This window comes from Agelaius tricolor, unplaced genomic scaffold (genome assembly GCF_023055355.1).
Source record: "Agelaius tricolor isolate 1412-34295 unplaced genomic scaffold, bAgeTri1.0.p SCAF_38, whole genome shotgun sequence".
NCBI classification, from domain to species: Eukaryota; Metazoa; Chordata; class Aves; order Passeriformes; family Icteridae; genus Agelaius; species Agelaius tricolor.
The window spans coordinates 3,275,001-3,333,614 of record NW_027269298.1 but is presented as its reverse complement, the minus strand read 5'-3'; the positions used below and the strand labels follow the sequence as shown (position 1 = coordinate 3,333,614).

At 52.7% G+C, this 58,614-nt stretch overlaps 4 protein-coding genes, 1 long non-coding RNA gene and 2 other non-coding genes across 8 annotated transcripts; 2 read left to right on the top strand and 5 right to left on the bottom strand.

The window, feature by feature from the left end:
• Nucleotides 1–9,332: 9,332 nt before the first annotated feature.
• Nucleotides 9,333–15,876, top strand: DIPK1B (divergent protein kinase domain 1B). Its single transcript, XM_071454267.1, has 5 exons — nt 9,333–9,532; nt 11,834–11,968; nt 13,168–13,275; nt 13,403–13,579; nt 14,097–15,876. Exons 1-5 carry the CDS (start codon nt 9,470–9,472, stop codon nt 14,907–14,909), a joined length of 1,296 nt encoding a protein of 431 aa, XP_071310368.1. The 5' UTR covers nt 9,333–9,469; the 3' UTR covers nt 14,910–15,876.
• A 1,273-nt stretch (nt 15,877–17,149) lies between these two features.
• On the bottom strand, nt 17,150–20,196 carry LOC139603418 (uncharacterized). The gene is made up of 4 exons (XR_011683673.1): nt 19,929–20,196; nt 19,368–19,476; nt 18,701–18,741; nt 17,150–17,320 (listed from the first exon to the last, which is right to left on the bottom strand). It is a non-coding gene; the product is annotated as an uncharacterized lncRNA (long non-coding RNA).
• Nucleotides 18,539–18,672, bottom strand: LOC139603476 (small nucleolar RNA SNORA17). Its single transcript, XR_011683689.1, has one exon. It is a non-coding gene; the product is annotated as a small nucleolar RNA SNORA17 (small nucleolar RNA).
• LOC139603469 (small nucleolar RNA SNORA17) lies at nt 18,991–19,124 on the bottom strand. The gene has a single exon (XR_011683683.1). It is a non-coding gene; the product is annotated as a small nucleolar RNA SNORA17 (small nucleolar RNA).
• Nucleotides 20,197–20,633: 437 nt separating the features above from the next.
• On the bottom strand, nt 20,634–22,333 carry MRPS2 (mitochondrial ribosomal protein S2). Of its 2 annotated transcripts, none has more exons than XM_071454268.1 (4): nt 22,174–22,333; nt 22,029–22,094; nt 21,772–21,901; nt 20,634–21,503 (listed from the first exon to the last, which is right to left on the bottom strand). In XM_071454268.1, exons 1-4 carry the CDS (start codon nt 22,199–22,201, stop codon nt 20,960–20,962), a joined length of 768 nt encoding a protein of 255 aa, XP_071310369.1. In that variant the 5' UTR covers nt 22,202–22,333; the 3' UTR covers nt 20,634–20,959. The 2 variants fall into 2 exon arrangements, with proteins under 2 accessions (XP_071310369.1, XP_071310370.1); XM_071454269.1 differs by having other exon boundaries at nt 22,029–22,091.
• Nucleotides 22,334–22,339: 6 nt separating this feature from the next.
• PIERCE1 (piercer of microtubule wall 1) lies at nt 22,340–23,243 on the top strand. Its single transcript, XM_071454270.1, has 3 exons — nt 22,340–22,472; nt 22,550–22,628; nt 22,762–23,243. Exons 1-3 carry the CDS (start codon nt 22,408–22,410, stop codon nt 22,960–22,962), a joined length of 345 nt encoding a protein of 114 aa, XP_071310371.1. The 5' UTR covers nt 22,340–22,407; the 3' UTR covers nt 22,963–23,243.
• A 152-nt stretch (nt 23,244–23,395) lies between these two features.
• On the bottom strand, nt 23,396–34,273 carry PPP1R26 (protein phosphatase 1 regulatory subunit 26). Its single transcript, XM_071454265.1, has 3 exons — nt 34,120–34,273; nt 27,705–31,706; nt 23,396–23,913 (listed from the first exon to the last, which is right to left on the bottom strand). The coding sequence occupies exons 2-3, from the start codon at nt 31,643–31,645 to the stop codon at nt 23,871–23,873; spliced, it is 3,984 nt and encodes a 1,327-aa protein (XP_071310366.1). The 5' UTR covers nt 31,646–31,706; nt 34,120–34,273; the 3' UTR covers nt 23,396–23,870.
• Nucleotides 34,274–58,614: the final 24,341 nt, after the last annotated feature.

Sequence of the window (58,614 nt, the reverse complement as noted above, 5' to 3'; positions counted from 1 at the left end):
TGGTTTTCCAGTGGCACAAATGTGCTGAGCAGGATGGAGCTTTCCCTGCTGGCACTGGGGTTAGGATAGGATCAGGCCCCGAAGCTCTGTGGGTACAAAGCTAATAAGGGAGATGAAAGTGTCTGCTGGAACCGGCACAAACCATTCATTGAGCTCGGCTGGTTTTGCAACACTTTTTATAGCAAAACGCAAGTCCTGCAAATCTCCACAGAGGCTCCACTGGGGTAAGATGTGACCCTGTGGTTCTGAGCATCCCCTTGGCATCCACAGCTTTGCAGCTCCTGGAAAAATCAAGGAAAAGTGTTAGCCCTGTTAAAATAACCATTGTTCCCTCAGCTGTCCTTGGATTCACCAACAGAGGTTGCATGCTGTTCCCAAACAAGCTGTCACCAGAAAAAGGAGAGCTCGCTGCGCTTTCCCTACCCCACAGCAGCTTTAGGGCTGGGAGCAGGAGACAGGCTCCTTCTCTACAGCGAGCTCCTGGCTGGCACTCCCTACGGCTGCCAGGCAATGACATCTCAGAGCTGGTCTCATGATTCCAGCTAATGCCACAAAAGAACCCTTATTGTATTAGCATCTCCACACAGCAGGAGATTAATCCCCTCTGCCTGTGTCGTGTGGGCTGTTCAGGGAGCCTTGCTCCAGTGCCGTGCCAGCCAACATATGCCTGGGAAGTCACCCAGACCTTTGCAGCTGAGCACACGCTGGGCCCGGAGCAATTTTCTGTGTTATCCTCGTGACTTTTCGCTTTTGATGACACGGGAAGAAAGTCCCTGGTGATCTGTCACTGGGGCGTTGCACGGGCCGATCCACGGAGCTCATGAACGCTGGCTGACGTTGGGAATCTGAAATGTAAATTCCGGCAGGGCCGCGGTGCCGGCGGCGAGCGGAGTGAGCAGATCCGGCGTGGCGGGGTTGGTGCAACGCTCCACGTGTGGGCTCCCGGAGGAGCTTGGCTGCCATCCCCTTCTCCCCACGCTCTCCAGCGCGTTATCTGGAGTAATGCAAATGAAACATTTAGTATTAGTCTGCAGCTCAAGGAAAGGGAGCGCTTTCTGATGCCAGATTAGAAGCCAGACATGGGCCTGCCTGCGAGCAAGCAGAGCTGTCATGCTGAGTTATTTCATGAGGCAGGCGGTGGTGCTGCCAGATGACGACAGCCTGTGCGTTAACATTTTCATAACAAACTGCCTGATGGAAGAGGCCCGCGAGCCTCTGCCCGCTGTGCAACACAAGCATCACCCCATCATCCTGAAACATGGCCATTTTGGGGTAGAGGCAAAGGTGACCCCATCCCTGTCCTCCCAAGCTGCAGCAGCCAGGATGAAGCAGTTCCAAATGCTCAAAAACCCCTGATTTTCTAGATTGTGCTAGCATCACAGCACTGACATGTTCACCCTATGTAACACTCTCACACGGGCAGGGCTGCAGGCTGGAAACCCGGACCTTGTTTGCATATGTGTGTTTTGCATATTTAAACTACTGACTGGATTATTTAAACGTGGTAGAAGGGTACCCTGCAGGTAGTGAAGCTGAGCAGGGCCCAGAATCCTTGGCAGGAGCAAGAACACATCAAGTGCCAAGCAGAAGAATCCACACAGCATCACTGCTGGTGGGATTTCTGTGCCTGGATCCATGAAGAGCCATGAAGCTCAAAGCATTACCCTTGTTTTACAATAATCTGGCTGTGTTCTTTATCTTTTATTTGCCTAAATTTATTGCTTCCCTGGCAACAGCATGTGACCTCCCTGTGGATGACTAGCTTCTGACTGGAAAAGAAACAGAGCCAGGGAGAACATCTCCCACATATGGAGAAGGGAAGAGAGGGAAAGCACTCGGAGGGGTAGGAAGGAAGGAGGGATGTGTCCATCTCCTGGCTGAGCAGGTTGTAGAGCAGCAGGAGGCTTGAGGCTGGGTGGGTGCTCAGCAGGACCCTCTGGAGATGCCGGCTGTGCTGAAGGAGGCTGGATTTGTGCAGAATTTCACTCATGCTGCCTCGCCCTGCCTCTGCCCTTGGCTTTCCACAGCGCCTCTGACAGCTCTGCCCACCAGCCTGCTTCCCTTTGCCTCCTGCCAAAGGCCGTGTGTTGAAAGCAGCAGCTGCATTTGGTGACATTAAAGTGGAGGGGGAGGAGGCAGCAACCAGCCAAACATCCTCGTTTGTGGCCTTTTTGTGGCATGCACGTGTGAGGCAGGGAGCCCTCACAGGAAGGGCTGACAGCATGAAGCCATGGGCTGTGCAAACTCCTTGGCACCTCATGCTGCACAGCAGCCCCCACTGTCAGGGGCTTGGGGACAGTGAGGTGATCCACACATCTGCTATAACTCCTTCCAGACCTCTGTCAGTCCATCCATCCATCCATCCATCCATCCATCCATCCATCCATCCATCCACTGATGCATTCTCTTCCCTCTTCACCTATCTGAATTAACAGCTGGCTTTGGGAGATGTGTCAGAGCCTGGTGTCACTGTGTGTCATCTCTGTGTAGCTCAGGGTACACAGGACAGTCCAGCATCACAGCACTGATGTGTTTACCCTATGTAACACTCTCACATGGGCAGGGCTGCAGGCTGGAAACCTGGACCTTGTTTGCATCCATAAGCAAGGCTGCCCCAAGGGCTGACATCACTGGCTGGCATCAATTTTCCTGGAAGTGTTGCCCTGGCAAAGACAGAGAAGAGGTTTCCCCTGGCTGGGAACACCACAGTCTGCTTGGCGAGGATGGTGCTAAGAGCAGTTTGTGCAAAGGATGTGGGTGAATCTCATTTCCCTGTCACCTAAAAGGGCACATGGGAGGTGAAATTTTGCTGCTGCTCCTTGTGTGGGAGCTCACAGTGAGGCCACAGCCACAGGGGCAGAGCTTCAGCCTGACCCTCAGCCTCCACGCTGGCTCCTGCTGCTCCATGGCCACACTCCCTGTGCTTGCCGGGCTCCTCGGTAATCACACGTCAGCGCTCTGGTGACAGCAGAGTAAACACTGGGGAGGAACCGGCTGGTGACTCAGCGTGGCTTCAACGTGAGCGCTGCAGCTCCCTGCTCACAACACAGCCTTGCACAAGAACCAGAAGCATGAGATTGCTAAACTGCCTGCCGGGCACAGCCTCCAGTGGCCTCTGGAAAGGCAAAGAGCACAAAGGACTTTGACTCTGGGAGCATGCAATTAAGAGAGAAAGGTGTTTTAAAAAGCTGTTAAATAATCTGAACCTTCCTTCCTTCCTGTAACCTTTACTCACCTACAAGTAACTCTATTGGAAAAGTAAGATTTCATCTGCTGGCATGGTCACACAGCCAGGTGTGGATTTGAATCCATGCAGGACACCAGGCAGGATGCTGATCCACAGGGATGCCACACCAGCACCCCACAGAGTGCCAGGGCTATCAGTGAGGCTGAAGGTTGGTGTTTGCAGAGACAGTGTGCATCAGGCAAGGATTGCAGCTGGGGTTAACACCACACCAAGCCCCTCTGCACTGACTTTTATTTTTTTGCTTCTGGTAGACTTTGCCAAAAACAGGAGGTAGCAAGAGCACGAGACTCCAGATCTTACTGTTGCATTTACGTTTGAAACCACAGGCTGGAAATCCCCCTGCACCTCACGGTCTCTGCACCATGCTGGTAAATGAGGTGTGCCTAGTACAGGACATCTTGTCTGGCTGCAGCTCTTGAGCTCTCTCAGGCACAAGGATGTAAAATTGGAATAACTTTTTTTTTTTTTTCAAGTTGCAATACAATTAGGCTTTCTCCCAAATGCCATGTGTAAATAAAGGAAATCGAATTGTTTCTGATGGATTTTGTGCTGGTGAAAGGGCCTGGGTGGTTGACCTGGAGACTGATGGACTGAGCAGGGAAGGCAGAGCTGTGAGCTGAAGGCTTCTCTTGGTTGTCAGTCTAGGACTGGAGAGGGGTTTGTTGCATCTCCCACATCAGAGGTTTTCAGCTCAGGGAGCCCCTGCTCATCATCAGCATGATGTGTCCCACCTGGGCTGGAATCCCATAAAGAGTCCACCTGGTCTGGACTCCCATAAAAAGGCACACCTGGTCTGGATTCAGCTGGTGGTGCTGAGTTCTGGGTGTGTCTCTGGGTTTGGACTGCCAGGTGTTTATGGGCTGTGTGTGCCCCACCTGTGCAACCTGAGCCAGCAATCTCATCCCCTCCTCTCCTGCAGCCCTGTGCTGTGGATGTGTGGCTGTAATTACAGGAACGAGGAAGATCCTGTTTCCCTGGGGATCTGCAGTACTGACCACTGCAAAGTGGGACACTGGGGCTCTGGGAGTGGAGGCAAGGTGTGCCCAGAAAGGGACACTGATCTCCACTGGGATCTCCATCCCTGCCTCCCAAAGGACATTTCCCTTACTCTGAAGCTTCCTGGGCTGAGCACAGGAGCTGCTGGAGAAGAAAAAGGCATGTTGCCACCACGGAGCAGTGGAAATGTACTGACACCACTGGGCAGGGCGGGAGGGAGCGGAGCAGCCCGGGGTGCTTTCAGCACAAAGACTGTTTTCTTGTGAACAGCTCCAGTCTTGCCACAGGAATGAATTTGGGCTGGGGCTGAGCTCGCACAGGGCTGGATCCCAGAACAGGCTGCTGGGATTGGCTGCACCATGGCCAGGCAGCAGCTTTGTTTAGTAGAAGCACAATGTGAAACCAGCACCCAGGTCTTTGGGCACGTGAAATCAGTGCCCATCTCTTCCTGGGGTGCCTGTGTGGGAACAGAGGGTCTGGGCAATTGCTGGGTAGGATGCTAGGGTACCTGGAATTGGATGCCACAAACTCCCCAGGTGCTGCCCTCTCATTGCACAGCTCTGATGGAGCTGCCAGTGTGTTGCAACTGGCTCAGGATCTCCTCCAAGTGCCAGAGTCCAGCACAAGGTGAATTCTTTTCCTGGCAGACCTCCCTGGAAATAAACCACGCACACCTCAGCAGGCTAAAATCCACACAGGGAATATGTCTGCATGAAACAAACAGTTGCTCTCTCTCTGTTTCCTCTGTTATTGATTAATGCCTCTTAATGACTCTGACCTCAAAAAATCTTGTAGTTGCCGCCTGTCACAGGAGATCAATGGAGCAGCATTAGCAGGAGATAGAGGCAAACTGTCCCAGGTGAGCTCTCTGCCGAGGCCAATCTGGGAGCAGCACAATCAATAGTTCAGCATGACCTCTCCCTCTTGCTTGCTTTTTTTCTCCTTGAGCTGGTTGGGCAATAAAGTCTGCTCTGAGCTTTCACCAGGACTAGATTATAACTATCCAAATTGATCTGATCTGTAAAGGATAAAAGGGCCTCTTAAGCCAGCTGTCTGCACTGGCAAAACTCAAGTGGCTGAGCAGACAGGGTCAGACCCTCATTAATTCCTGGATGCTTGGGACCCTGCTCATGCCATGCGTGAAGGCTGGACCACAGTGCTGGAGGGAGTCAATTAGTCATGACAAATCCAATCTGACTTCTCCCCCAGAGCTTTCCCAGTCACTTGGCTGTGCTGCTGGTGCCTTTTCATGAGTGCATCATCATTGAAGCCACCATGCCCTGTCCCTCCCATGCTCTTTTTGTGATATCTCCTTGTTTCTCTTATTACCCTTTCTCCAGGGAGAAGTTGTGCTGAGGAGGGAGAGCCCTTTTTTGATCAACACGCTGGGAGATGCTGCAGTGAGCAGATGTGTCCCAGGTGGAGCATGGGTCAGAGGAAGTGAGGGGGGGTTCTCCTTTGCTCAGACAGCCACTGCTTTCTTGAAAACCTTCTGCAAATGAACCCTCCAAACTGCAGCCTCTCTCCTCACTGAAACTGATACACAGAGAGCGCCTGGAAGATGAATGTTGACTTAAAAACCGTGTCCAGAGCTGCTCATCCCACCTGTGCATCTCTGTCTTTTCTGAGGCCAGCTGAGCCCCGTGCCTGCTCCAAGGAATGTCTCCTTGGCCAAGCCTGACTTTGGGAGCCAAATGACCGGGGTGAAAGCCGTGCCCTGGCTCTTGTGTGGAGGGGCTGGGGGCTGGCAGGGGCTGTCCATGGGCACTGGTGAGGGAGGAACCCCTGGGCTGTGTCTCCCAGAACATGACCTGATGATGAACAACTCCATAAATCTAAGCCAGTGCAGGGATCTGCTTGCTCAGCCCCCTTCTCCGAGCTCCTTTGCAAGCTCCCTTTCCTCCTCGGCTGGGAAGCGCCCACGGTTGGCACATGATGGAAATCCCAATGAGAGAAGCTCCCCTTGCAGAGCCAGCACCGCAGGGCTCCCAGCCACAGCCACCACCCTTTGCCTTTAACCCCAGCATTGCCTGCAGAGCCCTTGAGCTTCTTCTCTTCCCCCTCATAGTTCAGGGCCAGGGACATCCCTTGGGTGTCCCCAGCTCAAGGGGATGGTGGTGAATGAAGGGTGAGACCCCCAAACAGTTCCCAGCAAGCCAGGAGCTCTGTGGGGGCTGCAATCCTGGCCCAAAGCATCCACCGAGCCCCAGCACCCCCATTCAACCCCCCTTAACTTCGTAGTGCTTAATTACAAGTAGCAGGGATTCAGAGAGGAAGCAGAGGGGGCGAGCACAGGACAGATTGGAGGGAAGATTGTGCTGGGGGTGGCAGGGCTGTCAAGCCAGAAACACAAGAGCTGATTAGCATTTCTAATTATAACCGCTGCGCTGAGCCCGGCAGGCCCGGCCGCAGCAGAGGCAGCTGACGGGCTGTGCGGAGCCAGCTGTGGATGCCACGCAGGAAGCGCGGGCGATCAGCTCAAATCCTTCAGAGATGCACAGAAAAGAGCATTAAAGCCTGGATCCATCATCTCCGGAGCTGTGGCACTGCCTGGGAATGCCAGGTGCCATCACAGCCCGCCCGGAGCAGAAATCCCCCTGGTTTGTGGCCACGGGGATGATCCTGATGGCAGAGGAGAACATGGAGAGCATCTGCCCCTATTTTGGTTTGGGGTCCTGCATCCCCCTGCTGGCAGCAGCACTGCCGGTGATGGCATTGGGCTGTCCCCAGCTGTCACCCAACTCTGACATCCCACCCACTGGAAGCTGGGCAGCTCAGGGTGCTCTGGAGGGGATGGGTAGCCACCCTTGGGGGACCCTGCTCACGAGTCAGGGCTGCCCTGCACTGCTGTTAGCTCTGGCTGGAGATCATTTACTCATTATCATTTAGTCAGGCAAACATTACGGGCCAGCAAATGACCGCTGCAGGGCTGTGCCTGCCCGCGAGCTGCCATGTCCCGAGGGCACGGTGCTCTTGGGGACGTGCCCGCAGAGCCACCGCCTGGCAGGGAAGTGATCAGAGGCCAGCGTGCGGCACGCTGCGGGCTTAGCTGGGATTAGCAGGGCTTTGACCAGGAGAAACTGAAGCGACTTAATCAAGGCAGCGAGCGAAAGAATTCCCAGGGAGGAGCTGAGCATTGGCTGATCCCGGCATCTTCTGGATGCTGACAGCGCCTGCGGGAGCATTTTCCCCACCTTGGAGCTACACAGCTCTGGGTGCCCGCCTGATGCTGGAGCCCATCCTGGCAGTGCCAGGGGAATTTTGGAGAGGGGAGAGACTCCTTGCACAGGGGCAGCAGCCCAGGCAGTGCATCCCTGGTGCCAGGTGCCTGGGATAGAAACCGGAGATGGGCACCATGGGGAGAGATCTCACTTACCTTCTGTGTTGAATATAAGGTATCATCGTACCTGCAGAATTTTTATTACTCTTTTGATTGGATTAATTAATCATTCAGTGATAACTGCTCATTAAGCATTCTAACAATCAATACTAATCACTTAATTACTTGGCATATTACAGTTTGGGATGGTCTGCTCATTCCTAATTAGATTCGCTGGACAATCCACCCCTGAATTCTGCAGAGCCCCACAGCAGAATTCTGTGGATTTCAAGGCATCCTCAGCCCCGGCCTAGGCATGTCATTTCCCATCCCCATCAAGGATTTGTCCCCTACTCTTGGCCTCCAAAATCAGGGTTCAAGTCAGAAGGAGCTGCAGGAGCAGGGTGAGCAGGGAGCATGGAATCCATCCACCAATGCACCTTCCTGTCCCTGCTGTTTCCCAAATTACCAACCCCACCATCAAAAATAAATCTCAGAGGCTCTTCTTCTTTCCTGTCTTAATTAACACTAAAAATAAGAACCTGCTGCAGAACCATCCTGGCTTTAGTGGGATGGTAAAACCTTCCTTGACAGGGGCTGTGGGTGGCCGAGGTGACGTTCACTGTCCCCGTCCCTGTCACTGCTGTGGGCAATGTCAGCCCAGCCCACACAGAGGTCAGGGCTCAGCACTGGAGCAGCAGGAACCTCCTCGGGTTTAAAAGCAGGCAGCAAACACGCTGCAGGATTTGGGAGGTTTCAGGCAGTTTTGTGTGATGCTCCTTATTCATCACCATTATTTGGATTAGTCCAGCAAAGGCTTTTGCTCATTAGGCCCTGATTACTCGGTGCTTGGCACTCACACTGAGCAGGGATCTGGGCTAGCAGTGACCAGCTTGTTTTCAAAGGTCATTTTGAGCCAAATTCAAAAGGAAGGAGCAACCTGAGCCATGAAAAGGGGGCAAACAGATAATCTGAAGATTTGCTGATAGCAGGCAAGGAATTATCTTAACAATGCCCTCGTGACTGAGTCTCCCAGATAATTTCCCATCATATTATTTGCTCCATTTCCCCTTTGCTCTAACTTGCCTGTGCACACAGGATCCCCCTGGATGGGGCTGTCCCTGGCCTGTTGGACACTAAGTCTTGCCCTGAGGTTTCCCTGCCCAGACACAGCAAACAGGGAGGACCAGCCAGTGCTGCTGCTGGGATTCAGGATGGGAAAAGACACAGCAAGGAGGAGAAGGAGTGGCAGTGATGGCAGGGCTCAGGCTGGAGGGATGCAGCCCCGAGCTGTGCTCGCAGGTTACCTGCTATGGGTAACAAGGAGGGAGTCTGGCCCTCTGCCACCCAAAATGGCTTTGAATAAACCTGGAGTTGCTGTGAGTGCTGGCGGCCAGGTGGGATCAGCATCTCCACAGACCACTCCCTGCTCTGTCAGGATCATCAGCCAGGGCTGGGAGAGCCCCTGTGTGGCGAGGTGAGCCTGGGGATGGGATCCCCGAGTGGGTGGAACCCCGGAATTTGAGATGGGCATGGCGATGCGATCCTCAAGTGGGACGCGCGGGTGGATGGGGCATGACCCCCCCCGGGTGGGATGCCCAGATGCGGAGCGCTGGACTGGGCTTGCCCCTGCGGGGCCGAGCGGGGCCGTGGCGGGCAGCGGCCCCCGGCTCCCCGGGCTGCGGCGGAGCTGCGAGCGCCGCCCCCGCCTCCCGCACCGCCCCGCGCCGGGCGGAGCCGCCGAGCCCCGCGGGCCGGGCCGGGCGCTGCGGCGGAGCGAGCGGCGCGGCTGGGCCCCCCTTGGCGGGACCCCGGCCCCCCCCGGCCCCGGCGGCGGAGCGGGGGCCGCGGCCGCCCCGGCCATGCCCCCCGGAGCCTGAGGCCCGCGGCCGCGGGGCGCCCGCAGCATGCGGAGGATCCGGCGGCTGGTGCATCTGGTGCTGTTCTGCCCCTTCTCCAAGGGCCTGCAGGTACCGGCAGAGGGAGGATGCGCCGGGATGGAGGATGCGGGCGCGGGGATGCGCCGGGCCGGGGGGATGCGCTGGGATGCGGGCTCGGGGATGCCCGTCTCCGCATGCTGGCACCGGCCGTGCACAAAGGGACGCTCCGCCTCGGTTCCCCCGACGCCGGTGCAAGGAGCCGGGGGCCGGGCAGCGGCACCGCCGGGGTCTGGAGCGGCACCGGGGGTCTGGAGCAGCAGCCGGGGCCGCAGCGGTTGCATAACCCGCGCCGCGCTCCGCCGTGCCGGAGCCGGGGAGCACCGGGGCAGCCCGGGCGGCAGCCCGCAGCGCTGGGTGAAGCCGCCGATGCAGCAGGGCAGGGATGGCTCCTTCCTTCTCTTTCTTTCTTTATTTTCCCTCCTCTTCCCATCCCTGAGCCGGGCACCTCCCTCAGATCTCCAGGGATGCTGGGGCCGGGGATGTCGGGGATGCTGGAATGGGGGTTTTCTCTGCAGCCGTGGGATGGGAAAGCCTGACTGTGGCAAAGATCCTGGACCAGAGGGGTTATCCCGCAGGGGATGAGGGAGGGCATGCCCGGTGGGCAGAGGGTGCTGGCAGGAGGTGGGTGCAGAGCTGGGAGTGCTGTGAAACAGCCCCCGTGTTTCCCGGGGAGCCACAGGGATGGAGCAGGATTTTGTTGATGCTGCATCCATTTTGCCTTTGAAGTCAGCCCCAGCCCAAAGTCACTTTCATATCCTCCCGAGTCACTCTAAAACTAAACACAGCAACTCTCACAGGGTAACACCCTTCAGTGCAGGGAAGGCAATGGGGAGAGAATCCCCTGTGCCTTGAGACTGAGGCACTGGAGGAACACTCAAAATCCAAGCAAATCTCAGGGGAACCTCTCATTGAAATGCATCCCCCACTCCCACATTTCTTTCCACCCTTTAGGGGGTGATGAAGCCAGAGCTCCCCATGCCATGCTCAGGCAGCAGTCCTGACTCCCCTTTTGCCTCAGGAACATGATGGATTCTAAGTCAGAATAAGTAAAAAGTGACATTTTGGCTATTCCAGAGTTCTCCAAGACATATCTCTAGTGGGAAGTCCCTGGAAGAGCCCCTTTGCTGAGGGTAGGGAGCCTCACGCAGCCACCCTGGGCAGTTTTGGGGGGTGCCTGTGCTGGGGGGGATCTCAGGGTCTCAGTGTGTCTGACTTCAGGGCCATGAGCCGGCTCTCAGCTCACAGGAGCAGCCACCTACACTTTGTCTTTGCCAAGTCCTGGCTGTGCTTGGCTTCTCTTTAATTTAATTTCACATTAATTAGCGGTGCCATTGCTTCACAGGCAAGCTGGGCACCCTGGCCCTCTTCACACTTTAGGGTTTCCAATTAGTGGGAGAAATGTCATGATCTTGAGGCAGACCTGCCTGCTCTCACCCTCACTGCCCATTCCTGCAGCTCCCAGAGCCCTGACAACCCCTGGAAAGGGGCTGAGGAGGAGCATTTTGGAGGTGGGGAGTGGTTTTGGGCTACAAGACCCAAGCGAGGATCCCTGGCAGGTTTTGAAGGTGCTGCACCCACTCAGATCCAGCCCTATCCCAGCAGCAGGTTGTGAGGAGGGAGAAGGGCTTGGAGGTGGTCAAAGGCTGAGGGTTCTGTAGAATTACCTCCAGAAAAGGGATGGAAGGTTTTGTTTAGTGCAAGGATTCATTCCCTGCCCTTTGGAACTGCCGGGATCTGTTCTGTTACACGAGCCAGGTGAGCAGCCTCTCTTGCAAGAGGCCAGATGGCAGCAGTGCTGCTGTGCCAGGGTCAGGGGGGAGGAAACAAAGCCAAAAAACCAAATTCCTACTGAGAGCCTCTGAGTTGTTTGCACAGAGCATCACCTGTGAGCTCCCAGGTTTGTTACTCACCCACCCCCACACGGGAACTGCTGTTGGGAGCTTCCCCTGCCTGTGGGGCTGTGTAAAGGGGGGGTTCTGCTGAGAGGGGTCCCCCCCAAACAGGAGCAGAGCTCCTGCACCCCCACTGGGATACCCCAGGCTTGCACAGGGCAGGAGAGCGGGAGGATGTGGCCACAGCTCCCAGGGATGCACAGCACCCAGCTCCTTGCAGCCCAGCCTGCTAATCCCCCTGCTTTTAGGGAATTTTAAGTGACCTACTTGCAGCAGGAGTTGCATAAGAGACTGATGAATATATATAAAAAAGGCTGAAGGTTTCCCCAGCGCTCAGGTCGGTTTGTGTGGCAGAAGCCGTCCTTGGCCAGCTGCCGCTGCCCTGGGCAAAGCCCTGCCCTTCCAAAAGGGTTTCAACAGCATTTCCTTTGCCTTGCAGGGCCGCCTCCCGGGCATCAAGGTGAAGTACCTGCTGGTGGTGTGGCTGGGCATCTTCGTGGGCAGCTGGGTGGCCTACATGCACTACTCGTCCTACTCGGAGCTGTGCCGCGGCCACGTCTGCCGGATGATCATCGTGAGTGGCAGCACAGCCCCGTGGCTCCTGTCCTGTCTGGGAGCCCCAAAGCTGGGAGGAGGAGCCCTGCTGGCAGCTGCTGCCCTGGTGCTGTCCCCAGCATGGCACAGAGCTCAGGGCAGGGGGGTGACCTTACCCTGCCAGGGTGATGGTGGAACAATTCCGTGAGATGTCAGAGGGAAGCAGCCAGGGCAGATGTGAGCAGATCCATGTCTGTGCAGATGAAGCTGGAATGTCAGGGCAGGGAGCAGGATCTGTGGGCAGGGACAGCATCACAGCAGTGCCCTCTGGGCTCTGCAGAGCAGGAGGAACAAGGGAGCATTCTCTCCATGGTACCTGTCTGTGGCTGTTGAGGAGCCCTAAGGAAAGCAGCAGAGCTCTGTGTGGCTGCCTGGCTCTGTGTGTTTTGCCCTGTTTGGGGTTTGCAGTGTGGTGCATGTTCTGTGTTCCCCATGGGATGTCCCCAGGAGTGCTGTGTGTGCCCCTGGCATGGGAGTGGGTCTCAGTCCAGCCCAGGCGAGGAGGGGGAGCTGGGCTGTGTCAGAACAAGCCTTGTTGATCAATCCCTCAGCAGAGAAGGGAGGCAGGAATTGCCATAACAACAGCGACAATCGTTTAATTTGATTTTCTGCCTGACTCCGACCGCGGGGTCTTGGGTGCTAATTCCTGCTTGGAACTGGGGCTTCCAGGCACCGTGTCTGGCCATGTCCTCTGTGAGCAGGTCCAAGGGTTAATTCCCATCCACAGCAGAAAAAAAAAGGGAAAAGATGCAGTGAATGTCGGCAGCTCCAGCTTCCAGCCCTGAGGCTGCTGTGTCCTCGCTGAGGAGCTGCAGAGCTGCAGCCTCTCCTGCCCAGGGATGTCTCCAGCTCCAGCCTGGCCATGGATCAGAGCCACTGTCTGTCCCTGTCCCTATGCCTGCCACCTCCTAGACTGGGGCCAGCCTGCTCCACAGCAGGGACTGCTGCTCTGCTGAGCAGCCTGAGCCTGTGCTTCCTCACCCAACTCCACACTGCCCTCTCCTCCAGCCCAGGAAGTTCTCCCAAACCCCTGGATTTGCAGCAGCAGCATCCAGGAACAAATCCCTGAGATCCCTCCAGCAGCACAGGGGTCCCTGCCAGCCCAAGGCACTGAGCCATCCCTAAGGGCCAGTAGAAATCTGTCCCTGCTGAGCTCCTCTCTCTCCTTGCCCTCTCCAGTGTGACCAGTACAAGAAAGGGATCATTTCTGGCTCCACGTGCAAGGACCTGTGTGAGGAGCGTGGCCTCCTGTTCCAGCACTGCCTCTCCTCCTCCCCCAGCCAGCAGGTAGGCCTGTGCCCCCCACCCATGCCAGGGCCGGGCACCAGCCCCAAACCCTGCACATCTCCCCCTGCGTCCATCCCAAACCAGAACCCAGATCCCTCCACCTGCTGTGCCCCTCCCTGTGCTCCAGGTTTACAGAGGGCTCTGGAGGGACAGGGAGGTGATCATCAAATGTGGCATTGGGGAGGCCCTGAGGGCCGAGAGCCGCCCGGACTCTGTGCCCAGGAGGGACCTGGTGCTCTTCGACAAACCCACCCGGGGAACCTCCATGGACGAGTTCAAGGAAATGCTCCTCAACTTCCTGAAGGTCAGTGCAGGGCCCTGTGGGATCCCACAGCCCTGGCATGGCTCCTGAGAGTCAGAAACACCAATGGTGTTTTTCCTTCCCTTTGAACGAGAGCTCCTCCTGCCTGTGCCCCCCACCCACGGCTGGTGCCAGTGCCAGGCACTGATTAGTGGAGGAAATGAGTTCTTACCTGTGAGATTTCAGTAGCAGCATCCCTGAGGTGGCTGTGCCACGGCTGTGGGTGGCATCTGTGCTGGGCAGAGCTGAATTGGTGGCCCTGGTAGTTACCCCTGTTGGGGCTTCTGCAGCAGTGGTGGGGTAGCAGCTCTGGCAGGAGGCTCTAGAGCAGCCCTGAGGCTGGGGAAATTCTGCTGGAGCTGGATCTGCCCACACATGGTGTGGCACTGGATTTTCTGGAGCGTCACCATTTCTTCCCCTCCCCAGCTCATTTCTTTGCTCCCCCAGTCCTGTTTTGTGATGTGACACTCAAACATGGAGAACTGTGAGTGTCTGATGCCACTTCTTGTGCTGTTTGCAGTCCAAGCTGGGGGATCAGCCATCTCTTCCTGCCTTGGTGAGCCGGATCATCACCATGGCAGACGTGAACCGTGACGGGAAGGTGTCCCTGGCAGAGGCCAAATCCATCTGGGCGCTGCTTCAGCTCAACGAGTTCCTCCTCATGTTCTCCTTGCACGAGAAGGAGCACACGGCCAAGCTGCTGGGGCACTGCGGGGACCTTTATGTCACCGAGAAGATCCCCCACACCTCCCTCTACGGGGTGGACGTCCCCCCTTTCCTGCAGTCCCTGCTGCCTTCCCTCGCCCACCAGCTCATCCACCAGTGGTTTGCGCCGGCCTGGCCCCGGCGCGCCAAGATCGCCATCGGCCTCCTGGAGTTTGTGGAGGAAATCTTCCATGGGACCTACGGGAGCTTCTACATCTGTGAGAGCAGCCTCAGGAACGTGGGCTACAACGACAAGTTCGACTTCAAAATGGTCAACCTGCGCAAGGTGGCCACGGAGATGACAATCAGAGGCTTCCTCAAGGGCCGGCACTGTGAGCAGAACGGGGACTGCACCTACGGGCGGGACTGCACGGCCACGTGTGACAAGCTCCTGAAGCAGTGCAAGAGCGACGTGGTGCAGCCCAACCTGGCCAAGGTGTGCGGGCTGCTGCAGGACTATCTGCTCTATGGAGCTCCCCTGGAGCTGAAGGAAGAGCTGCAGAAACAGCTCCGAACTTGCATGACCCTCAGTGGCCTGGCCAGCCAGATGGAAGTGCACCATTCCCTCGTGCTCAACAACCTCAAGACCTTGCTCTGGAAGAAGATTTCCAACACCAAATATTCCTAACGGGGGAAGCACGGCCCTGAAATTTCCATCCGTGAGCTTGGAGCGAGGTCCAAGGGCTGAAGGCCTGTTTCTCCATTCTCTCCCCCCCAGGAAAAACACACCCTGCACAGGGAGTTCAGCAGAGCTGCAGCCCCTTCTCCTTCATGGAAAACCAACATCATGACTTGCACCACCCAGCAGCATCAGGGATGGGTTGGCAGGAGCGGAGCTGGGACACGGAGCTGGGCTGAGCAGGTTTGGGGGAGGAAGGAGACACAGAAAGGGATGAGGAAGCAGAGCCCAGCTGGATGCATCAAACTGTTCCTTGATGAGCAGGAAAGCAGAGCAAAGCGATGGGAATGAATCATTCATGCTGTACTTGTCACATCTCCTTTTGAGGAACGGCTCTGATGTAAATAAACAGCTTTTACGTGAATCACACCCGTCCATCAATAGCCAAACAGCAGCCTGTTAAGTACCAGCTTGTTTGTGATCTAAAAAGGAGGAAAAGGTAGATTTCCCCTTTCAAAAGTCTCTCCTTAAGTGTCTGAGTCATCTGCCATCAGCTCCAGCTGTCACACAGGAAGCAGATCAGCTGTCTGTTGCACCGTGGAGAATCGTGGCAGTTCTTTGGTTCCGTTTTTAAGTGCCTGACCCTGACAGTGATGCCGTGGCTTGTGAGAGGCTCCCCCCAGCTGCTCCTGCCCCCAGTCTGGAATTGGCAGCACAAGCCATTCCCTCACGTGTCCGCTCTGGAAGCGGCCGAGGCCAAGGATGGCTTAAAGGCAAAGGGCTAAACACGAACCGTTGTGACCCCTCCGTGTGCTCGGCTGTCACTGCCCACCACGCTCAGAGCAGGGATAAGCCAACCCCTCAGTTTAATTCTCCAAAAACTAAGCTGGGCTTGCCCTGCAGAGGTTGAAGGTTAATACCAGAATAATCCAGTGCTTCTCTCATTATTAAAATGAATTTCCAGGCAAAGCTTTTAGCAGGTCTCCAGACATTTTTTTTTTTGGCTGTGTCTGTGCTGCCAGGGCTCCAGCTATGGCTGTTTCCTTGAAATGCTCAATATAGCAATCTTAGAGCTCTGGGCAGGGAGGAAGAGCTGGATAAACTCCCCCAAGGTTGCTCTGTTCCCAGCACAGCCATATTCCTGCTGCTGGAGCATGTGCTGCTTCTCCTGCCAACAGTTCCTTAGGGAAGCGAGTGTGCAGCTGATGTGCAATCACAGAATAAAAATACACCTGACACTGCAGCACCAGGGCTGCAAATTTAGGAGCCCTTTGGGGACAAATATCAGGATTTTTCTTCTGTTGGTTCTTTAGGCTCCTCATCACCTCTCACTGGGCAGATTTTGGTGTCAGGAGTGCTGTGTCCAACAGAGCCACCAGAGCTCAGTCCCTGCTGAGGAGTGAGTGGCCTGTGGGATGTGATTTATCCATGCAGAGGGTGAGCACTCCCAAGGATTCGGTGTTTGAAGGTATGGGCAGCACCAAGGTCCTGTCTGCAGGTGCCGGGGAGGGAAGGCAGGGCTGGAATTCCCTGGAATTCAGCAATGAGGCTCCAGGCTCCTCATCCCTTGTCCTGCATCCCCATGGCAACAGCTCCCCTGACAAATCCAGCTCCTCCTGCCATTAGCAGAGGAATCCAAGCCCTTGCCAAAATCCCCTGCTCAGGGAGGCAGAAAAACCATTTTCCACCCTTCCCTCCATTGTTTACTCCCACTAAATCCCTGCTGTTCCCTTCCCTCAAAGCAGTGCTAAAGCACCTGGAGAAGTGGAGGAAAACAATTTCCCCAACATCAGAACCTCTCTAAATATTTGTGAAGAGGTGGCCCCTTTAGCTGAGGGACCAGGCCCTGTCAGTTTAATTGAAATGAAGACACTTGTGGCAGCAATTGTTCCATTTATGCACACCCCCGTGGCCCTGGACACACCCAGGAATTCTGCTCATCACTAATAAAAAGCACAAAGTGAGTGCAGTTTACAAACCACTCCCGGATACAGGAGAGAAATGAGTCAAGGCAAAGCTGTTTTATACCCAAATTCCTCCAGATTCCCCACAGGAGATGGAAAAAAAGCCAGGATACTCCAAGACTGATAATCTGATCTCACTGGATCCCCTTTGTGCCCAAGAGGATAGAGATAAAACCTAAATTGCTTTAAAACAATCCTAAATTCTCATTTCCACGAAGTCTTACATCCTAAAATGGATAAAAAAATAGCATTACTTGGGGTGCTACAAACACACAGCATAATCCATTCAGTCTTGTAGGTGGCATCTTTATTTAGGTTTTTTTATTTTATTTAAATCCTTCTTAACCATGTAGAGAAAACACAGATGATCAAGTTTTAGGAATCTCCAAGCCATCAGACGTGGATGCTGCCAACGAGTTCTCAGTTTGTCAGACATTCTGCAGCTCAAGGCATAATCTGCAAATAAAAAAATAAGGCCCAGGATGTCAGAAAAGTTGAAAAACAGGCAAGAAAAGGGAGCAATAAAGTCAATACTAATGAGCTAATTAACCCTTGCCATCCAGACTCTGGTGCCCTCACTGTCTTGGGATTGTCCCAAGAGTTTTCACATCCCAGAAGGAAATAAAGATGAAATATAAAATGAAAAGATATTTTAAGGCTCTGTTATCAGGGTTCACAAGGAAACTTTGAGCCAGGGAATGCCTTCAGTTCAGAAGGACATGGCACAAATTTAGGAGAAGTTCTTTGGCAAGACATCAGAAGGGTTTTGGAAAAATATCTGGCTGGGGGAGTTTAGGAAAGGGATGATTTAAGAGCAGGATAGCTGGAGCCTGCTCTGGGTTATTCCATCACTCCCTAAAAATCCAAGGTGAGTTTGCCAACCTTGGTGCAGAGCCAAGCTATTAATAGTGCAGGGAAAAAAAAATCTGAGCTTATTTCAGCCTTAAAAGCCATGACATAAACCAGTCCTTGATGATGAAGGGCTGTGCTATGTGCAGAGAGATTTTTAATTTCTCTAAACCACTTATATGTGAAACATTCACGTTTTCCACAGCTGAGAGCCACTTTTTCCTTCAGTAAAGCAATATCCATGGCCCAGGAATGCTGCCTGGGGAAGGGCAGTTCCAGAAAATGCCATCAGAAAAATGTTCATGGTTCTGCTGTGCCTCACACAGGGAGCTCTAAAGAGACACTCATTAGCACTCAGTGCCCACACAGCACCCCTGGAGTGAGGAAAGCCTGATGAAAAACCCCAAACACAGACTGCAGGGTTAAAGAAGTAAAGGAATTTAAATAAAAGAGCCACATCCTCAAGCATAACCACATCCCCACAACCTCATTAACATTCTTTTCCAAAGCCAGTGACTTTTGCCTATTAAAGGTCTCACTTTGCCCCACTGAGGCCCCTCTGGCCCTGTAATGGCCATTTAATGAGGTTTCCCATTTAGCAGTGCCAGAGTCACTCACTGCAGAGCTCAGGGTCACAGGCTCTGCCTGCCCAGAGCTGCTCTTGGTGTCCCTCAAGCACCATTTGGATACAGGGACACCTGTGCACAGGGTTTGGAGCAAGCTGGCACAGCAAAGGGTGTCCCTGATGAAGAGAAGGACTGAAGGACAGTGTCCATCCTCCACCATTCCCCATTAAAGGCAAGAGAGAGCAGGACAGGAACAGGAAATGTCAGGTTGTTGAGCAATCCTGAGAGCTCACAGGGCTCAGAGCACCAGGGAAGACCTCGCCTGTCGCTGTCTGCCACCGAATGACACAGACGTGGCACTGCAGCCACGCCTGCAACACGAGCTGGGGCAGGGCCGGCACCTCCCAGCTCTGCAGCTCACCTGGGCTGGGCTCCTCGGGGCTGCCTCGGCTCAGGGCTGCTCTGGAAAAGAGGGAAACACATGGACAGCCTTTAGACACAGCCCAAAGCCGGGTTACACACCTGCTGGTTCACTGGCAGCAGGGATTTAAAATCACTTCCACTCATTCTTCTGTAACACAAGTGGCACCCACAGGATCACAAACCCACGTGCAGCCTGTGCTGCACAGAACAGAACCTCCCCTTATGCAGATGCCACATCCCCATCAGTTCTGAGCTGGTTTTCCCTGTCTCCTTTCAGGCTGATAAAAGGATGTCAGGCTATCAATCACTCTGAGTGCTCACGGGGTGCAGAACACACGAGCGTAGAACATAGCCTGGGTCTCTCTTGCCACTCTTTGACACAAAGATGCCACAGCAGCCATCTCTGCAACGCCAGTGGCAGCCTGGGGGGAGCAAATAACCCAAAACCACTGGAAAAATGTAATTATGGGTGGGTGCCCATCCCTGCAAGTGTTCAAGGTCTGGCTGGATGCAGCTCTGAGCAGCCTGGGAGAGTGGAAGGACTTCCTTTCAATCCAAACCATTCCATGATTCTGTTATATTTAAAAGATTTTATCACTATTTAAAAGCAGTGCTACAAAGGTATTTGCTGCATGTGCAGATACCACGTTTAACACTCCACTTACAGTTAGCAAAGTCGCTGAAGCTTCTTGGGTAGCCTTTTTCTGAAGGATCACCCTTCATTTCTGAAGTCACACCATCCTGGTCACTTCATTTCTTTTGTCCACTGCCAGGCTGAAGAAAGAAAAACAAAGGAGAAATGCTGTTAATAATTGCCTAACAGCCTTTTTTGGTGAAGCACACCATTTAACTGGAAACCAGAGAATTACAATGCTTAAAAGAAACATATCTACTGAAGATTCATGCAAGCTACTGAAATAATTGAAAACCTGAAAGCCTTAAATTTTCTTCATTTTTTTCAGTAGAGTATATTAAAAATACACATCTGTGTATGCTTTATATTATAAATATATATACCTCAAAATATATCCGGTTCACAATATATGGACATATTATTGATATCACATTAATATATTAATAATACAGATATTTTGCTTCCAGCGTACTCCACGATGTGCGCGATCTTCAGCGCACGTGGCAGCCCCGGGAGCCCCCCGAGCCCCGGGGCCGCTCGGGGCCGGGCCGGGCCGCGGGGCTGAGGGGAAAGGGCCGTTCCCCAGCCTCACCTCGCCCGGCTGCTCCCGCCGCAGCCGCTCAGCGCCGGGGCCGGCGGGAAGCAGCACCGGCCCTGAGGAAGCCTCGCCAGAACATGGCGGGGGAAGGCGCAGCTGTGGAGTCGCCTCCACCAGCACCGGTTTCCTGCGCATGAGGGACGCAGGGCTTCCCGCTGGCCGCGCCGGGAGAGGCCGATCCCGATCCCGGCCGCTCTGAGGCACCGCAGCAGCTCCACTCCCGCCGCCCCGCGCCCGCCGAAAGGGAAGTGGGCGCCTCACTTCACCCTTATATAGTGCGGGAGCGGCCGCGCGTGCGCACTCGCTGTGCCCCCTGCGAGCGCCCCCTGCCGGGCGGGAGGACCCAGAGCCGGGGGAGGGCAGGGCCAGGACCGTGGCCGGGGACACGGGAGGGGACACGGGACGCCGGATCCACGCCCGGGAGTGCTCCAGGGCCTCCCACGGAGACACGAGGCTACTAAAAGATGGATATCCAGCTTTTCTCAGCTGCTCCTGGAGTCCCCCACCTCCCGTGGTGGCAAAGGTTGGGCTCCCAGCGTGTCCTGGGACAAAGTGGGGACCTTCCGACCCCCACTGGGGATCCTTGCACCCTGCACAAGCCACCCTGAAATATCCCCAGCTTGGGTGCATCCTTTCCGTCCCACTGCCTTGACCAGGCTCCCCATCCCATTCCACTAGGGAAAACTCCAAAAAAGGATTACAGGGATAAATCCCTTTATTTGCTAAGAACAGACACAAGATACAAGTGGTTTCAGGTGAAATCATGAGCTCAGGAAAGCCGCAGAACAGCTGCACCTCCCTGCAACAGTGACAAACTCAAGGACAGGAGCCTGGCTCCATTTTCCCTTGCATCGCTCTGGACAATTTTTTGGCGCTGGAGACCCTCCACGGCTGTGACTGCTGTGGGATCACCGTGCACAGGGCTGGGGGTCCCTTCCCTGCCAGCCAGCTGTGCCAACAGCGGTGCTGGACGCAGAGCCAGCCCCGTGGAGCGGAGCAGAGGCACTGAGCCCATCCCCGGGGCTCTACTTGCCCTGGGCTTTCCTCTGCAGCTCCTCGATGGCCTCGCTCTGCCGCCTCTTGTCCTTGGCACGGATGATGGTCATCCTGAAGAGCCTGCAGTAGAGCTCCACGGCCGCGGGGCTGTCGTCATTCCCGGGAATGGGGTAGGTGATCAAACACGGGTTGCAGTTCGTGTCCACCACCCCGACCGTGGGGATGTTCATCTTGGCCGCATCGCGGATGGCCACGTGCGGCTCGAAGACGTTGTTGAGGGTGCTGAGGAAGATGAGGAGGTCGGGCAGGCGCACGCCGGGGCCAAACTGGATGTGGGCGTTGGTGAGGAGCCCGCCCTGCCAGTAGCGGGTGTGCGCGTACTCCCCGCACGCCCGCGCCGTGCTCTCGACCAGGTGGCAGAACTGGCGCCGGCGGCTGACGAAGAGGATGATGCCCCCTCGGTAGGCCACGTGGGCCGTGAAGTTGAGGGCCAGCTGCAGGTGCTGCATGGTCTGATCCAGGTCGATGATGTCATGATCCAGGCGGCAGCCGAAGATGTAGGGCTCCATGAACCTGCGGGGGCGGCGGGAGGGACATGGGGATGGGGTGTGCAGGCATGGAGCGTTCCTGCCATGCTCCTGCTCCTGGCTGACAGCACAGGTGTGCTCTGCAGAGAGCCCTGTGTCTGTCCCAGTGTCACACCCTCCCAGTGCCCACACTGGGGGGATCCCTGTACCCTGCCCTGTGTGGGCAGCTCCAGGCTCAGACCAATCCAGCAGATGTGGTCTGGGGAAGCATTCCTGATGTCAACAAGCACTGCATCACGAAAAGCATCACTCACCTGTGCCGACATCCCTTTTTGTGGCCCAGGTGCACCCGAGCATCAAAGAGATCTTTCAGGGTGAAGAGCTCCTTCACGCTGAAGAAGTCGGGGTGGCTGAGAGGCTCTGTCAGCAGCTTGTCATCGTCAGCTGAGAGAGGGGAAACAAATACTCACTGTGTTTGGGGGGACGAGCCGGCACTGCAGAGAGGATGCACCGTGCCCGGTTCGTATCGCCGCACGGGGCTGGGGTGCCAGGGGTGCCCGGCAGCACTCACCGCGGGGCTGGCTGCCTGCCGGGGCCGGGACCGGGGCCGGGACGGTGCTGTAGAGCCGCGGGGCTGCTGCGGGACAGAAACACGCGGGTCACACGGGGATGGCCGGGGCGCTCCGGGCCGGACCGGGCCGGGCCCCGCCGCTCACCTGCCCGCAGGAGCCGCGGCAGCGCCATGCTCCGAGCCCGCCGCAGGGAACGGACGAGCAGGAGCAGGAGGAGGAGGAGAGGGGGAAGGTCAGCGGCGCTTTCCGCTTCCTGCGGGGCGGGGCGGGCGCAGCTCGGGGCGGTTGCGGTCGCTGCCCGCCCTCCGCCTCTGGTCGCCGGGTAACGGCGGCTGTCTGTCCCCGCGGCCCGGCCCGGCCCGGCCCGGCGGCTCCGCCATGGCCGAGCCCAGTCCGGGCGTGCCCCGGCGCTTCGAGGAGCTCACCTTCTACCGCGGCTACGGGTGAGCGCCGGCGCGGAGCTCCCCGGTGCCCCGGCTCCGGGCGGGCTCCCCGCGCTAGCTGTGCTCTCCCCCCGCAGGCAGCCGCCGCCTCACCCCCGCTTCCGCACCGCCAACCAGACCTACGGCAGCAGGGCCCCCACGGTGCACGAGCTGCCGGTACGAGCACCCCGGTGGAGACACGGCCCAAAGCCGCGTCCAGCCCTGTGCCCGGCCGGGCTTTGCAGGTGCTGTCCATGTTTAAAACACCCCTGTCCCCCTCCCCTCCCCGTCCCCTCTGTCGCCCCCGCAGAGCTCCTTCCACATCCTCCCGCACAAGTTTTCGGATCACCTGGGCAGGATTGGCATGTGCAGGAACGAGAGCCTGAACACGGCCCTGGAGAAGAGCCACTGCACCGGCCCCGACACCTTCATCACCGCCTACGAGCACCTGGACTTCCACCCCAGCTACAACCCCAGCGGGCCCTCGCACTGCCGGGACCAGCCGCTCTAGGCAGCTTTTGTCTGCCTTAAAACGCCCACGGCCAGCCTTGATCCCAAACGGACCCACTAGATTGCAGAGGGAATGTTATTAGGAGTAATATAGTGAAGATTTAATGTGGTTAAGTGTCAGTTAGGTAGCTCATGTGAAGCGTTTTATCTAATTTATCAGCAGCATATAAATACTAGGATAATATAAATTCTGGTTTTATCCCCTTATCCCCTTCTCTGTCACTAATGATTCTTTACACTCTTGCCTTATTTACTACATATCATTAAAAATTAAGAGCTAAACTGCTTCTCTACTATTTAATGAATAATCAATCTCTAAGTTTTCCAGAGTTATTAATTAACTCATTGGATTTCTTGTAGAAAGTTCACGTTTCTTCTTTCTCCAAAGTACAAAGTTTTAAGAAATTATTCAAATAATGACAAGGAATCAAAAAGAAGATTTTTTAAGTTTTATTGGAATAACTGTAGGTACAGGCAAAGAAACTGCATCAGTTGGACAGTGAGTGCACTGAAAGAACACCTGAACATTGTTGGCTTAAAAATGAGTTTTTAAGAGAAACTACTCTGCCTGTTTATGGATGAAAACCAGTCCCACCTTACAGGTGAAACAGAACATTAAAAATGAGCATAATATTATTCAAACTGTTTGCTAAAAATATAAATAATGAGTGGAACATTATGTCCAAACTACTGCAATTGATACTCCTCACATGTCAGAAACATTCCCTGTTTGTGACATGAGCTAAGAGCTGGGTAGATCCCCCAGCTGCAAACACACCAAAAATAATAAATTGGAACAGGTAAATAAACTGAGCAGAAATGGACCTGAAAAGTTAACATTTCAAAGATTTAACATCTGAAAATAAATAAGCAACCCTCTTCCATTTGCTGTGATCCTCGTATCAGACTCTAGACAATACCTGGAGCTTCTTTAGAACTTCCCTTTCTTCTCCTGAAATGAGAAAATAACAAAGTGCTGCATCAATAGAAATAGTTGTGACAATGTTACATGTATTTTTATCCACAGATTTTTCTGCAGGTGGCATAATTTAGGGATAAGGCTGCCTCTCAAAAATATTAACAGAGTGGATTCTGTCACATATTTTCCCACTCCATCTGAAAACACCCACCTCTTCTTTCTTGCCTCAATTTCTTCCCTTTTAATTTTATTCTTGAAACCAGTTCCTTTGAAGAGTTTGGCATGCAGTGTATCTAAGTGTTCAGAGGTCAGACCAAATGCACTTTTTAAAAAAGAAATACCTGTACAAATTCAAAATATCCTCCTAAAAATGACTCCTTTTACCACACAGGGATCTACCTGAAACAATCTCTTTCTACTCTGTCTTTTGAAAGGAAGATTTTCATGTTTTCAGATAAAATTATGTGAGGCTGAACTATCACCAACTGAAGGAGATGAAAAATTGAAAAGCTTCTACATTAATAAAAGAAATGGGGGCAGGGATGTTCCTGCCTTGTATAAAGAGCAGCTACATGTCAAAACACGTGTTCCTAAAACAGCAGCAAAGAACTGGGAATAAAAAAATAAAGGGAGTCCTTGCTGTCCCTTGAGGATCCTTAAAGATTGTTCCCAAAGCACCCAAAATCAGTCACTGGGGTAAAAAATGAAGCAATAAACCTCTTTTCAGATTCACCTGACATCTGTGGTACTGCAGCCAGGATCTGTAACTCACCAGAGCCATAATAAAAAACACCAAGTGGTTTAAGCACTTAATATCTAAATTAAGAAGTTTGGTGCTCTGACTGGAAAGAAAAATTAGCATTGTGCATTTTTAAAAAATATGAACGAGCACTCATTAAAAAAAAGGTGACTTAGTAAGCTTTAGAAGAGCTGGGTTTATGGCTCCATGTATCTGCTGCAATAATTTTAATTAATTGGTGTCTCAGGAGGGTGGGAGTAATGGGTAAAGGAGTTTTCTGAGCTGCCACTGGAGTGACAGGGCTGTGCAGTCTGTGCCCACTCTGTGCCCTCCCTGGGGCTCTCATGGGCACTATAAACAGGAAAGAAAATCTGCTTTTGGAACTGCTTTTATGAAGATTCAACCTTGAGAGATTCGTGCTGCAGTCCCAACCTTGGTACCACGTGTGGGGATTTATTGCCACTCAAGATAATCTTTTTTATTGCTCAGCCTTTAGTGATGGGTAAGAGGGATTTCTTATTGCTGCAAACCACCAGACTTCTCTTTTCTGAACAAGTGGTGAGAACTGGGCCAGGATGAGGACACTGCCACTGGAGCCTGGCTGTTCAATTCCAGAGATGCTCCTTGAAACACATTTAATTACACGAGCAAAGATTCCACTTCTTGACCACAAACAGCAGGAAAGAAAACTCTTGAGGTTCTGCCACCACCATTCTCACCTCCCAAAAGCCACCCCTTTGTATTTTATAAATTTTCCTCCTTCTTTTTTTGTTACAAAGAATTCATGACATCCTCAGTGAGGAGGGAAGAAGAGGGAACACAGGAATTATTACTCACTCAAGATGATGACACAAAGCATAGGAACACTCCAGTTGCACGGTCCATGGGCAGAACCCCATTTATTAAACATTAGAAACTCAGCAATGTACACCAGTTCCTATATACAAATCAAGTTCATCAATTAAAATAAAAAAAAGTGCTGTTTGAAATCAGGTTTTATTTAAAGCACAAGGGTAACTGGAATTGCATTTTAACTGGGAGTGGATCAGGTCACGAGTGGCACTGAGGACACAGACACAGCAACAGGGGCACGAGACACCTTTGAAGTATTAATGTGGATTTACTGAAAACTTTTGAGAAGAAACATTCAGCTTTTTATACAAACAGTACAGAGTGCTTCCAACATCTCTAGGAAAATTAAGTATACAGTTTAATCCTTTTAAAGCAAGGTACTTGGAAAACTTCTAGTTTAAAATACCAGCCTATTGACCTATTCCAAACAAAAGGCTCAAATCCTGCAACGGAATCAAGGCAGAGCAAAAGAGAAACGTGTGAAGAGGGAGTGCAGGCACTGAGCTAAGGAAAAACCACTTTTCCAAGGTATCCTACCACAAAATGGAGATGAGTTAACACACTGACCTTTAAACAACCTGGCCAACCAAGCCCAGGGCTACAGAAAGGTGACTGGACAGTCAGAAATGCCAAGTGAGCACTAGGAACATGTTTCAAACATAGCTGCACGACAGCATGAACACACCAAGGATGTTTATTTCTCTACATGCCACAGTCACTACTCTATGCTACACCGTATTTTGCCCACATTCTGCATCACACCAGGGACACCACGGGATTCTGGATCCAGTCTTGGCTGCTTTTGCTCCGTTTTGCAAGTTTAAGGCCAGCCTGGAGGAAGACTCCTGAAGTGACTGAGAAACAAAGTGATGCTAAGTGGTGGTTTGGCTGAGAAGTTCTGCAGAAGAGCAGACAAAGAGAATATCAGATCAATTCACAGGGACAAGATGTGAGAACAAACTCCTCCAAGGACTTCACAACACAAAAATGAAAATGAAAGAGCCAACAGCTCCAATTTACACCTTTTGAATTTGCAGCGAAACCAGTGTGGGGGCACTTTTTTTGTGTGTGTGATGTGAATGTGCTACTTCAATCCCGTTGAAAGTCAGTACAAATAAAAAGATAGTAGTGAAAAATTGCTTTATTCTGGCTGCTGGAAACGGAGGCAGAGAAAGAGCCTGAAGAAAGAACAGTGCTGAAAATATCCGTGGCTGAAAAAATCCGTTTGTGTTGTGACTTCCTACAGCAAACCCAGCTTTGCTTTATTGCACCAAAATTGTCAGTGAAAAGTTCACAGAAATGTAACATTTTAAAAACCACTTCTGAAAAAGGAAAGTTAAGGGCACTCAGTTCCAGAAAGTTCATTCAGGAAACCAAAAGCCATCTCTGGGTAACTGCAGGGCATCAAAAGGAGAGAGTTGAGAGTAACAGGAATTGTTTGAGCCCTGCAGGCCCGACAGTACAGAAATCCAGGGAAATCCAGGGAAATCATGTTGTCTGAACAGACACACTCCTTCACTTGTCTTGGACTGCAATTGTGCTTGGAATCATCTGCTAGCAGGAGATTCTGGGTATGGAAAAGGACTTTTGAGCAGCTGCTGAGATCTCTTTGCACAGGAGGTGCAGACAGAGCCATCCACTTCATTTACCTGAATTTGCATTTGTGTCTTCCAGGCTGGATCCCCACACCCACAGCCGAGTTCTGCTCAGGGACCTCATCCCACAGTCCTCAGGGTGGGAAAACTGAGCTCCAGCAAACCCCACCCCACAGGATTGTCCTGAGGCAGCTGGGATGTGGCCAGTGTCACATCTGCATTGCTATCCAAGGCTGTGCTTTCCTAGGATCTCTGAACAGGCTCCCAAATAAATTCTGTGCGCAAACAGGTTTCCCTTTGAGAGACAATTAGAGGCCTCATAATTTAAAGTGTGATTAGCCAATATCTTATCTACAGTAACTACAGCATCCTGTAGGAATGCAAGCCCTAAAAATCATTATAAAAAATATTTCCTTAGAGCACTTTAAATAATTTACAAAATTCTACAAAAGCTACGAATGCCTATCCGTGATATCCCTGTTAAATAGAATTATTTTCACATTAGTGTGTGTATGATATACAGGCATCAGCATCTCCCACTGCCTTTCCTTTCCTCTCTCAAGCTTTATCAAGGTAATTACAATCACAGTTATTTTATAAAAAGACTGCTAGTGTAAAAAAAAAAAAAAAGTACTTACATATTTGAAACCTTTTTTTCCAAGAGGGAACCTGGGCAGTCCCCTGCAGGTAGGTCAGTAAATTTTGCACAGGTTTTGGTTAAAAATTCCTGCCCGTGGTGTACTTCACTAGCAGCTTCCCTGTTCTGCAGGACAGGTATTTTTCCTTCCATTTTGGAGCTGGATACCTGAATTTCTGCCTGCCTGTCAACTTTTTCTTCCTTAATGCACATCTGCACACTGTTATCTGCACATGCTCCTCCACTATTATGCACTGCTGCTGCTGTCACATTGAATTCATGCCTTGGGCAAGCTAAACTTGGATCTGGCCTCTTGTCCAGCAGGTTATTCCCTCCCTTAGTGTCCACCTGAGCACTCTGCTGAGCTGGCTCTCTGCTGACTTTATCTGCTTTTCCCACACTGCACTCAGGGCGTGGGGGATCTGCAGTGGAGTCAGCCCAGCTGCCTTGGTGGATATCTCCTTCCTTGATGCACATCTGGGTGTTCTCAGCTCTGGAGGCTCCTCTGCAAACCTTATCAGCTTTTCCTGCTGCCACACTCCGTTCCTGTGAGGGAAGGCTGGACTGGGACTGATCCCCTGGAGCATCAGCCTTCCTGCAACCCTCAGCTGCCTCTTGGAGACACCCAGCTCCTGCACAGGTTTTTGCTACATGGGGACTCACTCCTCCCACAAGGAGTTTCTGAGAAGAACTGGGTTCTTTTATTGCTGGTGTAATTTCCCCTTTTGGCAAAGGGTTAAGCACATCTGTGTCCTGGGAAGCTGCCTCCATTCCCAAGGCACTGCTCTGGCTGAGCAAAGACTCTGCTTTCTGCTTTTTGTTCAAAAGCATTGATTTCTTCCTGTCCCGGGCGTATTTCAGACCTGCAATAAATTTACTTGAGATTTTTAGTTGGAAGGTATTCTTCCTTTTAGATCTGGGCTTTGCATTCATGACTTTTCTCACTTTACACCCTTCATTTCTGCTGGGTTTTGGGGGCTCTGTGTTACGGACACTCCTTTTACCTGTGGCACTCCCAGGTAACTCCTCAGCAGCACCACCTCTGACCCCCCCCAGCCCTTGCTTAGCTTTAGACTGACCAGTAGTAGGAACATTCTCTGCAGAGGAAGCACATTTTCCACTGCCAGCTAACATTGCACTTTTCCCTTCTGTTCTCTGAGAGTTCTTCACCTCCTCAGTTTGCTGAGCTGCCTCAGTCTTTTTACTCTGACCCAGCACCAGGTCAATCTCATTTTCCACTGGCTGCTGCTTTGCTTTTCCTTTATTACCAGTTTGTTTGGTCGCTCTAAGTAGGTCCAGACTTGCATCACTTTTTTGCATCTCTGGATTGCTTGCAGAGTCTTTAGCCTTTTCTGCCAAAAACCTCCTGATTTCCTGCTCGATGCTGTCATCACTGTCCACTGAGCTGCTGTCACTGGCATCTGACACAGCTGGGAAAGCACATTTCCTATTTTTAGCCCCCCGCTGGTTTGAAACTGGTTTAGGTTTATTGCCTTTTTTAAGGTGTAAGTTAGACTCCAGGTTTTTCATGGTTTCTGGCTTGTCATTGGGAAGTTTGATGTTGTCTGGAGGGTTCCTGACTGCATTCTCCCTCACAGCTTTCCTAGGTTTTGAGAGGCAGCTTTTTAGCAGTGAGGGATTTTTACATTTCCACTCATTTTGTTGGAGGCTACTAAACTCATCCAGCAGCTGAGTTTCTGTCTCACTGAATCTGACTTTCTTCTTGCACTGAGCTTTCTGGTCCTTGGATTTCTTCTTTAACTTCCTTTTAGACTGTAACAGGTCCTTGATGGCACTATCCAGGTCCTCATCACTGTCCAGAGAGCTGCTCTCATCACCTGACCCCTCCCTCTCTGGGGTTTGGATGGGGTTTTTTACGGGTTTTTTTGTGCTACTCTGAACCTGCAGAAAAGGGTTTACAGAGTCCAAGGGCACACATCTGCTGCCATCAGAGCCAGACAATTTGGGAGGCATCAGCTGCTGCTGCCTCGGGTCTTTATTACTCTGAGCATCCTGGAGTTCTGTGGGGTTGCTCAGGGCACGCTCCTCTTGGAGCACTGGGAATTTGGAACAGTGACCTGGCTGGAAAAGTCCTGTCTCCAGCTGTTCAGGTAGTTTTGACCCCCCTTGTTTTGCTGTTCTGCCCTCCCTTTTAAGTCTCCTTTTCCGACTCAGGGATAATTTCAGTGTTTTGGGCAGAGCAGGCTCAAGGGTCCCAGTGAGGCTGTTTGGATCAGAAGGCAAAGGCATCTGGATGGAGCGTGACAGGCTGGGAGGTTTTGTTCCAAGGTTTTCTGACTGTGCTTTCAGAGCCAAAAAAGCCCTGATTTCTTGCTCTATGCTGTCATCACTGTCCACAAGGCTGCTGTCGCTTTCACAACGGGAGGACGAGAGAAGCTGGGGAGAAAAGAAGGAATCTGCAGTGAGGGATTTGTTGTCACTTCCCATTTGGGATGGCATGATTGTTTTGGAAATATCCAGGATAGCTTCTGCACACATGAGTTCTGCAGATGTGTCTGCTCTGCAAGAGGCCTGCAATGTGAGCTCGCAAGCAGTAATCTTGTTTTCTGGAAGTGCAAAATGTCTGGCTTTTTTCAGAGGTTTAAACAGCTTATTAAAGTCATTGCTGGTGCTTTCTAATCCTGTTGACTTGGAATTAACTTCTTTTCTCTTGTTGCTTATAGGGTTTTTATGGATTTCTGGTGAGGCACTTTTTGTGGAGCTAATTGTCAGGCTGGCAGAAATGTCTGCCATGCCCTTTGGATCAAATGGCTCCCTCTGCAAAGGGACACAGTTTGCTGCATGACCTGCCTCTTTCCTGATTTTCTCCAGCTGGTAAAGCTGGATGGCTTCTTCGATGCCATCATCGCTGCTCGAGTCAGATGTGTGCATGCTCTCCTTGATGAGTGCTTCCCCTGGCTCCCAGTAATGAGCTGCACTTCCCTCATCCTGCTCCACGAGCCAAGGCTGGCTGGCAGTGCCCATTTCTACATAAGCTTGGTTCACCTGGCTGAAATCACCGGGCTCTGCTTGGATTTTTGACTGCAAACACTTGGACTGGGTGCTGGATTTCTGCAGCTTGGGATGGTGTCTGAGGAGCAGCGCATTACAACCTTGCTTTATAGCACCACAGTTTGTTCTGTTTGTTGCTTCTTTGTCGCATTTCAGGACAGATCTCACACAGGAATCTTTTTTATCCTCCTCGGTAACACATTTACTAATTTCTTGCTGCTTCTTCTCATTCAAGAACTGCACAATTTCAGCTTGTATGCTCTGTTCAAAGGAGTCATCGCTGCTGATGCTCTGAGGGGAAGCAGGCTGGAGCCTTTTCCCAATTCCCAGGTGGTCAGACAGGTACTCTTCAGAGAGCATCTCAGCATTAAATTTCACAGGGAGGAGGTTACTAGCCACTTTGTTCTGGGAGAACTCTCTCTTAAACCTTTTGTCTCCGCTCACATTCTCAGAACGCTCTGCATTCCTTGGCAACGACTGGGCACTTTTGCTTTTTGTTTTCAAGTACTCTTGGATGGCTTCCTCTATACCTCGGTCCACAGAATCGTCGCTGTCAGAATCGAGCAGCAGAGTCCCAAACTCTACATTCCCTTCCACTTCGCTGCCATCAGAATCCTCGGGGCACCCACACTGGGTGTACTGAGGATGCTTCCGCAGCAGCGTGGTGCTGGATGTGACTCTGGCACTGGAGCCTTTTTCTCCCTTCTGTTTCTTCTGCACAACACAGCCACACTCATTGTTCATACCCAGGGCAGGCTCTTGGCTTTGCAGGTTGTTTATGATCATCTGAACTTTGGCGCTCACGGAGGTTCTGGTGACGTTGCTGTCGGATTCAGGGAAGCAAACGGGGTATCTACAATTCCTTGCTGGCCCAAAGGACTCCCATTTTGTCTGAAGAGCTACCAGAGGAGGAGCATCCATAAGGAACATTCTAGCAGACCACAGCAAAGTCCACCGTGGAACAGATTTTTAGACCGGTCTCTCCTCCATCCTAAAACAAATTAAAAAAGGAAAATATTTATTAAGCGTGTGCCTTCTAGAAATTCCATGTAATAATCCTGGTAACAAAAACCGTAAATTATTAACACTCGGAACTACTGTGCCAGATAATCACTGGAATTACTCCTCAACATCACTTGAACAGGTAAATCAGTCACTACTGCCACTGGGGATATAAGGCAGAGCACTCATCATTTGTGGTTTGTAGTATTTTCTGGCAAAATCATAACCCAGTTCAGGTAATTCACTTCTGAAACTGTTCCTGTGCTTTCCAAATAATGTGCTCCCAAATAATGATAAACTACCCAGACCCAAAAAGACCCATGATGATGGTGTTCAGTGCACTGGTGCGTGCAATCCCCTTTGCACTGAACACTTTTGCAGAAAACTGTGGCAGGAGAGAAAGAACAATTTTGAGGAATTCTTTCATAGTGGGAGTGGAGAACTCAGCAAAATACTCTGCTCGTTGTTTCCTTTGGCATAGCTGCCCTTTTTCAGGATCATGCAGCTCAGCTTTCCAGTTTTCCAACGAAAGCAGCACTGGCTGTGTCCACCTGGTGCAGGATGGGTGAATGTGGAGACACCTGGACCATCATCCGGGATGGTGGGACACAAACCAACTCCTCCTCCGAGAGCAGAGGATCACACAATATCCCCAAACAGCTTTTACTAGATCGGACTTGGCATTAGACACACACAGCTGAGGGACTTGGGGCAGCTGAGAGAGAAGGAAAGGGAACTTATTTCTTCCTGAAACATACTCTACAGCAATAACCCCAAGACATCAGTCATCCGGCCTCACTGCGGGATAAAAGCTCTTGGCAAACACAGATCTTGGGGAGTGCACAAAAGCAGGATGAAGATTAGGAACTATTCTTTGTGTTCCAGTCGAAACTGCAGACAGAACGAAGCTTCGGTTTGTGGAAGAATGGAAAAAGCCACCCACAAAATTCCAGTTAACACCCCAAAGAGTCCACCACCTCCACATGGTCCCATGAGGGTCGGAGGCTTCACCTGCAGCATCATTTTGTAAGATTGACGGTGACAGTAATTCCCAAAAACTACTGCAGTTGGGTGGCTCCACACAAACACAGTGAGTCCCAACTGCAGTGGCACTGGACTCTGCCAAGTGTACAGAGACACAATTTTCCCTCTGAAACCTCCCTGACCTTGCACTTGTCAATTATTCTCTAGTTCTGGTTTCAAATTAATCAGTGGTATTAAATATTTTAAAGGATTAATGACTCTAAACTCTTTAAAACTTGTATTTATTTACTGAGAGTAAGGTAACACACAACCAGGGAAGACAATTCTTCATCACTCTTTGCTTGGGCAAATATAAATTAAAAACATTTTTCCTTGTAATAAGCAGCTAAGGATCAAAAAGACAGAAATTAGGATACCTCATTACCTTGAAGCAACACAATTAACACACTTTAGCTCCCAGCTTCATTAAAAAATAAAACCCCAACGTTTTTCCTATTAACCTATTTCCACAATTTTCAGGGAAGGGGCAGGTGCCGTCACTATCCCACACCTGGACTGGCGGTCGTGCATGAATTAGATGGGATTGGGGTGATTTTTTTTGTCCCAGCACCCACCCAGGGCACCCATGGAGACCGTGAGGGGACACCTGGGTGCTGCCTGACGTGGGGGACATGAGGGGACACACACCCAGGGGATATTCACAGAGTGTGTGAGGGGACGTGAGGGGACACACACTGATGGTGTGAGGGGACGTGAGGGGACGCCCACCCACACAGGATCTGAGGGGAAATGAGGGGACACACACGCAGAAGGAGGGGGGTATCCTGTGTAACTGTGAGGGGAAATGAGGGGACACCCACAGGGGCTGCATGAGGGGACATGAGGGGACACTAACTCAGGGGGTACCTACAGCGGGTGTGTGAGGGGAAACCACCCCGGTGCGCACCCACAGAGGCTCACTGAGGGGACATGAAGCGACATTAACCCGGGGGGCACCCACAGTGGCTCCGTGAGGGGACATGAAGCCACACCAATCCGGGGGGCACCCACAGAGGCTACGTGAGGGGACATGAAGCGACACCAACCCGGGGGGCACCCACAGTGGCTCCGTGAGGGGACATGAAGCGACATTAACCCGGGGAGCACCCACAGAGGCTCCGTGAAGGGACACGGGGGTACCCCCAGCTCGGGGGTCGCCCCGGACAGGCTGTGACGGGCCCCCCACCCTCGGGGGCCGCCCGCAGCCGCCGCCCGCGGGACTCCCGCGGGGCGCCGCGCCCACTGCCCGCGGCCGGCCGGGCCCTGCCCGCGCCGCCATGGCTGCCCCTTCCCGCCTTCCGCCGCCCCGGACCCGGGCCCGGGCCTCCCTCGGCCGCCGGCGCGGCGGGGCCCGGCCGCGCCCCCCGCCCGCCGCTCACCTGCCGAGAGGAGGCCGACAGGGGCGACGGGGGTCGGCGGCGGCCGGGCCGGGCTGTCGGCTCCGCCGGGCTCCGCTCCGCCGCTGCCCGCCGCGCTGGTGCAGGGGCGGGCGGCGCTTCCTTCCCTGCCCCCGGGGAGCGGGAGGCATGCGCCGCAGGGCTCCGGCGGGGAGGCGGGGAGGGACCGCACCGGGCCGGGGCACAAAGGCAGTGGCGGCCGCTGGCCCCGAGAGCCGGCGCGGAGCGGAGGGAGGGAGGGAGGGCGAAGGGAGCCCGGTAACGATCGTAACGGAAGGGCCGCCGGGGGAAGGGGCACCGCGGCTTCCTGCAGCAGCCCCGAGGCCAGGGCCGGGCTCCAAACCGCGGTCCCGGCGCGGACCGGCAAAACAGCAGCGGAAGGAACGAGATTGTACTCGGGTCTTGTCTCAGGGCTATGCGCAGAGCGGGGGATGATCCATCCGCTGCCTTCGGGGTGCCACAGTGGGGGAAACTCAAAATAACGGCAGGATGCAACACTTGGCTGTCCCAGGTGCAAAGTTTGGGGTGCAGAATGAGAGCTGAGGTGCAGAGAGCCGAGGCCTCTGCTTTCAGCAGGTGAAGCGGTCAGTGCTGGGGCTCCTGGAGCTGTTGGGTTGTTGGAGGTTTCACACAGCTAAACAGCAAAGTTTTAGCGCTCTAATTCATCCCTGTTTTGTTGGCAAGTGGGTTTTCCCCGAGGATACACTGCCAACCCTGTGCTATCATCCCTGTGCTTCCAGAGCAGAACCAAGCTGTGGGATGCTTCCTTTCGGGACACCCGCTTCAACCTGCTCATTCCTAAAACACACAGAGTGAGTCACAGCTCTCAGTCTATAAATCTACACAAGCATTTCCATTCCTTGTCCCTGGCAAACAAAACCCCGATGCCTCAGCCCAAAGTGCTGCCTGTTTTCACTTTGTCAGTGTGTTTTGTTTCCCCGTGGGGCTGGAACACCTCTGATGCTGCAGAGGAAATCAGCATCTTTTGGCTGGGTGTCGTCAAAAGCTCAGGCTGGGTGATGGCAAGTGGAGAACAGCAGCTAAGGAGGGTCCCAAGCTGGAAATGGGGTGGCTGAGAGCGTTGCACTCTTTTTGTGCTCACTCTGTGGCAACACATCACAAGATATGGCGAGGAACAGAATTCCACCTGCTGTTATCCCAGAGATTCTTGCTTTGGGGAGCACATGTATTTCTGTGCCCTTTCCTCATCTCCAGCTTCACATTTTATTTTTTTTCCTCAACCCCAGGAATCCTCTACTACCAAACCAGGTCTGACCCTGGGAATGTGGGGCAGGACCATGTTTCAAACCATCAGACACAGTTACAAACTCGTATTAATTTATCTCTTGCTCTTACAACAGATAAAACAGAGCCGATAAGACATTTGCCTGTGTGTTCTTGTCCCTGGGATATGTAACATGCTTTTATGTTCTGATCTGGCTCGCTTGAACGAGACTGCTGAAAACAGCACAGCCAGCATCTGTGTGCAGGAGGAAACAATGGACTTGCTTTTCCTTCACTGCGGAATTGCAGCCTGGAGGTGAGGAAACTTTGCTTCGCTCACCATATTCCTCCCTAATGCCACGGCAGAGGGAAGAAAGGGCTCTTGTATTCATGTATCCTCCCGGGCCAAGTCAATTTACATGTGAATGCACTTTTAAAATAAAATTAAAGTCAAAGCTGTGGCCAGAAGCCTGATAAATGTTTTTGTGCACATGCAGTTGCTTGGGAGGGGGGAGGCTGCTGCTGCTGGAGAGCTCTGCTGTCCCCAGCTGAGGTGGCATTTGTGGCTCTGTGTGCCACTTTGACTTGAAAGAAGAGCAGAGGTGCCATTAGGGGTGATTTGCCTTCCTGATCCCTGATCTTGGCAGAAATGAGGGCAGTGGACGGATGACAAAGTCAGGAGCGCTAATTGGACCCCTCGTTAGAATGGCTGGAATGGCAGGGGAACGTTCACATTTCCAAAATGAAACATCTCCCCTGACCTCCGGATGTGCTGCTCCTGTTTGCAGGGGTAGGTGCTCATTACAGGTGCCTCTGGATACCTCAGAGCCTGAAATCGGAGCTCAGGCAATGGCTTTTGTTATTTTTTTTCCCCAGCAAGAGAAAGGACAAGATTAAAACCAAATTAGCAGGAATAAAAGGACTCACTGGGCAGATTTTGTTGTCGGGTAACCTGTGGCTTTGGGGCCAATTAATATTCCTACATGGAGCTGTGTTAAAACACCAGCCACGTCTGCTGTGCTGCTGTTTTTTGGGAATATGGGTCACAAGTGATGCTGGCTGAGGGCACATCCATGTCTAGGACAGGAGGGAAATTGATAACTTCAGATTCCACAAACCCTTTCCCCTCTTGGGGGCAGTTTTGCATTCCCCAAGCACCTCTTTGGGTTTTGGGGGAAAACTGATTTACAACAGCACAATCCTGCTGTGACCATTGAGTTTTTGGGGAAAAAGCAGCAGAGAAAGGAGGTGGATGGAGCCCCAATCTGATTTTCCCTCACCCTCAGTGTTTAGGGTCTATTTTTCACGTGGCTGCACTGAACTTCAGGACACTCAGTGCTGGCCCTGCTCCAACATCTCCCTGCCCTGTTCAGCTCCTTCAGTCTGATCTCAGATGATTTATTAGATAGAGAACAACTGGATCATGTAGTAACATGGCAAATTGAAGACTTTAGTTGTTATTTAATAAATGCCAAGGAGACTCATGAGGCCTTGAAGTTATAATAGAAAGATCTAATTTAGGAAAGAAAAAAAAAAAAAAGGGGAAGAGAGATGCCTGTGAAAGCTGCCAGGAAGCAGTGCTGGGTATTGAACATTTCTATTTACCCTCTGAATGGAACAGAGATAGTCTGAGCTTCCTTTCAGCAGGGCTGGATGCTGCCCAGGGAAGCAGCACCTGAGGCAGGAGGAGGTTCAAGGGCAGTTTTTGGTGGAGCCCAGTCCTGAAGCTTTGCTTTGTCTTGCCTTGGAAGGCATCGTTGCGGTAAATCACTTTTGGTTGACAGAATTTTTAAAGGAAAGAAATCAACCGACTCTGTGAAGGAAATTAAAGTGTAATTATAGCACAGAGGCAGGCTACAGAATGCATTTAACATTTTTGAGTCAAACCTGATGGGCTTCCCATTCATCAGTGACCATTATAGGAAGTGCAGCTGAAGGTCTCTGTGGGGCACAGCTCATTGCTTTGGAAGATGTCCCTTTTCCTTGTTGATTCCAAGTGCATCTGGCATAAGAACACAAAATGGAAACCACAACTTAGTGCCAAGAGTTTTAACCGTAACCCTGACCTTTTCTTGCTACCATGTGGCAGACACCTCTAAAACATCAAAGGAAATTACATCCCCTCTCTCATATTCTGTACCTGGAACCTTTTAATGGGTTTTGTATGACTCATTCCTATCTAGGTTAAATGATAAATATTTCACGTTTACAATCCTGGACACGGGCCGTGTGGGCTTTTAAGAGTTTTCTTTACACAAATCCCTCCTTTCTGTCCATCTCCGCGGGCTTTGCTGTGGGCAATGCTGTCAGTATTCCCGCAAGGACCCTTCCAGCTGCCTCCCGTGCTTGTCACAATTCTGCTTGTGCCCATTAGGTGTCAGACTCTTATCGGCTCAGTCTCCAGTTCCCGGGATTTCGAGGAGAACACGAGAATATGAGAAGCCAGAACTGGTGCGGCTTGTCTGGGATGCCTGTGGGTCCTACCCAAAAAGGGCAAACTGGGTGCTCTGGTGTTCACTGGGACTCCAAACGGGGGCTCTGTGCTGGTTTTGTCCCAGGTTTTACCAGCTGGGATCCCTCCAGAGCCCCTGCTCATCGCTGGGCTGCAGAATGAGCATCCACAGGCAGCAGCTCCTGCCCCAAACCCGCTGGGTTTTGCAGCACGTTTGTGTTTTAGGCCACCTCTCACTGCATTCCTGAGGGCAGCTCTTCCTATTGCAGCAGCTGCTCCCACTGCTGTGGTGTCTGTGGGGTCGCTGAGGGGCTGTCAGAGCAGTGACCAACCTCTGCCCACCTTGCCCATCATCCTTTTGGGATGAGCACTTGGAACTGAGTGCTGATGCCTGGCACCAAGCCCTGCCAGCACCACGAGTGCTCGGGTATTTCCTGCACCTCAGGGCTTGGGAGCACGCCTGAACACGTGGGGATTCATTCAGGGACAGAAAGTCAGGGCTTTTTTTTTAACTTTTTAATGAACTCTGTGCAGTTTCCCACAGCAACACTTTGATTCCAGCCACGAGGCAGGATATAAACAAGGGCATTTGGTGCCATGAGCCAAGGTGGCTGGTGATGAAAAGGGGTCTGTGAGCCTTAAAATGGTTTATTTAAAGGACAGGATCAAAGATGTACCTTGGGATAGATACCTGCCCTGCTGCATGAAGAAAAGCCAGAGATGCTGCGCTCACTTTATGTTTCAAAAGGAAATTGCTTTGACTTTGTGCTGCAGTTGCTGAGAGCTTTAATGGGGCGGGGGGAAGGAAAGAAAACACAACATGCTCCAGCTGCCCTCATTACTGCTTCTCTGCCTGTCTGCTGAGGAATCCCAGCACAGCCATGGACTTGTCCACCTGCAATTACCCGTCCCTGCATTTACAGAGTGCTTTTCCTGGCCTGCTGCTCACCCAGGAGCATCCCTGCAGCCCCCTCTGAGGCAAAGGCTGCTGGATTCCTTCTGTGGAGCAACTCCTGATTCCCAGCAGGGCCACCCTGAGCACTGTCCCAGCCCCCATTAGCTCTAAACTGGCTTTTTTAAGAGGCATCTTCAGCTTTTCAGATCACCTTCAAGGAGTGCTCTATTTTTAGCATGCTTGGACTCTCTTGGCTGCAAACAAGTGAAACCTCTCTGCGGTGAATTCACAACAGGGCAGCTGGCAGGGGTTCAGACTCTCTGTCTGAAGTGCTGCACGATGGAAATGAGTTGTCCCTGAGGTCCCTGAGGAGCAGGCTGAGCCCACAGAGCCACCACGGGATGCTGCCTGTCCAGTCCCACCAGGGCCAGGGTGCACAGCCTCATCCAAAGATGCCTCTGCAGTTGCCAAGTGCTCTTTGCACAAGCAGCTTTGATCAAGGATTTGCAAACAGCTCCTGTTCGGTTCAGTGCTTAAAACGCTTCCTTAAATAAGTTTTGGATCAAGCCAGAGATCACTGCTGTTTTGAATTTTCATCAGGCCGAAGAAACACGCTGAGCTGGGGCTCAGTGCAATGCTTTGACTTGGGTTCTTCTCCAGCAAAGCAGCACAGAGTGAATGGCCCTCAGCAGAGCAGCCATGCACAGCCAGAGCCTCCTGCTGCTCTGCAGGCTGAGGGGAACTCCCAGGAGCAGCTCCAGGCTGGTCGGAGCAGTGCTTGGAGAGCAGGCTGATAGTTATTGGAGGTATTTCTTCTGCCCCCAGTCTTCATTCTGCTCTCCCAGTGCCCCAGCCTGGAGAGGTGCAGGGCAGCTTTGTGCAAGGTGCAGCTGCTCACACCCCACGTGTCCTCCTGCTGTTCCTGGGTGTTTTAGGGCCATGGCATATGGCCAGTGATGGGGATTTTGGGCTAAGGGCAGTGTCAGGTTCACCCTCCCATCCTGCAGAGCTGTCAGTGATGGAGAAATGTTGACTGGGCACTGCAAATGCCTTGAGTACAACAGATCCATAACAGCTTTGGAGACAGAGCAGGGCATCAAATCCTGTCCTAGTAAGCATTAAGAAAAACGTGGTGTGCTTTCTCCTGGATGGGGCTTGTGCTGCTGGCACTGATGGTCCTTTTAAAGTGATTCCTCATCCTGATCTTGAATCCCCTGGCAGCAGTCTGGGCTGCTTGGAGGATGATCCAAACCCTCTCTGATCCTTCCAGCACCCCTCAGGCCACTGAGATGCTGAGAGGACAGTGTGGGGCTGCAAACCTTCACCCAAAATGTGGCTCAACAACACACAAATAATCCTTGTCACTGCCCAACTGACCAGGAAGAATCTGAGAGGAGCAAAGCCCATTCCCATCACCTGAGGCGCTTTTCATTTTGCCCTCTCCTGGCTGCATCCCGCACTGTGCAGGGTGAGGGCTGGATCCGACCCTTAGCCAGGCTTCCCTGCTTGGCTGGGGCTCTGCAGAGCCGCGGGCAGGGACGGGAAGGTGCGGGGGCAGCACCTCGGGCTGTGTGTGCCTGCGTGGGACGGGAAAGCCGGAGCAGCTTGAGCCCTACGTGCTGGGAGGAAGGAACCGGCTGCGAGGAGCTGGTGGGAGGAGGAGGAGGAGAAAACGGTGTCAGCAAACGAGGCAGATTGAGAGCTGAGACGTGTTAGTGGCTGTGTTTGGGATGTGATCAACGCTCCCTTGTGACTTGCACAGCCGGCAGGGGCCTGAGCGGTGCAAATAGAAAATGTGGAATCAGTGGGAACGGAGCTCCCACATCCCCTTGTGCTGCAGGGGAGGGTGAGGCTCTCACACGCCTTGCGAATGCAGGCACGGGCTCATCCAGCTGCCCCAGGGCAGGGGGTGGGCGAGCTGGTGGGTGGCACAGGGCACTCCCCTGCCCCAGAGAGCCGGGCCATCCGTCACTGGGGGGTGCTGCCAGCATGGAGTGCAGCCTCCTTTTCCTTTGGATACCTGTGGGTACGGCCCTGAGCGTTTGCTCCTCAAAACCTCTGGAGACATCCCCAGCACAAGGGATCAGAAATCTGCCACTTTGTTTGGATGCTGGGCAGTGGCTTGGCCTCAGCACTGTGGGGAAGAGGGAGCTGGAACACAGGATGAGAAGAGGGGGGGGTTTCCTCACCCCCTCGAATCTCTGTTGTGATAATTCATGAGTGTCACTGGCACATCTGTTCAGAGGGAGAGCAATAATACAGGTCCAGCTGAGCAATGAAATTGCTTTCAGGGCTGTTGATTCCCAGCTTGGGGGTGTGTGGTCAGCCTGACTGCAGGCTGGGGATTTTTAATTTATTTTTTTCCCCTCTCCTTTGCCCTGTTCCCTGCAACCAGCAGAGATCAGTAGCACGTAAAGCAGGCAGAGGCAGGATCTGTGAATCCTATCCCTGTGTTCCCATTCTCTGGGATAGATGGGCCATCTGGGCTCACTCGTGAGACCCTGAAATCACTCGCACAGCGCCTCCATGAAGGATTTGCAGCTCACTCATGACCAGGCTGCCCTGGTTACCCTTTTCCCGCAGCCTCTGTGCCTGCTGGCTGTGAGCTCTGCTCGGGGCCCGTTTCTCCTCTAGATGGTGCAGCTGCCTTTGGGCACCGCCGCGTGCAGCCAGACCCCGACCCTGCGGCAGAACTGGGGGTGCAGCCAGCCCTGGGCTCTCCCCCTGGCCCCTTCCCAGCGTCTTGGCAGGAGGGGACAAAGCTGAGGGACACGGCTCGCCACGTGTCACCTGCCCGAGGCTGTGCGCCAGCTACCTGTGGAGAGCAGCGCTGTGCCAGCCGTGGGCACCGTGGCACCGGGGGGATGAGAAATCCGTCTCCTGCTATTCCTGGCCTCTCTGTCCTTGGCACAGCACGTCCTGGCAGTGCCCGCGGGAGATGCTGGCAGAGAGCAGCGGAAGGCGGAGGAGAGGGGACGGATCCCGGGGGTGCCCCCGTGCCTTGCGGCAATCCGGCAGCTTCCGATCACACCGGGCCGGCCGGAGGAGCCGAAATGCCACCGTTGTCTTCTGTTCGAGCCCCCGCCCGCCTGCCATGCCCTGACTCATCCCCAGGACGGGAGCGATGCGGCTGCCAGAGCCACGGGGCTGGCTAGGGCAGCGGGCAGGCTCGGGTACACAGAGAACCTGGGGTACACACAGAACCTGGGGTACACACAGAACCCCGGGTACACACAGAACCTGGGGTACACAGAGAACCTGGGGTACACACACAGAACCCCGGGTACACACAGAACCTGGGGTACACACAGAACCCCGGGTACACACAGAACCCCGGCTCCCACCTGCGGCTCAGCCTCTCCGCCCACCCCAGGGCAGCCAGGAGGGCGCACAGAGCTGGGATGCTCCTCTCCTGTCCCTGTCCCTGTCCCTGTCCCTGTCCCTCTCCCTCTCCCTCTCGCTCTCCCTCTCGCTCTCCTCTCCTCGGACATTTCTGGCTTGGGCATTGCATCAGGGCAGAGTGAGCTCGGCTGGGTTTGGCAGCCCCCCTGAGCCCGGGCAGGTTGGATTTGGGATCCTGCAGGCAGGGGAATTCTAGGCAGCTCTGTCTGCAATACTCCCCACTTATTTAGCCTAAACCCAAATAAATACGAGACTTATGATTTGAGTGAAACAATAGCAGCCATTCCAGCATAAAGAAAGCTTTCCTGCCATTAAGCTTTGCTGGCAAGCTTTAGAGCCTGTATTTTAAATAAATGTTATGGGTGCATTTAAAAACACACCATATGTTCTCCTGCAGATCTTTCTGGGAGCTGCCTTAGCGTGGCTCTCCCTGGATCCCCTCCTCCCAGTGCCAGGGTGGGTTTTGCCATGTGCTGCCCATGGAAGCAGGACCACAGCCCTGTGCCCTGACTCTTCCTCATGAAAAAGGCACACGAGGGACTCTCCACACCCCACAACGAGAGTTTCTGGAAGTCTCCACCGTGAGCACGAGCTCCAAAAGCAACTCTTATTTTCGTTAGAGAGCCGATTAATTTGCTGATGACCTGCCCTGCATCCCTGCCACGACTCCCACCACTCTCCCAGCTGCAGCACCAGGCTGTTTTGGGGCAAGCAGCCCCAGAGCCGAGGGCAGCAGGCTCTGGGATGGGCAGCAGGCTCTGGGATGGCTCAGTTCCCCCCGGCCGCTGTAGGTGGCACTCGGGCCCCGCCGCCCGCCCGCCTGCCAGCGCCGCGCTGGTGCTGGCACGGAGTCAGGGGATGAGCTCTAACTTTACAGCAGATTTTCCCTTCTGACAGATTACTGCTTCATTTGTAACAGAAGAACTTCTCATTAAGTACATTTCTGACAGTTTGTTGAGGGGTGGGGGGGGAAAATTAAAATCCTCGTGTAGCTGAGCGTGCCGGAGCGTGAGCGTGGCTCCGGCTTCACGGGTTTGGGAGCTGGGGTTGAGTTATTTTTTATTTTCTTTTATTGCTTTGGCCCCAAAGTCCCTTTTCATAATTATTCCCTCCTGAGCACAATTTCTGCAGCTGGGAGATGGGCACATTCCAAAGAGAACCTGGCTGGAAAGCCAGGAGGGCTCGGAGGTGGCAGCTCCCTGTTCCGGCAGCGCTCAGGTTTCAGCGCTAATCCCATAAGGTTTGATTCGAGTTTGATTAATTTGATTTGAATCTAACGGTTCTTCTCATTGCTCTGGGCACTGTGGGAGTGCCCAGGCATGCCAGGCTTTGGCTGTGTTCAGGGCTGGGCATCTCAAGGCATGAAGGCAGTCCTGGTTCTGCCAGGGACCTGTGGGTGCATTTTGGGGACCTGGGGACGTCCCTGGGGGCACCCAGCTTGCCTTGGGCAAAGCTCTGCTCTCACCAGGTTCCCTTTGCAATATGCCCCAAAGGATAGAAGAACAACTAATTTTAGTGTTAATTATGCAAATCAGCCTTGATGAAAACTCAGGAGTGAGGTTATTATCACTCCCTTTTTCCACGATGTAGAATAGCCCTTTTGGAAAACCCTGCTTCTTGCAGACCCACAAATGTTTTTTCCTCTTGGGTTTCTTTCAAGTGGAGAAAATGCTGAGCGAGGCTGTTGCCATAAGCTCCCAGGACATTTTCATTGATCCAAATCAAAGAGCAAGCATCAAAAAGCACTGTGTGACGTTATGGGGGTATTTTAATTATGAAAAGTGTTGCAAGCAGCTTAAAGAAAGCAAGCGCCTCACGAGAGAGAAAGCATTTCACCTCTTTTCCCTCAGAAAACACTTTTTCTCATTATCCAAGTGCTGAAACAGTTTGCTCCTCGGGGGCAAGGACCACACTGGCCTTTCCCAGCTCACACTGAGCACAACAGCACCAACAAAATTGTGTTGGAGCGCCCTGAGATTTTTCTCTCCTGCACTAATTGCCACTCCAGCCCTGGCTTCCCCCACCCCTGTGCAAACACAGGTATAAACTGCCTTGCTGCTGCTGCTTTGCCACCCCAGCAATGCCCAGTGCTCCTGCAAAGATCCCTGTTCAAGTGGTTCCTTTAAGAAACGCTTTTGAATCAGCTTTGAAAAGCATTTGGAAACCTGGTTTTCCTTGTATCAGCTGCTGTGGATTTAGATGTCTGGTCCCTCTCTGCCTGCCTTTCCATGCTGGGATAAACCTTTGGTTCCTGCTGGTTCAGACCCTTCCCTGCCTCCCTGGGGACATGGCCTGGGAGGTGACACGGGCTGGAGGTGCAGCCCAAATGGCACCAGGCTTGGGGCTGGGCTCCCCTGCAGGTGATCCAGCTCTCCCTGGCACTGCCTGGCTGAGCCTCCCCTGTCTCAGAGGCTGGCTCTGGGCAGAGATCAGACCTGTGTCCCCTGGGCAGTGACACTCTCATGCAGAAAATCACATTACAGTGTCTTTTTTCCCTGAGGCTCCAAGTGCTGCCACTCCTTGTTTTAGGGAAGGAGTCTTGTACACAGACAATCCTATTGATGCTTTTCCCTGCCAGATTATCTTAGGGCTGAGGGCTCAAAACACCCATCAGGAGCTGCTTTAACCCCTGGTCACCCCCAGCACATCACTGCAGACACAGGGGGACAAAAAGGACCCATTTGCTCCCCAAGGAGAGACTCGGGAGACTCCAGTGTGGCTGTTCCACCCCAGGAGAGGCTGAGTGGGCCTGGGGAAGGGTGTCAGGGTTTCTCTGGCGAGGGAGGGATGTGCTCAGCTCCCAGCAGATGGTTCTCCCGTCTCCCTGCACTTGATGGGATGGTGGGAGAAGTTGTTATGAAAGACTGCCGTGACATTCACAGCACAGATCTGCCAACTGGTGTCTCGGGGAGATGGAGGGAGCGCCTTGCCGTGCTGCAGGAACTGGTGCAGAGATATAAATGGTGCTGTGCTTCGTGGCAGGGTGGGAAGGAGCCTTCTGCTCACAGGGGAATGGGGTGTCCAGGAAGAGCCCTGCTCAGGGCTGGCTCTGAGACCCCACAGAGGCACTGGGTGTTCCTTTCTGCTGTGGGGATGCTCGTGATTTCTAAAAGCTGCTCCTTCTGTGGCAGTGTCTCAGAGGAATGCACTGCTCCCAGTGTCCCCCCCAGTTTTCAGATGCCCCATCCCAGCTGTGGCTGAAGGTCCTGTGGAGCCTCAAGGACTCTCCATGCTGTGTGCCCATCCTGCAGGAGCAAGGGCTGCCTGTCCCTCACCACCTGCCCTGTCAGCTGGCTCAGAAGGGAGCTGTGCTCTGTGTCCTGGAGTTTTCATTTCTGCTTTTTGGACAGAAAGCAAAACAAAACTCAGACAATCCCAGCCCCAGCTGGGATTTAGGTGGGCTTTATTTCCCTGCTTTTTCCATCTCTTTGCTTTCATGGTCAGCTTGGGACAGCAGAGCAGAAGCTCCACCACGATGCTCCTCTTTCATTTCGCTGCTTGTTAATTATTTCATTAGCTCCCTCTGCATCCTGACGGGGGTTTTAATTTGCCATGGCAACTGCATCCACGACACCTCCCCACTCAGGAGCCCACGCTGTGGGGTGCTGGGGGGCCCCAGGCAGCCAAATCCTCCATCCTACCAACAAAAGTGGGCACCAGACACTGGTGCCCTGGGGGGGAACTTTTCCTGCTGGCAGAGGGGGAGCAGGAGGATCCATCCCTGAGCTGCCTGTGCCCCGGTGGGCTCTGTGGGGCAGGGCTGCTCCCAGCTGGATGGGTGCCTTCCCTGTGGTGTCTCGGCAGCTGGAAAGCATCAGCCTGGGAGGAGGAACTCAGCCTGTTCACACAAACAGCCAAGAAAAACGAACGCCCACCAGGATGAGTTTCATACCTACAAATTATCCCTGTCTGTGGAGCTGCAATTAAACAAACCCTGCCACCAGCACAGCAGAGGAGCAGCAGGGAAACCTGAGCAGCTCCCACCCCTCGGTGCCTCCTGTCCCTGTCCTTGTCCCTGGGCAGCTCCCCTGTACCCAAACTCTCTGTTCCCTTTCCAGGAGGGTGCTGCTGACCCCTCCAAGCACAGCAAGAGGGGCTGTGCATGCTTTGGGGTGTGTTTCGTTCCCCAGGGGGTTTTCTGAGGGAAGGAATTCATGCTGCAGGCTGTAATTCCCTAAATCTACAGAAAGGGCCTAATCCTGCCCTCACTGGCCTGAGGAAGGAGGCCGAGAAGAAACAACTCAGCACCTGGGGCTGGGATTGATTTCTAACCCATTTTCTTATCCCAGCAGGAAAACCCTGATTTCTGGTTATTCACTGAGATCTCCTGAGTGGTGGCACCCACTGTCCCAGGGTACCCAAAACAGCTCCCTGCTCCAAAACCCCAAAGGAGGAGAGGAGATGGGCACGGGGCTCTCAGCGGAGCAGGGACAGGGGAGCTCAGGGATCCTGGGCCTCTGTGGGGTGGGATGTGAGCCTGGCTCCCTTGGGCTGCCCAGCCTGGTGAGACAGAACTCCCCAAACCTCCCCTCGCCTTTTGGTTCATCCTTTTATCCCTCCTCAAACATCTAGAGTGTTAGGAGAGCCCCAGACACCCTAAATCAGCTCAGTGGGGCTGGAGCAGAGGAAGACTCTCCCAGGGGCCTTGCAGGGAAAGGGGGATTTGGGTCCAAACTCACTGCAGGCTTTTAGGAGGGAATAATTATCTCCCTGTTTTTCACCAGGAGCTTCTCCTCCTCCCTGTCCTCTTGTGCCAGGACAATGTGTCATCACCAGAAGATGCAGCATCGTTTCCAGAACATGAAAAAATAAAATAGCTGCTATTCATCAGTGGGCTCTGTGCTAATTGCCCATGCCCTTTAAAGTGGGAGCATGGCTGGGGCTGTTCCCACTTCCATCTTGTGGGATAAAGGATCTCTGTTCAATCCTATAATGATCTCTTTCATCTGATGCCCTCAAAGTGCTTTTGGACATGAATTAATTAGGCATCACAACACCCTGTTGGGTTCAAGCTCATGCGAGGGTTTTCATCGTGTGTTCAAATGATTCCTCCCATCTTTGTGGGGTTGGGGTCACATCAAGCTGGGGGTGAGCAATTATTTCTGCCACGTGTGACCTGCTCCTGGCAGGGCTGGGCTGCCCTCAGGGTTAATCATGGAATTGTTGAAGTGTTTGGGTTGGAAAGGGACCTTAAAATTCATCTCATTCCACCCCTGCCATGGCAGGGACACCTTCCACTGGCCCAGGTGGCTCTAAGCCCCTCCAAGCTGGCCTGGGGCACTTCCAGGGATCCAGGGGCAGCCACAGCTGCTCTGGGCACCCTATGCCAGGGCCTGCCCACCTCTCAGGCAAGGATTTGTCCCCAGTATCCCATCTAACCCTGCTCTGTTTGTGAGGGGCTGGGCAGCCCTGTCAGGGTTTGGGCTGTGCAGGGTTTGTGTGTGCCTGCCAGAGGAGAGGGGAGCAGGAGCTGCCCGTGTGGACATTGCGGTGCTGGGGATGTGCAGTGGCTCCTCAGTGGCTTCAGAGTCCTAATTATATCTCTTTAATGAGCGCCCAGACCATTATCACGGCTTTCTCTGGGCCTAAGAGGTGATCCAGGCTCTTTTAATTACTCCTGACTCCTGATTTCCATGTCTGTGCTAATCCTTGTGGCTCCCCTTCCCCTTCTGCCACAAAGGACTCATTCCCAGGAAACCCTTCCTCTTCCTCTCTGCTCCTTGCACAAGTTTTTTCCTTCTTTTCCCCCCAGGTGTCACAGAAAGAGAGAGAGAGCAGGTAGAACCTGCCCACCTGCAGTGCCCAAACCAGGGGTTAGGTCAGGAGGGTTGAGCTTTCCAGAGGAAACCCAGGAAGGAGTTTGGGATGGAGAAACCCATCTCCCAGAGGGGCTGGAGCTGAGAGGGAGCCCAGGAGAGTTCAGCAGCACCAGGGGCAGATTCCCTGCAGGCAGTGGCTGTGCTCACCCCTCTACCAGCACAGGGCACAGCCACACCTCACCCAGGATGTGGGAATTCCCTTGGGATGGGTGTGACCGTGTTCACAGGGGTTCTTGGAACAGGGAAGAGACAAGGATCTGACTCCATGTTTCAGAAGGCTGATTTATTATTTTATGATATATATTACATTAAAACCATACTAAAAGAACAGAAGAAAAGGTCTCATCAGAAGGCTGGCTAAGCTAAGAATAGTATAGGAAAGAATGATAACAAAAGCTTCTGTCTCGGACAGAGAGTCCGAGACAGCCGGACTGTGATTGGCCATTAATTAGAAACAACCACGAGCCCAATCCCAGATGCACCTGTTGCATTCCACAGCAGCAGATAACCATTGGTTACATTTTGTTCCTGAGGCCTCTCAGCTTCTCAGGAGGAAAAATCCTAAAGAAAGGATTTTCCATAAAAGTTGTCTGTGACAGGATGGTCCCTGACCCTTTGCTGCTCAGCATCCCATGGAGGGAAGCAATGAGAGCCACCCCAAGTGTCCCTTTTCCCCATCCCCTCCTCCGTGCAGGGACAGGCAGCTGTGCCTCACCAGCACGAGTGCCTCGGAGTGGTTTTAATTCCATTTTTGGATTTTCCTGGCCAGGGAGGGGGCAGTGCCGCAGACATGAAAGGCCGGAGGTGCTTCAGAAGGAAGGAGGAGAGGAGGAGGCTGCGAGCTGCGAGAGGCAGCCCCGGCTCTTAGCGCTGCCCCGGCCGCCTTTGAACGCGGCCAGAGGAGGCGTTTGATCTCCAGCCGAGCCCCCGGTGTTCTGTGATCGGGGTGAGACCTCTCCTGCCCGGGGAGCCGCCTCTCGGGGAGCCCTGCCTCGGGAAAAGGCTTTAAACTGCTTCACTGGAGGGTTCTGGGGAGGGGGAAAGGATTTGGGGGTATTTTTCCTGCTGGACAGGGGATCCCGGAGGATCCCTGTGTGCCCCCAAACTTGTGCTGCTGCGGGTCCCTGCAGGGCACCCAGAGGGTCTGGCCATGTCCTGGCAGGGCAGTGATGATGGCATCCTAAAGAAAAGGACATCCTAAAGAAAAGGATGGTCCTAAAGGAAAGAACCATCCTAAAAAAAGGACATCCTAAAGAAACGGACATCCTAAAGGAAAGGACATCCTAAAGGAAAGAACCATCCTGAAGAAAAGGACATCCTAAAAGAAAGAACCATCCTGAAGAAAAGGACCATCCTAAAGGAAAGGACATCCTGAAGAAAAGTATGGTTCTAAAGAAAAGGGCCATTCTAAAGAAAAGGACATCCTAAAGGAAAGGACCATCCCAAAGGAAAGAACCATCCTAAAGGAAAGGACATCCTAAAGGAAAGGACATCCTGAAGAAAAGGACATCCTAAAGTAAAGAACCATCCTAAAGAAAAGGACATCCTGAAGAAAAGGATGGTTCTAAAGAAAAGGGCCATCCTAAAGAAAAGAACCATCCTAAAGAAGAGGACATCCTAAAGAAAAGGACATCCTAAATAAAAGGGCCATCCTAAGGAAAAGGACATCCTAAAGAAAAGGACATCCTAAAGAAAAGGATCATCCTAAAGGAAAGAAACATCCTGAAGAAGAGGATATCCTAAAGAAAAGGACATCCTAAAGGAAAGAACCATCCTAAAGAAAAGGACCAAGCCAGCCCCAGAGGCAGAGGGGTGGTTGGGGAAACTGAGGCACAGAGATGCTCTGAGCCTTGCAAAGCGCTCAAGCACAGATTAAAGTTAAACTGGAGCCTGGGCTTCCACACCTGAGCCATCCCCCTGTGTTTTCCACAGGTTTTTTTTTTCCCCTTGACTGAAGCAAAAAAAGGGTTTTCAAAAGCAGGACTCGGGCCTTGAAGTGACACATAATTGAAGGTGGTAATTAAAGGCACAGCCGAGCGCTGAGTGAAAAAAGGGAGAAATAAAGGAAAAGTGCCGGTTGCAATTTTACAATTTAATTAGGCTCGCTTGCTCTCGTGGTGGGGAGGTGGCAGGCGGACCCTGGGGGCAAATCAGACTTTCTGATGTTTCTGGGCTCCAGCTTTGCCAAGGATAACTGTGCACATTAAAAGGCAGAGATTAGCAAAAGGCCTATTTTGATATAATTTTCCCACCCCCCGAGAACGGGGGAGCTTCTTGAAGCAGAAACTTTCAATAATTAAAAAAGCGAAAAAAGGAAAAAAAAAAATTAATAAGTGTTGGTATGGAAAGTGTATGAAAATAGATCTCTGCTGACTTCCCTGCTCTGAGATAACATTGACTGACAATATTTTTAGTTTCTCTAATAGGAGACATCCTGTTGGTGGCTTTGGCAGCACTGGCAGGTGGAAAAACATGGATTTGAGGGCAGGATTGGGTGTCCCAAAAGCCACCTGGGCAGTGGGTGGAGAGTGGGGAGTCAGTGCCAGCCTCCAGCAGGACTTTGGAGTGGCAGCTTGGCTTTTGTGGGGCACAGCCCATCCTGGGGAGAGCTGCACTGGGGCATGGGAGTGTTCTCACTTGTATAAATTATATAAATCATCCCCCTGCATGAGGCAGTGTGCACATAAATATGTAGATTTAGGCTCCAGCCCTCATGACTTATTCACCAGCAGCATCATATTGTTTCTAACTTTGGAGCAGTTCCTGGAAACTGTTCGTTCTTCAGATTAAAAAAAGATCTATGGGCGCTGCTGGTGAGTCCTGGCAGCTCTGCTGTGCCTGGGGAGGGGCTGGGCAGCAGCAGCAGCAGCAGCCCCCCATGAGCCTGGACTCATCCAGGGGGTCACAGCCATCCCACCAGCCTGGATCACCCATCCCATGAGCCTGGATTCATCTGGATGGATAAGGGATGGATGGATGGATGGATATGGGATGGATGGATGATGGATGGATGGATGGATGGATGATGGATGGATGGATGGATATGGGATGGATGGACGGATGGATGGATGGACGGATGGATGGATGGATGGATGGATGGATGGATAAGGGATGGATGGATGGATGGATGGATGGATGGATGGATGATGGATGGATGGATGGATGGATGATGGATGGATGGATGATGGATGGATGGATGGATGGATGGATGGATGGATGATGGATGGATGGATGGATGGATGGATGATGGATGGATGGATGATGGATGGATGGATGGATGGATGATGGATGGATGGATGATGGAGGGATGGAGGGATGGATGGATGGATGGATGGATGGATAAGGGATGATGGATGGATAAGGGATGGATGGATGGATGATGGATGGATGGATATGGGATGGATGGATGGATGGATGGATGATGGAGGGATGGATGGATGGATGGATGGATGGATGGATGATGGATGGATGATGGATGATGGATGGATGGATGGATGGATGGATGGATGGATGGATGGGGGGATGGATGGATGGATGGATGGATGGATGGATGGATGGATGGGGGGATGGATAAAGGATGGATGGATATGGGATGGATGGATGGGAATCCTCTTGGCTGCTCCTGCTGCTCGGGACCATTGCCCAGGAAATGAGCAGAGGGTTTAGCAGCAGCAGTTGTGGCACATCCCAGAATATCCTGCTTAATAGACTCCGTCAAGTCAGTATTGTCCTAAATGGTTCCGAGCAAGGAGCAGGGAGGCAGTAACAATGCACACATGCCATTTTCCAGGGAATTATGCCTGGCTGGGATTTATTGGAGAGCTCAAATTGCTGTTAATAAAACACAGTTTTGCTGGCGTGAGGGAAATTGGTTTTCGCAGAGGCTGGAGAGATCCAAGTAGAATATTCCGGGTGTCATCTCCAGCGAGGCAGGAAAATGAGCTTCCTGCTTTTGGCAAGGCCAAAAGGGTTGGATCCTTTACTCTCTTAGAAAGGAGATCCTGATAGGGCTTCCCCTCCTGGACCGCTGCTTGTTCCCTCAATTCCTTCATGCTCCCTTTTGCCAGCCATTAAAGCTGTTGTATCTTTTCAGTGTATTTTAAATTCATTTCCATTCCTAAAAGCTCTCTGAGAAGTTCTCTTGTCCACAGCCCCTTCTGAGTCTGCCTGGTTTCCTCCCAAATTTCTTTCCTCACAGCTCTGAGCAGGGAGAGCCCAGCTTCATGTTTTAAAGCACAAAAAACCACAAATAAACTCCCCATCCTGTAATTCCTCCACTGCAACTCTCTTCTTTCCCTCGCTTTGTGTATTCAAGGGAGTGAGTGCTTGGGAAAAACGCTGCAATTTAATTTGGGAATCATTCTGCTTGGAGAAGCTGCAGGGGAGGAGAGGGGGGATCTGTGGCATCAATAAATCTCAGTGTGCTGGGGACTGACAGCTCTGCACATGGCGTGGCTGTGGCAGGGCAGGCGTGGGCATCCCTCAGCCCATCTGCAGCAGGACCTGGCACAGAGCTGGGCAGTCTGGGGCATTCGTGTTTATTTGATTTGTTTGTTGAAGAGGCAAACGTTTGCTGCTGTGTTCCTGGCAGATGTGGGATGTGGATTACTGGGGGCAGAGCACTGGAATCCTCTCCTCACCTTGCCAGGTCCCTGCTCTCTTATCTCCTAATCCAATACTGGAGCACAGCCCACGTCCAAGGAGCTGATGGAGCTTTGGGAATCCACATCCCTGGAGGTTCCAGGCTCTGTTTCCAGCCCCAATCCTCCTGTGGGACCCTTCAGGTCCAGCTGTGATCCCGGGAAGCCCAAGGCACTGAGATTTCCTGGGATTTCCTGCTTCCCCCAAAGGATGGGCCAGCCCTGGGGAGGGACAGCGATGGGGACCCCCAGGACCTGCTGCCACCTCCCCTCCTGAGGGTTTTCGAGCAGCAATCAGCTCCTGCCTGGAACATTTTCAAGCAGAATATGATAAAGGCCCATTTTCCCTGCCCTCCTGGAGATGAAACCGGAGATGGAGCCTCTCCGGAGAGCCCAGCCCTGCCCCTGCAGCCGAATAACAATGGCTGGGAGAGAAAATGAGCTGAGCTTCTCCAGCCCTGACAATTAACTGAACCCCTCCAACCCCGATTATTAACTTGAGCCCCTCCAATCTCCATAATTACCTGAGTTCCTCCATCCCCAATAATCAGCCCAGCCCCTCCAACCCTGATCAACAGCTGAGCCCCTCCAAGGCTGGTGTTCAGCCCAGCTCCTCCACCCCTGCTCAGGGCTGTGCTGCCCCATCCTCGCCCTGGTCCCTGGAGGAGCCACTGGCCCGTTCCTGTGGCCCTGCCCACCCCCTGCACCCTCCAGGGCTGAGCTCCTTCCCCGTGGCCCCCAGAACCATCCCAGGCCAGGAGATTTAGTGAAGTCCTGAGAGGATTGCAGGGAATTTTTCTCCATGATCATTCATGTCAGACAAGAACTGGAAGCATTTTTATTTTCTGCTCTCTCCCAGGCTTTTCCAGGGGCTTTTCCCCCCTCACCCTGCCAGGGTTTTCTGCAGGTTGCTTAAATTTTATTGCTTTGATCCCATAAAGTGCAGTTATGCAATGAGACAAGCTCTTCCCGTCACTTCCCCGGCTCCAGCCAGGCCTTTTGCTGTAATAGGCACAGCTCTGCCTTGAAATATTAACGAGTTTTACCTTAATTACCTTTCAAGCTTCTCAGGGCTCTCTTCATTTCCCTTCTCACTCTCTTTTTAGCATCAGCTACGAGCAGAGGCAGATGCTGGGTGAGGGTGGGATTTTTTTCCCCTATCCTCTCCTCATCCCTGTGCTTTGGATGCTGCCAGGGTGAAGAAGGGCCCTTGGGGGTGTGGGCAGCCCTGTGGGCACTGTGCAATGCGGGCATTTTTTATCTCATGGTTCAAATTTCCCCTCGGAATTTTGGTTTCTAGAAGGAAGAGAGCGCCTGACCCTTTTCCTGTGTTTTGGACAAATGGGATACCCCGGGATGGACTGGGATAATTGGGATGTCCCCTGTGCCACCCAGAATCAGCCTCTCCACCCTCCCAGGCAGGGCAGGCTTTGCCCCTGTCCCCACAGTGGCCCTGGCAGAGGCAGCAGCTTCCTGCAGCACCTCCCCAGCTGTCCCCACGCTGTCACTGCTGCTGGTGACATTCAGTTCCTGCAAACATTTATTAGCTGAGTGCATTGGGGCAGCAGCAGAGCGCTGGCATCTCCCAGGCACTGCTGGAGCTAATTGCCTGCTTCATCTCCCAATTCCTCATCAAGAGGAGCCCTGGCCCTGCTGGAGATGGGGCTGTGGCTCAGGGGGCACGGGGGGAAGGACGAGAGGGTGGGGATGGATTTCATGGAACACCTCAGCCCTGCAAACCCAGCTCCTTTATAGGCCAGGCAGGGGGACTGCATGGCTCCTCATTTATTAATGTCCTTTCTGGTTTAGTAACACACATCCAGCCGTGGAATTCTGCATGGAGCACAGGGAAAGTAGGGCAAGGCAGACACTAATAGCTCCCAACAAGGAGGCTGATTCATGGCTCCTCGCTGCAAAAGCCCCATTTAGCTCCCCAAAGCCTAATTTCGTGTTTGCTGTCATGTTCCATCAGCCCCACGGGAGGGGGCTGGCTGCTGGGGATGGTGCAGGAGCCTGGTGGGATGCAGGGACCAGTGGGATGTGGCACCAGGTGGGATGCTCTGCCTCTCTGCTGGCCTGTCCCCACAGCTGATGTGCTTCATCAGGTTTTTCATCAGAGCTTTCCCACCCATCAGTGGGATCAGGGCTGGCAGGAGGGATGGCAGCATTTCCAGGCAGCACTGTGAGCTCGGAGCTGGGCAGAGCAGCAGCTCGGGTGTGTTGGTGTCCCCCTGGCTGGTGACTTTGGTGGCACTGACAACACAGGAGCCTCAGCTGACTCCCCAGGGGCTGTCACCCCCAAATCTGCTCCTGCAGCTCCCTGGGCAAAGTCTCCAGCGGGAACTGAGGCTGGGATTGTGTTATCAACACCAGGGAGGGCTGTGAACCCAAACCAGCCTCTGTGGACATTTCATCTCTTCTCCCACACAACCTGAGCATCTCCTCTGCTCTGACCTCAGCTGCTCTGATGAGCTGGCTCACATGGTGGGAGAGAAAGGAGGGAAGGAGGGAAGGAGGGGTGATCCCATGGGGAATTTGGTGCTGGCAACTCCCAGCCCCATCTCCCAAACCCCCACACCCTCCAACTCCCCAGACCTTTGCGCCTTTCTTGTTTTCCTGGGTATTTTTCTGAGCAGCAAAGAGGCAGGTGGAATTCCCTGTGTCCCACCAGTGCCATGGGCTGCCAGGACCTCGCAAAGAGGGGATGAATCCCGCTCTGAGGAGCCACCTCCTGAACTTTTCCTGCCGCCACTTTTCCTGGACACTTAATTTTTGGGGTGTTTGCAGTGGTGCCCAGCTCTGCCCCTCTGCACAAGGGGGTAGCAGCAGCCCCTGCTGGGTTTTTCCTGGCTCCCCCCTGGTTTGAGGCACCTTTTCCACCAGCAGATTTTGCTGTGGATGGATGGGCAGCCTGTGAGAGCACGCTGTGGTTCATTAATTACTCCTGTTATAGGCCTATTACGGCCAAGGAATTGCATTATTAAAAAGAAATCTTTGCAGATGCTTCAAATGCAACGACCTATTCAATAGCTGACACTGGGTCATAATTAAAAGTAAAAAGTAGGGGCCAGAAGAGGACAAAAAATGGCAGATTCCCTGAATATGGTTAATGGAAACATTATTAACATTAGGAAATTGCATAGGAGAAATCGCTGGCTCCTGGCCCAGTTTAAATATGCAGCAGCTCCTGACGTGTGCCTGTGGTGATTAATAGCATTAACAGAAAAAAATATTAAATTAAAGCCATTGAGCTGCCTTTAATGGCTGTGTCTGCTCCCTTGCCTTGTTCCCTTCATTCCAGCAGGCAGGGTCAGTCCCAGGATATTCCTGCCTCCAGGATGTGCAAGGCACCACTGGCACCCAGGAAATTGAGAATCCAGGGGAAAATTTACAGATTTACAGATCCACCACATGGACACAAACCTCTCCCAGATCCCTTCTGCACCCCAAAACAGCCTTTGGGAGATGCTTTCACTCCGTTTTTCTCAGCTCAAGCTCTCAGCTTTGCTTTGCTTTGAGGTTTTTTTTTTTGCATTTTTCCATTTGTTCCTGGCGGATGTCGCTGTGAATCAATCTGGCGTCGGGCCCATTCGCCACCTAATATTTCTCAATAATTTATTATCAGCAGTTTAATCCTCCTGGGAGCTCCCTCCACATTAAAGCCTCTTGTTCAGTCAGGTCATGTCGCAGACTGGAAGCACTTCCAGCCCTTTGATTTGTTTGTGTTTCATGTTTTTTGTTGGGAGAGCAATAAAAGACATGAATTTTCCCCCCCTCTTGGAATGCATTTATCATCTCGGTTGTTTCCTTTATTCTCTCCAATTGAACCATCACTTTCTGGTGGCTCTCATCTCCCTCTCCGTGGGCCCTGTTCCATATGGATGCTGTGGGATGCAGTGGGATGGGAGTGCAGAGCAGGAATCAGCTGCCAGAGCATCCTCACCCCCTGCACGTGCTGCTCCCCTTATCCCTGAGATATTCCATGGGATAACAGCAGTGGGATGAACCTCCTGCTCTGATCGAGCTGCTTGACACCCCTCATTCCAACCAAACCCCAAATTTGGGTTCAAAGAGTTTAAAAAGTGCCAAGCAGCTCAAAAGCTGGAGCAAGGTGGGATTTGGGGTGGGCTTGGAAAAGAGATTTATTTATTTTCTGAGTGTTGCAGATCTCAAAATTAGAAAACCCCAAATTTCAGCCTAAGAAGGGAGATGTCTCAGCCCCTCTGCTCCATCTGCACAGCAGCAGCAGCAGGGCCAGGCTCTGGGCTGGTTTTTGGGGCAGAAACCAGCTCATCCCAGAACCCCTTGACCTCTCCATCCCATTTCTCCTCCCAAAGTTTGGGTGGATTTAGGGCAGCTCATCCCTAGAAATGCAGCACTGCTGCCAAGTGTTTCTGCAAGGCTGATTAAAGCCATTCATGGAGAATGATATTAATTGGATGGAGAATAATATTAATTAACACTCCTGCCCTCTCCCTGGGAGGAATCAGGCTGGACGTGCTGCTCTGCCTGGTTCCTCAGAGCAGTTCTCATCCCCAAACCAGCCCAGGCTCAGTGTCCCTGGTGCCAGCCAGGCTGGGGCAGTCAGGCTCAGCCTCTGGAAGCTCTGGCAGTGCAGAACTTTTGGCAAACCCCAAATCCCAGGTGTGGCTTTCCGGGCACAAAGCAAATCCTCGCAGGAAAAGACAAAACCTTGTCCCTTGCATCTGCTCCAGGAGGGAATTTCTCTAATGAGCAAAAGGGTCATTAACAGGTAAATCCTGGTGAATTCCAGGCAGGAACTCCTCATTCTCCAGAAAATAATTCCTTTACCCAGGAACTGAGCAAAAGGGGTAAATCCTTGCAGGAAAAGACAAAACCTTGTCCCTTGCACCTGCTCTGCACCTGCTCCAGGAGGGAATTTCTCTAATGAGCAAAAGGCTCATTAACAGGTAAATCCTGGTGCATTCCAGGCAGGAACTCCTCATTCTCCAGGAAGGAATTCCTTTACCCAGGGACTGAGCAAAAGGGTCATTGACAGGTAAATCCTGGTGAATTCCAGGCAGGAACTCCTCATTCTTCAGAAAATAATTCCTTTAGCCAGGGACTGAGCAAAAGGGTCATTAACAGGTAAATCCTGGTGAATTCCAGGCTCTTGGATGAACCACGGGCACAGCCAGGGCTGGTGGCACTGGCAGGGGACACGGTGCCACCCCGGGTTTGTCACACGCTCTGCCACACTGCTGCATAGAGGAACAGACTCAACAGCATCCAGAAAACTCGGGAAAATTGGGTTTTTTTGGGGAAAAACTTTGGAGCAGCAGAGCTCTGCACCCACCCCGTCTTTGCACCCCAGAGAGGAGCAGCAGCTTTAGGCAGAAATAGGGACGGAGAGCTGGAGATTTCCATATGAAATATTGAAATTTGTGCTCGCTGGAGTGGAAGGCAGAGCCGATGTGGCTCCTGAATAAATCATGGGAGCCGCCACGTGTGCTCGCCCGCAGTGACGTCTGCCAGGGGAGAGGGACTGGGAGGGGGAAAATAAAGTGGAATAAAACAAAATATGGGGCACTTTCCCCACCCGCCTTAAGAGCTTAATTAGCTGGTCTCAACCTCCTCTAGCATGGCAGCCGAGATCTGCTCCCTCTTTTGTGTCTCCTCAGCCCATCCACCGTGCCCTGCTCCTGCTCTGCCCAACTGGAGTGTGGAAAATGCAGAACTCTGTTAAAATTTCATGGTCTCTGCATATCCGGTGGCCTGTCAGGAGAAATGCTGGAGTCTGGGGAATGAGGAGCCTCCCCTGCACTGGAGGAGTGCTGGAAGAGACGACACGCAGAGAACCTCATGCCTTCAAAGCTTGACTCAAGAAATGCTCTAAAAACCTCATTGGGGCCTTTTAGAACTTACAAAAAGCTGATTAAAAAAGATGGCGAGGGACTTTTTGCACAGGCAGGTGATGCCAGGACAAGTGGGGAAGCAGATCTGTGTACTGGAGGGTGATGTAAAGCTTGAGGAGTCCAAGGGAGGCTAATCCCAGTGAAAAGGAGCTGTGCCCTTGTTAGCAAT

Bases quoted from the DNA above. Each gene is read 5' to 3' on its own strand.
- PPP1R26 (XM_071454265.1), bottom strand. From the start codon at position 31,645: ATGTTCCTTATGGATGCTCCTCCTCTGGTAGCTCTTCAGACAAAATGG. The intron at 23,914-27,704 runs GTAAGTACTTTT...TTCTCATTTCAG, and splicing joins GAAAAAAAGGTTTCAAATAT to GAGAAGAAAGGGAAGTTCTA.
- DIPK1B (XM_071454267.1), top strand. From the start codon at position 9,470: ATGCGGAGGATCCGGCGGCTGGTGCATCTGGTGCTGTTCTGCCCCTTC. The intron at 11,969-13,167 runs GTGAGTGGCAGC...TGCCCTCTCCAG, and splicing joins ACGTCTGCCGGATGATCATC to TGTGACCAGTACAAGAAAGG. The intron at 13,276-13,402 runs GTAGGCCTGTGC...CCTGTGCTCCAG, and splicing joins CCTCCTCCCCCAGCCAGCAG to GTTTACAGAGGGCTCTGGAG.
- MRPS2 (XM_071454268.1), bottom strand. From the start codon at position 22,201: ATGGCGCTGCCGCGGCTCCTGCGGGCAG. The intron at 22,095-22,173 runs GTGAGCGGCGGG...TCTGTCCCGCAG, and splicing joins GCCGCGGCTCCTGCGGGCAG to CAGCCCCGCGGCTCTACAGC. The intron at 21,504-21,771 runs GTGAGTGATGCT...CCGCCCCCGCAG, and splicing joins AAAAAGGGATGTCGGCACAG to GTTCATGGAGCCCTACATCT.
- PIERCE1 (XM_071454270.1), top strand. From the start codon at position 22,408: ATGGCCGAGCCCAGTCCGGGCGTGCCCCGGCGCTTCGAGGAGCTCACC. The intron at 22,473-22,549 runs GTGAGCGCCGGC...CTCCCCCCGCAG, and splicing joins ACCTTCTACCGCGGCTACGG to GCAGCCGCCGCCTCACCCCC. The intron at 22,629-22,761 runs GTACGAGCACCC...TCGCCCCCGCAG, and splicing joins CCACGGTGCACGAGCTGCCG to AGCTCCTTCCACATCCTCCC.